General features: G+C 42.6%; 4 protein-coding genes across 5 annotated transcripts in view; 1 reads left to right on the forward strand and 3 right to left on the reverse strand.

The window, feature by feature from the left end:
* Positions 1 to 50: 50 nt before the first annotated feature.
* On the forward strand, positions 51 to 1,641 carry ZNF77 (zinc finger protein 77). The gene is made up of 3 exons (XM_039839011.1): positions 51 to 86; positions 863 to 1,288; positions 1,356 to 1,641. Exons 1-3 carry the CDS (start codon positions 51 to 53, stop codon positions 1,473 to 1,475), a joined length of 582 nt encoding a protein of 193 aa, XP_039694945.1. The 3' UTR covers positions 1,476 to 1,641.
* Positions 1,642 to 7,865: 6,224 nt separating this feature from the next.
* On the reverse strand, positions 7,866 to 11,498 carry LOC120583751 (zinc finger protein 626-like). Its single transcript, XM_039839186.1, has one exon. The coding sequence runs from the start codon at positions 11,349 to 11,351 to the stop codon at positions 10,413 to 10,415; it is 939 nt and encodes a 312-aa protein (XP_039695120.1). The 5' UTR covers positions 11,352 to 11,498; the 3' UTR covers positions 7,866 to 10,412.
* Positions 11,499 to 17,382: 5,884 nt separating this feature from the next.
* LOC120583752 (putative KRAB domain-containing protein ZNF788) lies at positions 17,383 to 50,344 on the reverse strand. Its single transcript, XM_039839187.1, has 4 exons — positions 50,066 to 50,344; positions 48,208 to 48,357; positions 39,174 to 39,300; positions 17,383 to 18,738 (listed from the first exon to the last, which is right to left on the reverse strand). The coding sequence occupies exons 2-4, from the start codon at positions 48,307 to 48,309 to the stop codon at positions 18,677 to 18,679; spliced, it is 291 nt and encodes a 96-aa protein (XP_039695121.1). The 5' UTR covers positions 48,310 to 48,357; positions 50,066 to 50,344; the 3' UTR covers positions 17,383 to 18,676.
* Positions 50,345 to 65,507: 15,163 nt separating this feature from the next.
* LOC120583746 (zinc finger protein 77-like) overlaps positions 65,508 to 72,089 on the reverse strand; it is a 16,586-nt gene continuing 10,004 nt past the window's right edge. Inside the window, exons 3-4 of one of the 2 annotated variants that reach the window (XM_039839177.1) lie at positions 71,552 to 71,729; positions 65,508 to 71,141 (exon numbers count right to left, since the gene is read on the reverse strand). In XM_039839177.1, the coding sequence (XP_039695111.1) occupies positions 69,614 to 71,141; positions 71,552 to 71,729 (1,706 nt within the window). In that variant the 3' untranslated portion in view covers positions 65,508 to 69,613. The remainder of the gene's footprint in view (positions 71,142 to 71,551; positions 71,730 to 72,089) is intronic. The other variant, XM_039839178.1, reaches the window with a different exon arrangement.

Consider the following 72,089-nt stretch of genomic DNA (forward strand, 5'->3'; position numbering starts at 1 on the left):
TGAGTGTAAGAAATGTGGAAAAGTTTTCATTTGTCCCTCCTTTCAAGAACATGTCGGGGCACACAGTGAAGATAAAGCCCATGAATGTAAGCAGTGTACCAAGGCCTTTAGAATCTCTTCATTCCTGCAGAAACATGTAAGCACACATGTGGGGGAAGAACTTGAAAGTAAGGCATATGGAAAAGTTTTTTCCACTCCCTGCTGTTTTCAAGTTCATGTGAGAACACACAGTGGGGAGAAATTTTCCAAATGTCTACAGTGTGGGAGAACCATTAGTCAACAACAGTACCTTCAAATACAAGCAACAAGGCACTCTTGGGACAAACCCTGGGAATGTAAGCAGCCTAGGAACGCCTTTAGTGATCACCGATGTCTTCAAGTACATGTGAGAACACACACTGGGGGAAAACCCTATGAATGCGAGCAGTGTGGGAGAGCTTTCAGACGTCATTACTGCCTTAAAAGACACTTGAGAACGCACAGTGAAGAGAAAACCTATGAATGCGAGAAGTGTGGAAAAACTTACAGACGTTTTCCCTACCTTCAAAGACACTTGAGCATGCACAGTGGAGAGAAAACCCAGAATGTATGCTAGTGGGAAAAGCCAAATAAGCTTTCCTACCTCAAAGACATCTGGTATGCACACAGTGGAGAGAAACCCAGGAATGCGCGCAAGAAAGTAGGTGCTTTCTGTAACAGCCTTTCCCACTAAAGACACTGGTACTACAAGAGAGAAACCCTATGAATGCAGGAAGTGGAAAAGCTTTCTCAGCTGTTTTCCTACCCCAAGACACTGGCATGCACAGTGGAAACCATGAATGGGAGCACGTGAAGAGTGACTAGACGTCTTTACTACCTTCAGAGACACTTCAGAACCCACACTGGAGAGAAACCCTATAAATGCGAGCAATGTGGAAAAGCCTTTGGTGAACGATGCGACCTTCACTCACATGCGCGAATACACACTGGGGAGAAACCCTATGAATGTAAGGAGTGTGGGAGAGCCTTTGGTCATATGGGCTCTTTACGTTACCATTTAGGAACGCACACTGGGGAGAAACCTTATAAATGTAAGGAGTGTGGGAAATCCTTTAGTCATTCAACTGCTTTACGTTCCCATTTAGGAGCACACACTGGGGAGAGACCCTATGAATGTGAGCAATGTGGGAATGCCTTTAGTAAACAAGTCCACTTTCAATCACATGTGCGAATACACACTGGGAAGAAACCTTATGAATGTAAGGAGTGTGGGAAAGCCTTCAGATCTGGGAACTCCCTCTATAACCATGCAATAGTACATAAGGGAATGAAACCTATGTGAGCGATATGAGAAAGACTTCAGGCAGCAATTCTAGCTGCAGTTACATGTGCGAATCCACACTGGGGAGAAACCCTATAAATGTAAGGAATGTGGGAAATTCTTTAGGCGTTCCAAATATTTGCAACAACGTTTGAAGATACACACAGAGAACTGAATACAGGGGCTGTGAGAGAGCCTCATTTCCTTGTAAACTTTTAAATGCAAGCAATTACACTTGAGCAAAACATTGTGATGGAAAAAAATGCGATAACCAACAGATCTTAACTTTTTATCCACATGAAACTCAGTGATGCGAAATCTTCCTATTGTTACAAATATAAATTTACCTTTTACGTGCCTCATTAGTAACTGTGATGCCACTCTATTTGTAGTTCACATTGCTGATATGAATACTTAAAATATAAATATCTTCCATTTCTATTATCTGTATTACATACATTTTGCATAAGTGATGGCACAGGTATGTGAAACTTACTATTTCAGTGTCTCTTGGACTTTGGACAATATGTTGTCATTGTTCTTTTATTTTCATGTGCTATTTGATATAATGTTACATAAAAGGTTGTTAACTTTTGGTATGTTTTTATTAGGTGATTATAATATGAGACCTGTAGTTTTGAAATGTCTATTTCTCTTTACTGCTGCACATACCAGAATTTTCTGACTCACTTTCCATCCTCCCCTTTGGTATTTACTACTGAAAGATGTATCTTTCACATTTGTTGCCAATGGATGCCACATCTGTGTTCTTCACAAAAGTTAGTAATTGTAGATAGATTTTAAAGAAAACAGCTTCATGTGGTTATGTTTACAATTTGGTCTTAGCTTATAGCCCTTGATTGTAGTTGGACATTGGACATGATACATTGATGTAAAAACAGAGACTTTGTGACATGAAGATAAAATCTACTGTTTAGATGATTCCGTGAATTGTCATATTAGGTCAGGTGGGAGACTATTCAATTGATTTTCTTTTTATGTTTCTGAGGTAAAGTTTATGAGAAGAGGAAGTAGCATGAGATTTGGAAAGCAGAAGTGAAGAAGTTATGACATTCTATTTTTCTGGACCATCAGGAAACATTGATGCTTTGGACTCTAGTGAGCCAGAGTTGCAGTACATTTTTCTGACTTCTGCCTCTACCTGTCTAGAACAGCTCCAACCAAACACATGGTTAATTTTAATTTTCTCTTAAGTAGCAGATTCCACAGACTCTTCCAGGGCCTCACCCATTACGAACCCTCTTTTTTTCTTTTTTTCCAAATTCATGCAGGGTTTTGCATTTTCTGATCAATCTTTGTTGTTTATTAGGTCCTTGCAGCAACAGGCCCTTCTGTTTGATCATTTAAATATATTAAATCAATGGACACAACCTTAGCCCACTGGATGAGAGGGTGTTTCTAGTAACATAATCTTTTACTTCAATAGTTTGTTTATTTTGTAATGGCCTTGCTGCTTGGGGTTTATAGTAGAGATGAAACTTCCATTCAATGTCATGTTTCCTTCCAAGTCTTGCCTATCATGGTCTTTAAAATCTGAGCCCTAACAAAATGGAGTTGATGGAGACCAGCCAAGATGGAGTTAGAAGCTAGATGTTGTGCTGGCCCTCTCGCACATACACATAAATTACAATGAAATTATAGAGCAACCATCACTAGGAGTTGCCAGAGGTGTGGCATAACAGAAGTCCTACAGGGGAGAAATACATTAGAAGAGGTTACCTAGAGGATGCTAGGCAGGGAAGAGACATGAAACAGCCCGGTCTCATGGTAGTGTGTGGTGGTCGAGAACTGAGGAATATCTTTGCTGTAAAACGCCCTTTCTTGAGGAACAAGGGTCCTGGCCACACAACAGGTTCCCCATCCTAGGGCTCCAGTGCCAGAAATAGAAGTTCCCCAACCTTTGGCTGCAAAAACCAGTGTAGATTTTGGCTGACACAGAGGGCTCCTGGAGTAGTAGACTTTTTTAAAGGACACACACGCAAACTTACTCGCTGATGGTCTCACTTACTCTGAGTTCCAACACTGGGGCAGCAGTTCGAGGAGCGCCAGCAACTTATGGGGGGAACTGTCACTGGGCTTCAGGGTGAGGACTGAGGGGCAATTTTCTCCTCCAAAGAAGTGCTGGTGGTATCCATTGTTGTTTGGTTGAGCCCTCCTCTGTCCAGTATATGAATGCAGAAGGTCACCATAACGGAGTCTTCATCAACCTGGATAACACAGGTTGCCCCACCCAGGTGATTTCCTGAGAATTTCCCCTTTCCAAAATGTGGTCTCGCCCAAACCGCTTCTAGTCATTTATTTCATACAAATGGCCTGTCTCCTCTCATGTTGCAGAATTTCCTAAAATCTATCATCGACTCACAAAACGCAAACAAGCAGCAACTGGCTTCCACATGTCTCATACCTCTGACTGAGCAGAAGCCAGCCTCGGTTCCAGGCTTAGATTCTTGAGGAACCTATATGCCCAGCACAAGTGGCAGCCATCTGCAAATTGCTTTGTGACTTTAATCAGATGACCTTGGAAGTGCACAGACTGTGGCTGACCTTGGCTTGGAGCTTTGCCCCTCAGGAGGTCCTTGGGTGGGCATACCCCATGGCTTGCTTCGACCAGTGATGGAGCACCTGAGGAGGACACACTCAAAGGGCAGACTAGGCAGGCACCAGAGCCCTGCTAAAGTGAATCCTGCTTTGTAGGGTTGGCCCCTCACCAGCCAATCCCCACACCCAATCAGCCTAAGGGTCAGTTTCTTTCATCGAAGTGCAAACAGTAACTAAGGCTCAACTACATCAGTAAAGCACACAGAATTCACACAAGGGACACAGCTTAAGCACCTTGCTCAGGTGACCAGGGATGACTGCACCACTGGGTTCACAGAACACCTACTACATGAAGCCACTCCCAACTAAGACCGGGAGACTTAGGAGCCCTAGTCCATAGAAACAAACACAGGGAGGCAGCCAAAATGGGAAGATACAAAAGCATGCCCCACAGGGTGGAACAGAACAAAGCTCCAGGAAAAAAAAAAATGGAGACAAGCAATCTACCAGATGCAAAGTTGAAAACATCGGGTATAAGGAAGCTCAATGAACTTCAGGGAAGAGTAGATTAAATCAGAGAGAACTTTAGCAAAGAAATAGAAAACATAAAAGTGGAGAAAAATAAAAAAAAAACAGGGATAATTAAAAATACAGTATCTGAAATGAAGAGTACATCAGATGGAATCAACAGATTGATTGAAGCCAACAATTGAATCAGTTATTTACAGGATGAATAGGACAGCTGGTCAAAACAGCAACAAGAGAAAAGAATATAAGAGTAGTTTTAAGGTCTCTGGGACAACACCAAGCATATCTTAAGGGTATCAAAAAGTGAAGAGAGCGAGCAAGGAACTGAAAACCTATTACAAGAAATAATGACAGAAAACTCCCTTAACCAGGTGTAGGAAGTAGACATGCAAGCCCAGACATTTCAGAGTCTCAAACAAATGAACCCAAAAAGGCCCACACCAGGACACATTGTAATTAAAATACAAACTTCAATGCAAAGAGAGAATCTTAAAATCAGGAAGAGAAAAGCAATTAGTTGCCTCCAATGGCATCTGATAGGACCGTCAACCAATTTTACAACAGAAACTTTGCAGGCTAGAAAGGCTTGGCGGGAAATATTTAACATGATGGAAAGCAAGAACCTACAACCAAGATTGCTCTACCCAGCAAAGCTATCATTTAGAATCGAAAGACAAATAAAGAGCTTCCCAGACAAAAGCTAAAGTTCCTTACCATCAAGCCAGTATTACAGGCAATGTTGAAAGGACTTCTTTAAAAAAAAGAAAAAATTATGTATAAAAAATATGAGTAAAGAATGGCATTAACTGCATATCTATCAACATATACTTCAAATGAAAAAGAAATGCTTCAATCAAAAGATACGGTGGCTGGAGAGGGAAAAAAGAGGCACAGATGATAAAGGCTCTGTTCATCCCTCTGGCGACCAAATCAAAGTTGTGACAGAAACAACGAGCAGCAGCAAAGAAACATCACCCAGGATCTAGATGAACAAGCCATACAACTAGGAAAAATCCAAGACATCACCTTGCAACAGCAGAAGGTAGGATGGGGCGACAATGTAGGGCTGTCGAGTCTCGAGCAGCTGATTGATACGGAGGCTGCAGCAGCGGCAGCAGCGGAAGCCCTTTAAAGGGGCTGTGTCCACGAGCAGATTTTCGTTGTGACGGACCTGCTTGCTCTGAGCACCAGTGCTGATTAGGCTGCACGCAGGCTGGACTAGGGACTTACAGGGAGACACTGCCAGAGTGAGGGCTGAGGCAAGATTTGATCTGTACAGAGGTATTGGCAGTATCCACTGTTCCTTGTTGAGCCCTCACCCCTCCCAGGGCGTGGACACAGCGCCATCATAGCTGTGACGTCATCAAACTGGATAACAGAGATCACTCTACCCAGAGGAGTCCCCGAAATCGGGCCTCCCCCACTCGTGGCCCCACTCAAGCCACATCAAGATGTGCCCTCTGAGAGTCAGGTGCTCCTTGCTGAGCAGCAACCTAGACTCACATTAGAGGCAGCTGGTCTCAGTTTCTGGTGTGGCCTTTTGAGGCAACTATAAGCACAGCATCTGTGGATTGCTTGCTGAATCTTAACAGGTGGCTCCAGAGGGATAGAAGCTTGGGCTAAGTTTGGCCTGCAGCTGAATCCATCTCATGACTGTGCCACTGGACACCTACTTCACAAATCCACACTAATAAGACTGGGAGACGCAGAAGCTTTGCTTAGTACATAGACACAGAAAGACAGCCAAAATGGGAAGACAAAGAAGCAGAAACCATATGAGAGAACAGAACAGAGATCTAGATATAACGGAGTCAAGTCATCTAACAGATGCAGAGTTCAAAACACTGGTTATAAAGATGCTCAATGAACTTTTGGGAAGTGTAGATAAAATCAACAGAGATTTTAAAAACATAAGAATGGAAATGGAAATTATAAGAGAACCAGTCTGAAATGAAGAACACATTATCTGAGATGAGAAGTATATTAAGTGGAGTAAACAAAGAAATAAACAAAGTGAAATAAACAAAAGGATCAAATGCCCTATCTAGAGGATGGGCAAGCCAGTCAGGATGCTCAATCAGAATGGCAAGAAAAAATATTCCAAGACTATAAAAACATGAGACACTATTAAGGCTTCAAATATTTGTCTGATCAGCGTAACTGAAGAAAATCAAGATGTTGAACAGCTGTTTGAAGAAATAATGATGGAAAACTTCCCTACTTGGTGAAGGAAATGGACATAAAACCCCAGGAAGCTCAGAGAATTCTAAAAATCAGGGATCCAAAGAGACCCACACCAAGACACATCATAATTAAAACGCCAAAGGTTAAATACAAAGAAAGAATATTAAAAGCAGCAGGAGAAAAACAGATAGTTACTTATAACGGAAAACCATAGGGAATGCAATTAGAATGAATACTTTGGCTAGGTGGAGGGTCAGGGGAGGGAGCAACTGGGAGGGGACCATTTTACAAACTATATGGATGTCTAACCAATGTGCTATATACTTGAAACTAATTAAAATAAATAAATTTAAAAAATATATATGGTGGATGAATGGAAAGAAAACAAGACCCTTATATATGCTGCTTACAAGAGACACACTTCAGATTAAAAGACACAGACTGAAAAGAAAAAGATGGAAAAACATATTTCATGATGTACATGTGGAATCTAGTAACAAACAAACAAACAAAAAACAACAACAAAAAAAAAAACAGAAATAAGCTCACAGCCTCTGGCCGGGAAACAATTTGGGAGGCTTGCCTGAGAAGCGATACCTGTGGCTGGTAAGTCTCAGCTGTGATTCTCTCCACGAGTCCTGAAAAGCGGCCAGGGCTGTATTGTATCAGAAACTAGGGAGGGTCATTATCCAACAGGTGCTAGGCACATGGCTCCTTTGCAGTAAGGACATATCCTTGGACTTCACTCCACCATTGGGGGAGTCTGCGTGCACAGCAAGATCCCCTCCCCGATGCCTGGCGTCCTTTCCCTGGGACAGTGTCATGAGCATGTCACGGATAGTGGTTCTATCCTGACTAATTTGTGCTTCTGTGTCTTTGTGATCAGCTGTCCCAGTTGGGGATCAGGAAAGGTGACTGATCCAGAAGATGCTGAGTTGACAAGAAACCAATAGAACCTAGGATCCTTCTGATAAACTGTGGACTTCGGGCTTCTTTTACCTCCCGGAAGGGGTAGGAGGGGCTCTTTCTGTGACCCTCACCCCCAGCGGGGTTACTTCCTGATCAGCCTGGCTGTGAGGGACACCCAGCAGCACTATCAGCCAAAGGCCCAGTGACAGAGGGAACAGGCTGCAACTAGAAGGTGTCAGAGAAACAAGCATGCACTGTTTTAAAAAAAACAAAATGTTATCAGCTTGTATCTTAGTCTACTTTTAAAAGAAATGGTAAATGATCTGTCATTCCCTGTCCTGTAATCTGCCTAGAAAACAAATATTCTATGTTGTATGAGTCACTGTTTACTCAAGAAGACGGAGTCTTTTTTATTAAAAGAATTAAATGTTTTTACAACTATAATTTTAAGTACATGCTAAATTTCATGAGATGCACTGTCAAATAAAAGTGACGTGAATATTTGCATAAAGTTTCTTAAAATGTGTTATGTCCTACTACCAGTCATAATTCTAAAATGGATGTTACAAAAATAAAAAGTTTCCATCTCAACTGCATTATAATGACCTGTCATCAGACTTTTAACTACTATCATTTCTGATTTTCCTCATTTGCAGATAGTTGTTTTACTCCAAGGCTTAGACAAAATATGTTCCTGCAGAAGTGCTCATCTTTGAGGAGATTGGTGGAGGCGTTGACAAGTACAGGTTTCTGATGATTAGGAGCTATTTGCCTTCATGTGGTGAAACAGAGTCCTCACCATTTTTGGGGGGGGGTGGTGAGTAAACAAATTTAATGATTATAAAGGGTATTTGCGTAGAAGGAAATGCGTTTTCCAATAGACATAAACTTGCTTTACACCTCCCGGTTTTGATTTGATGGGAGATAGCTTTAGGAATCATTTCTTCTCACTCTGCACACCCCTCATGGACCCTGCCTATATTCCAGATAATCAGAAACCACTGAAGCAGCAGAAGACAACAGCGAGGAGCTGACTAGTGGTCACTAGGCCAGTACTTCTGGCAGGCTAGAGGTAATATCCTCACCTCTGGGATGGTTCAGCTCCTGAGTGCTCAGGTGGAATCACTCCCAGGCTCCTCCTCCATAAATCCAGGCTCAAGGCTGGCAGAACAGACCTCAGAGCTGTCCTCACAGCAGAGGGAGTGACTGACCACCTCATCTCAGACCAATCAGCTGCCAGCAGGACCCAAATCTCTAACTCAGTGTCCTGACCTCTCCCTATAGGATCTGTAGCTGACAAGCCAATTAGGGGTTGGGCTTTCATCCTCCAGCTCCTGTCCTCCAGTTTGGCCTATTCAATATTAAACCTTCTTTTGTCCACTGCAATCTCCTGCTGGTGCACTTGATTTTGCTGCCCTGAAAAGTGAGACGAATTCAAGTATTGGGGTCTGGTAAGACAAGAGTAGAACAATAATAAACTTTCCAAGTGCTGCGGCAAGGCTCCCTGAACAGCTTAACAGTGTGGCCTGGGGTAGCGGTCCCAGAGATATCTTGATCTTGCCAATATCAGTAAAAGAAACCCAGTACACTGATGATGTCATGTTAATGTGTAAAAGCTTGTCTCTGCCATTGGACACTGCAGTCATTGATGGAACACCTGGAATGGAGAAGATGGGCTGTGAACCAACAGAAAATTCAAATCTCGTGAGACTGTCTGCTCTAAAATCTTTCCACAATTACTAACTTCTGCAAAGAACACATCTGCGGCTGTCGCTCACAACAAATGTGAGAGATATGTCTTTTCAGCTATATAGCCTGAAAGGGAGGCTAGAAATCAAGTCGGAATTCTCTAGTATCTGCAGCAGTGGACCAGAACAATAACTTCAATTATATACGTCTCATGTAAGATTCACATATTAGAAATGTAACAAAAGTGAGAATGAAACAAACTTTTACTAAAAGTACATCAACTTCCACATAAAAACATAAACAAAAGACCACTTATCAGAGTCCATAAGACACTATAGTAGAAATGAGGCAAGTTTCATGTAATTGAACAGTTACATATGTCCTTGGTAGGACATACTTAAACATAATGAATGTAGTAGAGATGGAAAAAGACATGAGATATATATACAGAGTTTAGATCAGCAATATGAGCTAAAAATACAGGAGATCCCTATTAACAATGAGGCACTTACAAAGGCAAATTTTATTTGTGACATTTTTCTATCTTGCTGAGTTTCCATGTACAGAAATAAGTAAAATGCTGAAGGGTAGCCCACATTCTTTCCAGTTATAAAGTATTTCTCCAGTGTGGTCGCTCACATTGATCATAAGATTTTAAGGGAGAAAAGGCTCTTCCACAGTACTTATATTCAGAATTGCATCATCAAATGATCTCGCAGAGATGTGGAAAACCTGAAGGCTTTCCCTCAATGCTGACATTTATAGGATTTCAGTGTATATTCTCACATTTGCCTGAAGGCAGTCTCACTGCATGAATGCTTTTTCACAATGCTCACATTCATAGGCTTTCCTTCCAGTATGTGCACTTGCATGTTTATAGAGAATTGACATACGGTTAAAGGCTTTCCCATAGTGCTCACATATATTAGGTTTCTCTCAAATATGTGTTTTGGCATGTAGAGGGTGCAGTTATGCATGAAGACTTTCTCACACTCCTTATATACAAATCATTTCTCCCCAGTGTGTATTTTTACATGTGACTTCAGGGAAACTCGATGCCTGTAAGCTTTTCCACACTGCTCACATTTGTAGGGTTTATCTCCTGAGTGTGTTCTCACATACTTTTTTAAGAAGAAGATAGACAAAAACCGTTCCCACACTCTATATATTTATGGGGTCTAAACCCCTTGTGGGATCTAACATGTCCTTGTAAAGAGGAAAAGTTCAGAAAACCTTCCCTACACTAAGTACATATATGTGGTTTCTCTCCAGCGTGTATTTTCTTTTCATGTAACTTAAGAGATGCTCGACGACTGTAAGCTTTCCTACACTGCTCACATTTGTAGGGTTTATCTCCTGAGTGCGTTATCACATGCCTTCGTAAAGTGGAGGATAGACAAAAACCTTTCCCACACTCCTTACATTTATAGGGTCTCTCTCCTGTGTGCGTTCTCATATGACCTCGTAAAGAGGACAAAGAAGAAAAGACTTTCCCACACTCCTTGCATTTACAGAATTTCTCCCCAGTGTGTATTCTTACGTGTGACTGAAGAGAGAATCGCTGAGTGAAGGTTTCCCCACACTGGTCACATTCATAGGGTTTCTTTCCAGTATGTAAAATTGCATGTCTTCGAAGGGTGGACTGATGGCGGAAAGCTTTCCCACACTCCTTACATTCATAGGGTTTGTCCATAGTGTGTATTCTCACATGTGACTGAAGGGAGTATCTCTGATAAAAAGCTTTCCCACACCATTCACATTCATAGGGTTTCTTTCCAGTATGTGCACTTACATGTTTATAGAGAATCGATTTACGGTTAAAGGCTTTCCCACATTGCTCACATACATAAGGTTTCTCTCCAGAATGTGCTTTGGCATGTGCATGAAGGGTGGAATTATGCATAAAAGCTTTCCCACACTCCTTACATTCATATGGTTTCTCCCCAGTGTGTCTTTGTACATGTGACTTAAGGGAGACTCGATGACTATAAGCTTTCCCACACTGATCACATTTGTAGGGTTTCTCCCCAGTGTGCATTCTCACATGTGTCTGTAGGTAGTGTTGTCCCCCAAAGGCTTTCCCACACTGTTCACATTCATAGGGTTTCTCCCCAGTATGTGTTCTCACATGTATCTGAAGTAGGCCAGCCACAAAAGGCTTTCCCACACTGTTCACATTCATAGGGTTTCTCCCCAGTGTGTGTTCTCACATGTATCTGAAGGTAGCGTCGCCACAAAAAGGTTTTTCCACACTGTTCGCATTCATAGGGTTTCTTTCCAGTATGTGCTACTGCATGTGTATGGAGGGTAGAATAATGCCTGAAGGCTTTTCCACACTCCTTACATACATAGGGTTTCTCCCCAGTGTGTATTTTCTTTTCATGTGATTTAAGGTAGTATGGATGACTGAAAGCTTTCCCACACTGCTCACATTTGTAGGGTTTATCTTGGGAGTGTGTACTCACGTGCCTTCGTAAAGAAGAGGATACATTAAAACCTTTCCCACACTCCTTACATTTATACGGTCTCTCCCCTGTATGCGTTCTCAAATGACATCGTAAAGTGGATAAAGTAGAAAAACCTTTCCCACACTCCTTACATACATAGGGTTTCTCTCCAGTGTGTATTCTCGCATGTGACCGAAGCCATTCTCGCTGCCTGAAGGCTTTCCCACACTGGTCACATTCATAGGGTTTCTTTCCAGTATGTGAAGTTACATGTCTCCAAAGGGAAGCGTAATGGTGGAAGACTTTGCCACACTCCTTACATTCATAGGGTTTGTCCATAGTGTGTATTCTCACATGATATTGAAGGTAATATCTCTGACGGAAGGCTTTCCCACACTGCTCACATTTGTAAGGTCTCTCGCCAGTGTGGATTCTAACATGGACGTGAAGTTGGGATGGACAAGAATAGGATTTTCCACATTCCTTACACACATATGGTTTGTCTTCCATGCGGGTGATCACATGTGCTCTCGGGGATGAAGGAAATTTCAAGACTTTGCCATGTTCCTCACATGAATTAGGTGTGCATCCCGTTTGAGATATATCCCGATTCTGAAAAAATGAACACTGCACAGGGACTTTACCAGATATGGTACTTTCACAAGCATTAACTCTGGTCTCATGCTTCTCATGCGAGGGATGATCTGTAGCTGCATTCAAGGTGTCTCCAAATTGACTACATTTACTAGTTTCACAGAGGTCCTCCAGTAAAAAACTTCTGTTAAAAATATGAAATACAGAATTACAGGTTAATAATCATAAGTGATTTCCTAATGACTGATGAATAATGTAAATGATTATTTTGACTACGTATTTGCCATGTCCAATAAATGGGTATGTTTGTGGAAACCTCTGAATTGTGACATCCTGGAAAAATCATAGTGCTCCTGCTGGGGGCACAAAGAGGGACAAAAGAAACAAGGTTTCTTACATATGATGTTTCCTCATCATTATTTCCAACTGAATTCTGAACAGAAGCTCAGTATCAACAAGTAAATGTTGTCTTGAGAAAATTCTCTGGGTACACAATTGTTTAGCAAAATTTACATACATTTGAAAAGTTGTTTAAACTTAGTTTAAAACTTTGGAGATATTCCCCTTGCTCCTGTGGGAGTGCCACTCACCTACACGGCGTCGCCTGGGTTAGAGGCTGATCTCCATTGCTATTAAGTGACTGGTTTTCACCCCAAACTGACCAAGAATCATTTCTTGTAAATCTTACTGTTTTCTCTTTATTGGCTATGTTATTTTCCAAAGTTTTCCTCTGAGAAAATGAGCCAAAGGTTTTAACTTCAGTGTAACAACCTGCAAATATCAATGAATAACTTAATTTCATGGAAATAGAATGGTGGAAAAAGGAAAACAACCTCTCTGTATTTATATGCTGATCCAAAATGTAAACAAATTTGATTAAGATGAAATGACACTCGAGCAAAAACAACCAAAAGAACTGAGGACATTCTGTGTTTGGGACTGTGGCAAAAATGGGTTAAATGGGTCAAAAATGGCAACCTGTTTACTAAGAAATACTTTTAAAAACATGCAGACCGATATTCAGATAAATATAATTGAAAATGCTGAGTAGAAAAAAACTGGCCCATGCCCAAAACATCTCATCACAAGAGGAGATACAGAGTCTTTCCAAGTCGTTTAAAATATATGAAAAGTCCAACAAAAAAAGACAGGTATGTGACAAATGTTTTTTTGAAAACATGAGTAGTAATGTTTTTAACGAACTTTTGCAAATACCATTCTGTTATCTAGAAAATGTTGTTTCTCTGGGATGTTTCCTTCATGGTGTCACAGACACCAGAGGATCTAGATGAAGCATTACTCACGGTCCCCAGGAGAATGGAGGGCAATGAACATTTAATGAAGATAATAAGACACTATGACTTTCAAAACCAGAGACGTTGGGTAAGTGTGAGTTTAAATGCAGCAAGATTATCATGTCAAATATGAATTAACCACAGTGTAACATTCTGAAAGGCAAAACTATAAAGCTGCTCTTGAGAACCCAAAGTGAGACTGAGTGATGCTCACATGTAAAATGAGGGACCTCAGCCTTGATTGATGGAATAAACAAACAGATTAATATATGAAACTATTTACATGAAAAAGCCATTTGATTCTAGGTACAATCCATGATGTCTTGAACCACAGCTGTCTTTTCTTCAACATATTTTCATTCATTTACCCCAAGAATAAATAAACGCTGTAAAATATTTCTTATAATGTCTTCTCTAAAATCTAAGCCAAGGGAAGAAGCTGACCTTACCCACGAAGGCCAGGTTCCGGCAGGTCTCCAGCATCACATCTCGGTAGAGCCTCCTCTGAGTATGATCCAGCAAAGCCCACTCTTCCCGTGTGAAGTTCACAGCCACGTCCGCAAAGACCACCACATCCTGAAATATCCCACAAATTCTGATTCAACAAGACACTTCTCATCAATATATATAAGAAAAAGGAAGAGGGTGACAGGGACCAGGACTCAATTCCTAGGACACTTGAGCTCATATTCACATGGAAAATGATAATAAACAAGTAAACCAAATGCTGTATACTCAGAGATGGTAAAACATGGAAATCTGAATAATAGTGTGAAAACAACAACTGATATACACTTGTCCACACATTATGATAAAAAAGGTTCTACTGCAAACAGATGGGGTCTGGGATAAAACAGTGACAAAAATACAGAATCACCATCCAGAAAACAAAAATAGATACTTGGCTTACTGAAAGTTTGCTTCTTTTCCAACTCCAAACCTGGAACCAGAATGTCAAGATGTGAACACGCAGACATCTAGGCAGCTTCGTCAAAACAACTCTTGCCTTGGGAGTCATCAGCCTCAAGGAGCCTAGTCTAGTCCCCTCATATCCAACAGAGGCAGAGAGCCCACCCCTCCCAGGAAGAGGTGGACACTGTGGGAATTGACAGAGACCAGGGCCAAAGCCTGGCACACCTGCAGGTAAAAGATATGCCTGATCCTGGAAGAATCTATTGAACTAACAGGGTGTCTCATACAAACAACCTAATCCACAAAAACCCTCCAAACCACTCACGCTTTCAACAGCAGTCAAACCCAAGGGGCCTTCCCTAAGTCTGACCTTCGGAGACTCACAAGTTTGCACAATACATGCTAAATTCCACTGATGCTCTGGATGATTCCAAACCACGTGCATTCTGTTCACTAACCGCTCCCTTGTCCCTTCTGCCATGAAGACACCCCGTCTTGGTGTGCAGTGACTCTCTAGCACCTTGGTATGATGAGCTGTGTTCCTGAGCCTTCCTGTGCCCCCTTGTGACCATGCAAATGGCTACCATCCCCTCAAGGCACACAGGACAAGGGCATGCTTGTACTCTCCCAAAAAGCATTCAGGGGGCATCCCTCCAAATCTCCAGAGTCAGCTTCCAAGGAGCAGAGGAGGCCCACAAATCGTATCTCTAAAAGGAAAACTCTCTGCATATTGGGAAGGGTACACACGAACAATGCTTTGAGACCATGAGTTTCTTGGTTCTGATATGAAAATGTAAGACTTCTGTGGGAAATGTCAAGGATGGACTCTTCTCCGCCAGTGGTGGAATCCCACTGTGGGGTTGTGACCCACATCTCCCGTGCTGTGACCAGTCAGTGCACCCATGGAGAGCCTCATGAATGTCAGTGTTTCCATGAACAATGGACCTATTTCTTGGTGAATCAATGACACTGGAGAGTAAAGTCCATCTAACAATGATTGGAACTGCATGGCTACAAGCTTCCTCTCTGCAAAGATGGTACAGGTATCATTACAAACCATGTGCTCTCTCCATATCTTCTCTCCAATCCCTGAGATGTGTGTCCCTTGCACAGCACCTGAGGCCCAGATTCATGGAAAATACAACATCTGCACCATGCACAGGGCCAGAGAAGCATCTCTGAAGGTCACCTGACAGAGAGAAACCGAGCTTTGTCCCCTGGGGGCAAAGCAACAGAACCATAAGCCAGTTGATGAAAAGAGAATAGCACTATCCATTTTTTCACCAGTGAAACAATACAAAGAACCATCACTGGGCAGTAGCATTATCAGTCAATTCCCATCCACCAGGGGAACAAACACCCTGTGGATATCAGCAAGGTTACCAGCAACAAGGAGAAAGACAGACATGGTCCTGTTCTGGTATTGGCTTTCCATTAAAAAACTCTATGAGATATTTGAAAACAAATATTTAAAAACAGCATTTCCAGAAATTAGCAGAGTTTATTCAAAGCCCTTATGCCTAACTAAAGCTGTGTCTCCTACCTCATTTCTACCACGTCGGAGAGCCCACCTCACCTAGAAGACCACTTTTCCCAGCTATCCACAGACAACTAGGGAAGATGTATGTCAGCTTCCCCTCCCACATTGCTGAACTGCAGAAGCATGACTCCCGGTGTCTGGTTGGCGACCACTGTCAGTCGGGTTTCAGTAATAGGATAAATAAGTCATTTTTATTTTAAAAAGATGATAGCCACATAAACGTTAAAAATTTCAAAAGGCATATTTATTTAGTACTATTACCCCAGAACACGTGAAAATTTTTGCAGTTATTTCTTGGAATGGATTAATATGTCCTCTCAATTAATGAAATATAAAACAAAAAAATGTCAGTATGTATATGACATTTTTGAAAAATCTGAATAATAATAGTTTCCTAAGAAATAACGAATAAAAGTCCATTTGAAAAAAGTGCACATGGTTTGAAACAATTTAAAAATGAAAGAAGCACTCGGTAATCACATCTAAAAATTGAACGTAATTAAACATACTGGGTTTATCCATTAGAGAGCATTCAGCTCTAAAAGAAAACTTCCACAAAGTGCCAAATATATTCACGAAGGCTTTTTTCAACCATGGAAGTATCTGGAAACAAGAAATGAAGGGTCGGTGTGGCCTCTAAACAAAGTAATCTGGGAAGTAAGTTTCCTGCATTTTGCTCAGCACTAAATGTGTTGGAACGGAGGCAGGAAACATATCTCCCAAAAGAGGAACAATAAAAATCATGTAATTAAGAGAGACATAGGAGATGAAGTGGGTGACAAATTGAGAGATTGCTAGGTCAGAGAGCTGGAAAAAGTGGACTGATGACCATCAAAGAGCTACAGGAAAATGCAATGATCTGTGTAAACTTGAAAACCAAAGAAAGCCCATGATGGCGGTGGCCCAGGAATAGTTTGTGCAGTGTGCTACCTATAAAGAAACTAACAGCAACCATAAGTTTGGTGGGGGCTGTCCCAGACGGGCAGAGCCAGGACTCAGAAGACTGTGCTGTCAGGCCCACTAGGTTCCCATGCATAGATGTCTCCTGACAGTACATAGAACTGACTCATGGCTTCTTCAGCTCTGCCTTCCAAACCTCACGCAATTTCCTCTTCTCGTGACCTTTACCTCAGAACCATAACCAGAAGGACAATGAGATACAGTTTCCCACCTCACCCAAGCTGACAACACAGTTCAGTAGAACCTTCTGGATATCAGCTTTCATCATCACACCACAAAGTCTTTCTTCATAACTCCCTGTATTGTGCCCAATATACAACCAAAATCAAGGACATTGAGCAGAAATCAAGGACATTGAGCAGAAATCAAAAGTGGTCTTCTAGGTGAGGTGGGCTCTCTGATGTGGTGGGAATGAGGTAGGAGACACAGCTTTAGTTAGGCATAAGGGCTTTGAATAAACTCTGCTAATTTCTGGAAATGCTGTTTTTAATGCTGTTTTTAATTTCTGGAAATGCTGTTATTATGAACATAAAAAGAGGAGATCTGGCCATAATTATTAACATCTGTGATGAACACATTGTGGAATTCACTAACAAATGTGAAAGACACACTTTTCAATAATAAACTCTGAAGGGGAGGGTAGCAATCATGTCACAAAATTCCAGTATTTGCAGCAGTGGGCAAGAACAGAGATTCAATAAAGGTCTCATATCATGATCATACATTAGGAACATGATGGATTGTAAGACTAAAAATTTTTTTCATCTAAAATTATATCAAGTTTCACATAAAAAACCCACTTATCACCCTTGGATCCAAAACATATTTTAATGGAAATGAGGCATGTTTTATACAACTGTATAAATACTTAAAGTCAGAGATAATATATATGTAGTACAGACAATGAAATGTAGAGAAGTATGCATCATGTCAAGTTTTCATGTCAGCAACATAAACCAAAATTAAAACACTGGAAATCGCTATTAAGAATGAACTATTTACAAAGATAAAACTTACTTATAATAATTAAGAGATTTCAGTCTTGCTCTGAGTTTTTATGTAGAAAACAAGTGAACTGCTACATCCGAAGATTTTTCCAATTCTTTCCATCCATACAGCTTCTCTCCAGTGTGTATACTCACATTTATAACAAGGTTCTAAGGAAGAATGAAGATGTCTCACAGTCCTTGTGCTCAGAGTTTCTGTTCATCATGTGTCCTCAAATGTGCTTGCAGGGATTCAAGATACTGGAAGGCCTTGCCACATTGCTGACATTCATAGGTAGTCTTTTCACTGTGCATTCTCACGTGTTTTTGCAGGGATGTGGGATACCTGAAGGCTTTCCCACAGTGCTGACATTCAAAGGGTCTCTCCCCACTGTACGTCCTTGCATGTATTCAAAGGCTATCTCGCACTCCTTACATTCATAGGGCTTCACTCTGCTGTGTACTCTCATGTGACCTTGAAAATATTGAAGCTGCCTAAAAGCTTTCCCAAATTCCTTACATTCATAGGTTTTCTCCCCACTGTATGTTCACACATGTTTTTGAAGGTGAGTGACTAATGAAGGCTTTCCCACATTGCAGACGATCATAGGGCTTCTCCACACTCTTCACAGAGATGGGGTTCATGTCCAGTGGGAGAGCCGGGCTGGTTCTTCAAGAAGAAATGATCTGGGCAGATGTTTCCACGCTTGCCGCATCCAGAGGGTTTACCTGCAGTCAGATATCTACCGGCACAGGAAGATGTGTGATCTGAGTCAGGGTATCTCCACACTGATGACCTCCATTATGTTCACAGGGTCTCTGCACAAAACGACGGCTGATCAAATGGGAAGCACACTGTTAGGGACTAATGTCCATAAGTGCTGTCATTAATGATTATTCATGGTGGTAATGACCACTTTGACTATGTGTTTGCCATTTTCAATGCATGCGTATGTTTCTGGCTCTGTTTACAATGTTACGTTGTGGAACGACATCAATGCTCTGGCTGAGCTCACGCAGAACCACGACTGTTTCTTACGTTCGGGGTTTTCTGACCATTGTTTCCAACTGAATTGTTTCAGACGCACAATACATACATCATTTATGAAAATGTTGTCTTATAAACATTCTGAGTGCACTACTGATGAGCTAGGTTTACATTTTTTCTTAAATTTCAAGTTAGTGTACCACTCTGCTGAGGTCCCCCTGCCCTGTGGAGATGCTGCTCACCTCCAAGGCCTGATCTGCAAACGTTATGTAACATCCAGGGTTCTTCAAACACAAACCAGAAATCTTTTCCTGTGAATCTTACATTTTCTCTTCACTGGATATTTCCTTCACCAAAATTTTCCTCTGAGAACATGATCCACTGGTTTTGTGCGTGAAATAATCTGCAACATTCAGTACCACATTTAGTTTCTTGGGATCAAGAAGATGAGAGAAAGTAAATAGACCACATGTGGATTTTTTTTTTTATCACATACTTATCCCAAAATACAGACAAATTTAATAAGACGGACTGAACATCTGAGCCAAGAAAAACTCATAGAACTTCGGCTCTTTGAGACTTTGGCAATAATAGGAAAAAACTGTCAAAATGGCATCCTGGTCACTATGAAATAGTTAAATGTTTAAATGAATGTTATCAGAAAGTCAAAGTAGAAGTGAAACAGGCAAAATGCACATGTCCAAATGCTCCCCATACAAGAACTACAGAAAGTCTTTCCAAGTGGTTTAGGATGGATGAAAAGTCCAACACAGAACCAAAGAAATGACAAATGTCACCCTTCTCACACACACATTGAGTCATCTTTCTAATGGACATGTACAAATATCATTCCCTTCTCTAGAACCTGTTGTTCCCAAAGGTTGTTTCTCTCCTGACGTTCACAGACACAGGTCCCATGGCCCAGCTGCCATTGGGACCTCAGATAGTGTATGGCCCCTGCCCTGCTCCTGCACAAAATCTCATCATGGAGAGGATGGAGGGCAACAAATATTGCACAAGATGGGCCAACACTATGCTCTTCAGGCCAGTGACGCTGGGTAAGCGTGGAATAAATTGCAGCAAGATCACAATGTCAAATGTGTATTAACCCCAGTGTAACTGTTTCAGTGGTGACAATCATGAGGTTGCCCTGTCTCCTGCACAGCAAACTGGAGACAAATTGACACTTACAAAATTAGGGAGCATCAGACTTTTGATCAAAATGAATAAATACTTAGATTAATATATAAACTTTGTTTTCATGGAAAAGCCATTTGACTATAGATAGGTAGGTTCCATGAACACTGGAATAATGTCTTTTTTCCAACATATTTCCACTTCTTTGCCCCAATTAGAACTATCAATTGTTGAGAAGAAGCCGTTCTTACCCACGGAGGCCAGGCTCCAGCAGGTCTCCAGCATCACATCTTGGTAGAGCCTCCTCTGAGAATAATCTAGCAAAGCCCACTCTTTCTGGGTAAAGTTCAATGCCACATCAATAAAGACCACTATGTCCTGAAAAATCGCATATATTATGTTTCAACAAGACACCACTTCACCAGTGTGTACGGGATGAAGGGGGAGGCTCAATTTCTAGAACTCCTAGAGCGTACATTCTTGTGGATAATGAAAATGAACAAGCAAATCAAATGCAGTATGCTCGATGGAAGGAAGTGCTTGGAACCTTAAAGCAAGGTGTGACAAAAACAAATATAAATTTATCCACGCGTAATTAAAAAGAATGATTTTACTAAGATATAGCCTATTTTGAAGTAAGGTAAAGGGTAAAAAAATAAAACTATCATTCAGATAACATGGTAATGGAGACTGGACTTGCTCAAAACTTACTTCCTTGTCAGCTCCAAGACCTGGAACGATAATGTCAAAATGTCACGAACACTGAGATGTCAGGAGAAGCCTCATCTGAACAACTCTCACCTTGGGATTCATCAGCATCGAATAGCCTGGTCTAGTTCTCTCATATCCGAAATAGACAGAGATCCGACACCTCCTGGGGTGAAGTGGACGCTAAGGGAACAGACACAGAGCAGAATCTAAGGTCTGGCACACCTGCTGGTACTGAAGTGCCTGATTCTGGAAGAATCTATCAAGGCAACAGGGTCTCTCATACAAACAACCAAGAGCCTGGAATTAGAGAAAATGGCCCATGAAGAATCCCTGAAGGATCTAATGGTAATGGAGTCAAAGGAAACTTTAACAAAGAGGGAAAAAAAAACATATAATGCATATTTTAGAACAACATGGCATGACCTTACACCAATGAAATATAGAGCAAACAATCAGGGGGAAAAAGTTGAGATTTTAAAAGAATATGTTCTCAAAATCTCAAAAAAGAAAATAGTCTCAACTACATCAGCTACAGAAAATAAAAAAAAAAAAGGCAACAAGATAAAGACACATAATATAATTAGTAATGGGCATGGAATGTGAGTAGACATTTCTCCAAAGACAAAATACAAATGGCCAATGACTGCACCAAAGATGCTAGACATTAGTTATCGGGAAACTACAGCTGATACTTGTTCTCACCACAAGAACAGCTGTGGAGACAGACAGACCGGAACTGGCCAAGATGTGAGGAAGGCGGGGCCCTCACACACAGCTGATAAGAAGGAAAGTGGAGAAGCCACTTCGGAAGACAGCCTGGCAGGTCCTCAAACTCATGAGCATGCAACCACATAACACAGCAATTCCACTCCTAAGTAACTACGTACCCAGGAAAAGCAAAAACAAATATCGACATAAAATTAGTGCAGTCATGTGCCAAATAACGCTTCAGTCAAGGACGGACCGCATGTACGGAAGTAGTCTCACAAGATCTGAAAAAATCCTACCACGGCCATCGTAGCGTTGTAGCATAAGGCATTACCCACGCATTCGTGGTGGTGCCGGCATAAACGAGCCTCCTGTGCCGCCAGTCAGATCAAAGTGTAGCACAGATAATAATGTACACGCCACTGGATGATGATAATAAACAACTATGTCACCGCTTTATGTATTTACTATTGTGAGGAAATTTTCCCAAGGTGCCAAGAGACCGAAGAAAGAGGCTGACGACTCCAGCAGTAAAAGAGGAGCTTCCAGGGGAACTTACAGAAAGAAGCGGAGGCTTCTCTGCAGCAAGATGGCATCTCTGCAGCAAAAAGGGGCTGTGGGTGTGGGATATACAGCGAAGGGGCACATGCCAACGCAGGTGGCTTGTAGCCATGTGGCATGTGCTTCGTAAAGAGCTGTGTAACCCGAAGCAGCAAAGAACTTAATCAGCCCACCTGTCTACACGAGAACGTTTCTTTCAGGTGATGGGGGCCCATCCTCCCAAAGTAACTGGCATCCAGCGGGCTCCATAAGACGGCCTTGGTCATGTTAAGTAATTGGCATCATTTCGCCTAACGACTACACTATATTTTTATCATTATTTTAAACTTTTTCTACTTATAAAAAAAAGTGAGGTGTAAAACAGGACTCCGTGTTACGCTAGCAGCAGCCTCCGACACCTCGTGTTTACCGTGTCTCTTGACTGCAGCATCTTCTCTTGTGCTTGCCTGAATCTTGCATTGTTTGGAACAGTAACCCGCTGTGCAAGCTTGTAGCCGGCGAGCAGTAAGCTGTACCACACAGCCCAGGGCTGCACTAGGCAATGCCATCTAGGCATGGATCACCTACACGAAAGCACCTCACGGTGCCTGTCTAAAAATGTATCCATCCTTAAGCGGCACGTGACTGTATAAACATATTCACAGCAGCATGAATCATAATAACCAAAACATAAAAACAACTCAAAAGTCCATTAACTGAATCTGATCATCGAAACGGGATAGTCACATGGAACAGTATGTGGCAACAAGAGAAAAGAAGCAGCGATCGACGGCGCAAACTCAATGACCGTGCAGAGCATGAAATCATTTGCGTGAGACGTACAGAAGTAATAAATCTATAGAAACAGGAAGAATATGAATAAATTGCCAGGACCCAGGCATGTGGAGGCGGGGTAGATGCAGGGTGACTACCAGTAGACGCAAGTTTTCTTCTGGGGTGATAAAAACATTTCAAAATTACAACATAGAAATGTTTACACAATTCTGTATACATACCAGATACCATTGAATTTGATACTTTAAATAGGAAAACTTTATGTTATGTAAATTATATCTCAATTAAAGTGGTCTTTAAAAATTTCAGACAAACTAAAAATATATTCTTCTTAAACTCATAACATTTTTATTTAAACGCAAAAGAATATGAGCAAATAAAAGAAAGTGTAAAAAAGGAACAAAATTTCAGATGATTCAGACATTAAGCACATTGAGGAGATATTACAAAACGTTCGTGGAAGAGATTTTTTAGATTGGATGTAATGAGATAAATGTATAGACATCAGTACACTTAGCTGAGAAGACGCAAATGAACAGATTTGAGAATGTCGTGGTCACTACATACACAAAAGCAGTCAAATACCCGCATACTCTAAACACAAGTCTCAAACGGTTCTTTGGCCAGATAACAAATACTCAAAAGTCAGTGGCTTCTAATTATAAAAAAAAAAAAATCACAGAGTATTACCAAGACCAGAAAGGAACAATTCCAAAAATATTCATAGGAAAAAAATTCATAAATATAAAGGCAAAAGGCTTTTTAAATGGAAATCCAACACATAAATGTATATATAAAAAAGCATAATAAGTCACAACCATATTCATTTCATTCCAGAAAGGATGGATTAAATATTGATTGTTCAATGAGGATAATTTATTTCATTATTGGAAAAAAACACACAACCCACAGACTTCCAATCCACAAATACTGAGGACACGCCTGTCTCCTATTACTCTTCATTCATGATAATACAACTAAAATACGAGGTGGGAACACACACAATCACAAAGAAATGGTGTCCACATAAAACCCAGACCAACTTCCTACTTCGCGGCGAAACGTTGCAACTGTGCCCTCTGAGGGCAGGAACAGGAAGGTGAGGACAGGCGCAGATAAAGCCCACACCTGTGAAGGCCCAGCCAGCGCTGCCATGCAAAACAAGAAAGTGGAAAAAAGTTTACAAGAAAAACAACTAAACTTCCTTAGTGCCACATGATCAGATTTAGCATTCAGAAGTCCCCAAATCCCACAATGATTAAATCTGTAACTGATCATGGCAAAGGTGCTAATTATAGCATAACATGCAAAAATCAATTTCAGTTCCCTGTACAGTGACGTTTTGAAAGAAACCAGTTCGTCTCCTCCCCAGGTGCCCATACCTGCCTTGGTAGCCGACTGTCAAGGACACAATGAGCGCCAAGAAAGACCCAAGATGAATCTGGAAGCACTGTGTTTTATTTCTAGAGGAGATTAAAGTTTCTGGGAATTTCCAAGTTTCCTTTCAACACAAGGTGAAAATGGTGATCTCAAAGTTGCCTTAATAGAAATTTCTATCCTCTCCAGGAAACAGAAGAGCAGAGCGACTGGTGTGTGCAGCTCAGATCAACAGCCGGCCTCCCACAGCGCACAGGGGACGCCAAGTCAGAGGTCAAAGCCCATCCGAGTGGGGGCCGAGAACTCCCTGCTCACAGGTAGCCCAAGGTGACCCCTATCAGGGAAGGAATAAAGGGACCCTAAACCTCAGAGGACAAAACTCTGGATCCCCACACAGCCCGCTCCCTCCTCAGTTGGGACTCTCCCCACAGGACTTCAGTGCTCACCAAGGAGGAAACACTCAGATGGAATCAGTTTATTTCCGACCCCAGATAACTCTCAAATACATCCATTTCTCTCCTAGTAAAATCCAAAGGTTCGCTCCCTAAGTCTGACCTTCACAGATTCACTCAGTTTGCACAAACCACACGAAACACCACCAACTCTGTGGACGATGTCGAACCAACCATCACAGGTTACAATTCAATAGGAGAAAGACCTGAGACACACACGACTGTCAGTAAGGATAAAAAATGAGGCAAAAAGAGCTGTCACGTCTTTACATCTGCTGAAACCTGAGGGCGGAATAAGGGAAAGCTCTCAGTGCTGAGCTGGACACAGAACACTGCTCCCAGGGGTCAGGTGACAATGTTGACTCCTGCTGAGCCCTGTGCTCCTGGAGTCCTTGATGGAGGTGAGAGGAACCTGCCCCCTTTCATCATCCGACTTAGATAAGACTCTCAGATATCTCCCATGTTTACCTATGTCAAGGTCAGAGGCAGACACCCACACCCTCATTCTCAGTCCTAAATGATTAGCTGTATTGTTCGTCGAAGCAGAGCAAATGCGTGTTGCCCGGATGTAGTCAGTATCTCTCCCAAACTCACAACCCTGACCTTGGTCTGTGCTCAGCCTGAGCCCCCAGAAAGCCCTCATAAGGTCAGGCTGGCTGGGGACCTGCCATCCCAACCATACCTGGTCCTTCCTCCTTTTGTTCACGCCTCTCTACAAAGGTAAAACTCAAAACACCCAACTCTTGAGATGCCTGCAGATCATATGGTCACAGCGCTGTCCCCACTGCACAGTCCCTGCCCCCAGGGCACAGTCGCTTTCCCCACCCCTTGCGGTTATTCTTTTGAATGAACATCCCTACTTAAAGCCTGGATTTTTCATATTCCATAGGCTGGACCAAGGCTTGACAATCGCCCGTTTCTTACCCAAACTTTACTCCGGCACCTGTCCTCCCCACAGGCCCACACATGGCTCCCGCCCCTCTGAACAAGCACTGAGACGCAGACAAGGCCCCGCCGATCTGAGCAGAGAGGGTGCTGAATACGCGGGGACGGTTCCTGTCACAGCGCCTTCTGCTCACCCTCCACACACACGGGCCCTTTTATGTCTGATTTGGGACGCGCATCTCTCAGATCCGAGCACTGCCCCTATTGCTCCAATCCTTGGGATAAGGTCTCTTTAAGCAAGTCCTGATTTTGATCTTGTCTGTCAGATCCAGGGCGGGTCCCCTCACCTGGCGTCCACCCCGCCCGAAGCCTCTGACGGCTACCATGGTGGTCGTCTCGTCCTCCGCTGTCCCCCGCCCGGCCAAGGAAACCTGTCGGGCCTCTGGGACCCCGACTCCGGGCCGGGACAGGACGCCGGGACCCCACTCCGCGGACGAGGGCGAAGACGCGGTGGGACCTCGGAGGGCGCAGGGAGCCCGGGCCGTGCGCCTCTTCCAGGCGGTTCTGGCCCGTTCGAACCAGCCTCTCTCGGCCTCTGCCCACCACTCGCTCCCTCCACCCCGCCCGCACTCACCATCTCGCGACCGCGCACCGAGCTCTCCCGGCGTCCTCCTCACGGCTCCGCAGCTGGGATAGGTGAGCGACGGTGACAGGACGCCGCAGGCCGCTCCCCGCAGGTGCGCAGGACCGCCTCCCTCCGCGGTGGATGCGCGATGCTTTGGTCTCCCGCACCCTGATTGGACAGGGCTTCGGGAACCCGCCACATGATTGGGCGGATTTCCAGGCGCTCCCGTCCTAAGGATTCTGATTGGACAGATCTCTGTCACACCACCCGGCCGGGCTTGTCCTGTTTTTGAGACCTTCATCCGGTTCCCTGACTGGGAAGTTCCTCGGCCCCGCCACTGAGGTCCCGATTAGGCTCCGGCCCCGCCTCCGTCTTTCCTCATTGGACAGAGTAAGCCTGAGTGACGGGCCCGAGCGCAGGTGCGGGGGGGCGAAACCGGGGGAAGTGGGACAGTTTCTTCCCAGTAAGCCTCAGCCCTTTTCTTACTAGTCATTAATCCCAAGGCAGCCGGAAACAGTGGCCAGGCCTTGACTAAGGGTCACAGGTATGGGTAAAGATAACATCAGGGCCCAAGTTATGTTTCAGCTCCTGAGCCCTACAATGGACGACCCCTGGCCACATCCCCCATGAAAGCAGACTGAGGGATGCCAAAGCTGACCTCAGGACCTGAAATTATGATTTACTGCCTTTACTTCACTCTTGACCAATCTGCAAGGCTCAGATTATTTATGATGTCTTGTGATTTTGCTCTATAAAACGCCTTGTCTGTAAACCATCAAGGAGTTTGGGCTTTTGAGCATTAGCTTCCAATTCTCCTGGGTGGCACTATTCATAATAAAATAGCCAGTCTCTCTCCACTGCAATTCTGAGTTAAGTATTTGGCTCTGCTAAACAGGTGGACAAACTCTGATAACATTCAACCATTGAAGGAGTTGGGAATGTATCCACCTTCTGTCCATTTTGAATAGTGCTACAAGGAACATTCATATAACATATCTGAGTACCTGTTTCAGTATAGGGAGGAGAGAAATAGTAGGGTCATATTGTAATTCTATGTTTAACTTTTTGAGGACCCACCAAGCTCTCTTCCGCAGTGGCTGCACCAGTTCACCTTCCCACGAGCAGTGGCCATGGGCTCCAATTTCTCCACATCCTCAATACTTTTTCCTGACTTGTCTCATTTTAGACATCCTAATGGGCAGAAGTGGTATCATCTTTTGGTTTTGATTTGCATCCCCCCGGTGATTACTGATGTTGAGACTCTTCTCATGTTTACTACCATTTGTAGTTCATCTTTGGAGAAATGTCTATTCAAGTCTTTTGCCTATCTGTTAAGTGGGTTGTTTCCATTTTTGTTATTGAGATGGAAGGTTTTTATGTATTGAGTGATAAAATCTTATCACCTGTAGGATTCTGTGAGGTGTCTTTTCACTCTCTTGATAGTCCTTCGATGCACAAAAAAACTTTAAATTTTGATGAAGTCCAACTTATATATTTGCTCTTGCATTGCTTGTGCTTTTGGTGTCATCTTTGACAGGTTACCGAATATGAGTTCATGAGGATTTCTCCCTGTGTTTCCTTCACTTTCGTGTTACCCAGGACGGCCTGCTGGTGGGGGCCAGGATGCCCAGCAGAGCCTCTTTTAAGTGCAGGAACTGGGATGAAGCTCCTGATACAGCACGTGCCCCCTACATAATTTTTTTAATGTGAAAGGCCATGAAGTTTGAGGTAATAAAGTTTCCACTTCACATAATAACTACTTAGTGATAATCCTAAAAAACTGTTGCTAATCTTTGCCTATGGTTACCCATATATAGTTTCAGGTTCTATAACACAGTTGTTTCAACTCTGAAAAATAAATGTTACTTTGTACTTCCTTTATAAAATTTCTACCCATTTCTCATGGCACTGGCTAAGATATCTAGTCTATTGCTGAAGGGGACTGGAGTGATGGGGATACTTGTTTGTATATAATTTTCTTGAACACACTGACCACTTACGTATGCGTTCTTTTATAAACATTTCTTTTGACGAGGCCCTTCGAAAAGTTGTGAGAGTTCTTATCTATTCCTAACTAAACTCCTAAGAAATTTGTCATGGATAAGTGTTGAACAGCATAAAATGTTTATTTTCTGGGTTTACTGAAATAATCTGAGATAGTTTTTTTAATGTGCTATTCTGGCAAGTTATCGGAATTGGTAATGTCAACCTTAGATAAAATAATTGACAAAATTACAGGAATAAGTTAATCCTCCAGAATGGGACATTTAAAAATATCCTCTTAATGAAACATAAAACATAGTAACAGTTGTTAGTATACAACTGATTTGAAAACCTAAATAATAGCTTCATAAGAAACAATATAGAAAACTATATCAAAAATGCATAGTTTTGAATCACATACACATGATATTTTCATTAAAACTATTGAAAAAATAAAAGCAGATACTCTACAAATATATTCTTGAATTAATGACAATTATACTGAAAAACAGTAGATATTCAACAAATAATAGAAAGTGTAAATAAAAAATACAGATATTTTAGAGATTAAGCAGGTTGATATTTCAAAAACAACTTGCGGGAAAAGATTTCTTACGTTAGATTTAAATTGTATTCTGACACTCGTTTTTACTGTGGGGAATAATACTCCCCACCTCCACCAAGCCACTGTCAGAGTACGATTTAACATTTAAAGAAAACAATTAGAATTGCCAATTATATCAAAACTTTGTAAATTCTTGGAGATGTTTGTATCTCAAGAACAACCATTTCAATAATAGTATATGCATACAACACAACATGATTATTGTTGTATTTGACAAAGCTTCCCAATTAATTTTAGTATATCAAATAGGCCTGACTACTTTGAAAATTCTTAATAGGAACAGAGACAACAACTCTTTGAAGTACTCCAGGGGCCCATGGGAGTAATCCCAAGCCATTTCCAGGTCAAGAAAAAGTTTTCTTTTAAAATGTAAACTCTGGGAAAGTTGTCAAACACACTTGACCAAAAAGATCATATAACATTATGAAACTATTAAATTATCCATCCAAAGTAACAAAAAATATCAAAGAAAAACATAGGTGTTTATTAGTAGTATAACTTTAGTTCTTAGGATTGAAATCATTGTTTTCTTAAGTAATCAGGACCTGATTAAGACACGGACTATTTTAATAAAAAGGAATGTTTGTTTCCTAGGAAGAACTGATATCATAATATATTATCTGGAGTCAAATACAGCGAGAAAAATATTTGTCTTCTTAACGGAGTAGAAAACAACCAAATCTTATTCTGTATCAACTTACTTTTGATATTTAAATTTACTTCCTTAACTGCATTCTAATTTTATTCAGATTAACCACCTGTAAAATTCCCTCTGATTTCTCTTTACAAACCTTGTCCTACTTCCCCAGTACATTTTAGTTTTAGTATTTTTGCTCATTCAGAAGTAACCATTAGGACAAACCACTTTCTTTATCTTATTTCAAAAATGTATCTCTAGACCTTATACCTCCTATTACCAAAAACATACTTTCTTTCTATGTCAATTAAAATTTTAACTCTTAAGAACCTCAATTTCTACTGACAACTAAAAAGTATGCCATTACCGTTATTTAAATTGGTGAATTTATAAATACATTTTATATTTTCTTAAAACATAGGATCTTTAATGGTCAAATATATTCACAATTTAAAAATACATATATTTTAAATAAAGGACAAGATCCAAATTTACCTTTCAGTTTCTCTGTACTAAGAAGCCAAAGCAGGTAAACTTAGTAATTAATGTTTCAGTACTTCATGTTCATTCAAAATATCTAGTTATTTAATAATTTTTATCATTTATCTTAGTAACACTCTAACATTTAAAGTTAACAACAGATTTTGGAAAACCGTGTAAGCCTACATATCATTGATGTTATTCTTATTGAAAAATTTATCAAGAATGTTTTATTATAAATATATTTAATTCATTAGTTCTTAATACTGACATTTTAATGTCAATTATACCAAGCTATTTTTTGTTTTGCTGACAACTTTGTGACAGAGATAACATGATCCCAGTGTTGCAAAGTCGAGTAAAACAAAAATCCAATATTCAATGTTGATAACTCAAAATGACATGTTTATTTCATGTAGGAAGGGGGCAAGAGAACTAAAATGTAAAAATTAGGCTATATTCGAAGATAAATCTGCAGAACAAAGGAAGATTTCTGCTGAGATTGCTAACAACCCCTTTCCCCACACTGTGAAGGGAGAACAAGAAAAGAGTCTTCCAGTGGTGTCCTACATAAAATAAAATAGTTTATTCTCTAAGGCTAAAACTATGAGGAACCTAGAGATCAAAGGCTGGGAGTTGCCAGCAGGTTTTTCATGCTACACACTCTTGTCTTTCTTCACTGTCACCCCATATCGAAGGAAAGTGGGTAAAAAGTCTTTAAACTCTAACTCACGAGAACTCTAACTCTAGTTTACATGACATATAAACTAGATCCCCCAAGACTCCAGGCCTTTTTTCTTGTCTTGGCTTTTTGTCTTTGCTTTTCCCTGTCTGTGCTTTTCCCTTTCTCTAAGAAACTTCCCTTCTGACTCTAACTTTGGTGTATGTTTGATTCTTCCTCACGCTCAGGCAAAGACCATTTTCTCTCTCAGGTCAGGGCTTGATTCTCCAACTTGGAAAAAGTTCCCTGTCCTGCATCACATTCAACCAAACCCTACTCCAACCAGCTTTAACATCAAATATTTCCCAATCACGTGAATTCTCATTCCGAGAATTTTTAAAAACACAATCGTTACAAGCTCTTGGCTTTCGATTAATTTTAACGATACCATCCAGAAGTAGAAAACCACCTCACATTGATGGCACACGTATATAGACATTGAGGACACTCTTAACATAGCCTCAGGGCCACGAGGCCGGTTACAAAGTGCACAGTCAAATGCAAAACGAATGAACACTAACGAACTGGCTGATGAATCAGGTACAACTCCCACAGCCATCCCCATCTCCAACAGAGCCCCCCAAACAGAGGCAAAACACAGGGGACCAGCCTGGGGGAAAAGCCCTTACAGAAGGAAGGAAGTCGCTGATTGTCCACCGGGGGAGACGAACCCAACTTCCATGTTGAGCCCAGCTGATCACAAAGACACAGAAGCACAAACTAGTCGGCATAGAACCACTGTCCTCGCCTCAGAGTCTATGACATGCTCATGACACTGTCCCAGGGAGAGGACACTGGGTATCTGGGAGGGGATCCCGCTGTGCACGCGGACTCCCCCAACAGTGGAGCAAAGTTCAAGAATGTGTCCTTATTCCAAAGGAGCCATATGCCCAGGGCGGTCAGCACCTGTTGAATAATGACCCTCCCTGGTCCCTGATGCAATACAGCCTTGGCCGCTGTTCGGGACTCGCGGAGGGAATCCCGGCCAGGACTCGCCCGCCACGGGCATTGCCTCTCTGGCAAGGCTCCCAAATTGTTTCCTGGCCAGAGGCTGTATGGCCGATGGGGAACAAGTGAAATCAAAGGTCAGAGTTGGGGATCAGGAAAGGTGACTGATCCAGAAGGTGCTGACCAAGCTGACAAGAAACCAGTGACTCGTTACCCTCACCTCATCTCAGACCAATCAGCTCCCAGCAGAACCCAAATCTCTAACTCACAGTGTCCTGATCTCTCTCTATAGGATCTGTAGCTGACAAGCCATTTAGGGGGCTGGGCTTTCATCCATTAGCCCCCTGTCCTCCAGACTGGCCTATTCAATATTAAACCACCTCCTTTCTCCACTGCAATCACCTGCTTGTATACTTTATTTGGCTGCCCTGAAAAGGCAGATAGATTCAAGTATTGGATTTTGGTAAGTGTGAAGTGGGACAGTAATAAATTTTACAAGTGTTGCAGCAAGGCTCCCTAAACAGTTTCACAGTGTGGTCTGGTGTAGTGGTCCCAGAGGTATCCTGATCTTGCCAATATCAGTAAAATAAACCCAGTACACTGATGATGTCATGTCAATGTGTGAAGGCTTGTCTCTGCCATAGGACACTGCAGGCACTGATGGAACACCTGGAAGGGAGAAGATGGGCTGAGAACCCAGAAAAAATTCAAAGCCCAGGCACCGCCGTGAGGTTTGCAAATCCTTGGTCACGTGATGTGTGCAGCCCCAGGAATTTGACAAGGTGCAGCCCATCCAACCCTGAAACATGAAAGGGGTGCAAGCTTCACATTGGGGTTTGGCAGTTTAATTCCCCACCTAAAAGTGTCTCTGGCCCTTATGCTACCCAGTAAAGAGAGAGCACACGTGTGACTGGGATCAGAGCAGCTAGCCACCTTTGCGAGAAGTAGCAATACTGGTCATGGTGATTAAAGCTCTGCACGTCTCCTCGGCAGGACTACCATTTGAGTTCCACGTGTGTGCAACTCCGGAAAGTGTGGGCCAGGCGCTGGGGCAGAGACAGCAGGGGACAGTGCCCCTTGGATGGGTCCCGGCTCTGGAAGAGACAGGAACCTGAGATTGGCCCACACAGGAACAGCTCCAAGCGGCATCCACGGTGCTCCCCAGGTGAGGTGTGTCACAGAGGAAGGAAGCACAGCATTCGCTGAGCAGAAGGCAGAGCCATCTGGCTGATGAACAACCCAGAGCCCTGGAAGTTCTTTCTCTGCACTGACAATGGTGCTGCTTCAAAACAATCGATCCAGTATTTTGTTCAATGGGAAGCTGAGGGCTGGATGTTCAGTGACGTGTGAGGGGACATTTGTGTTTACTTGCAGAAGTCTGAACCAGTCCTGTTGTCCACGTCCAGGCTCATAAGGCACTTTCACCCCTAGTCTATTAGGAAGTTTATGTCCTGGCCCAGGCATTTGCCCTTAAAGCTGACCCTTCAGTAGGTACAGTAGATAGGGCGCACAGAAAGGGTGGCCACCAGAGTGCCCACGTGGGACTGCCTATTGCCAGGGATGCTGACTGCCCTTGAAATATAGTGACTTAATGTTTCCTGTGTTTTCTAAACAAAGGTCAAGACAACAGCAAAAACAGCCTGGGTCCAACAACCAGATTTGAGTCACAAATTGATGTGTCAGGCCCCTTCCCTGTGAGTCATGGTTCTAAATATGTTGGAGTTCGTGTGGACACTGAATGTGGCCCAATCCACGCTTTTTTGTGGAGTCACACAGACCAGAATGCCACTGTTAGGTGGTTGGAAAAGCTGACTAACATGTATGAATATCCTTGCTGGATAGACAGTGGTTAGGGGTCACATTTAAAATACTATGACGGGGAAGACGGGAAAAAATGACTCTGAATGGAATTTTTGCCTCCACTATAAACCTTCAAAAGCATGGCCGTTAAAAAAACGGAATGTTGAAAACAGAAGCTTATTTTAACAGTAACATTTTATTATCCAGTGGAGTAAAGTCCTGTTCCATGATTGAATACATTTAAATAAGGCTCCAGAATGGTCTGCTGTCCTGGTGACTTAATGGACAACAAAGAGCTACAAAGAAATGCAATGCCCTGTGTGAGCGTGGAAACCACAGAAGGTCCATGGTGGTGAAGGCCCAAAAATAGACTGTGCAATCTCCTAAGAGGAAACAAATACCAACCATGGTTTTAGATGAAACTGTTCCAGACAAGTAGAGCAAAGAGGTTTAAAAAAAATGTGCTGTAACTCTGGCCAAATACGTTTCAATGCATCAATGTGTCCTGATGGTATAAAAGAACTGGAAGTCATGACTTCTTATAATTGCCCTCTAAACATCATATTACTCTTTCTTCTCATAATTTTTACCTCAGTAAAAAGAGCAGGACAATGGATAAAGGTTCCCACTTCACTAAGTCTGACTACACAATTTGTGGAAACATCTAAACACCAGCTTTCACTTCTGTGTCTGAAGCTTTCTCTTTGCAACACAATGCATCCAGCCTAAGTCCAATCAAGATTAAAAACAATGAACAGAGACCAAATTGTGAACATAATCTCATGTGACTGTCTGCTCTAAAATCTTTCCACAATTACTAACTTCTGCAAAGAACTCATCTGCGGCTGTCGCTAGCAGCAAATGTGAGAGATATGTCTTTCGGCTATAAAGTCTAAAAGGGAGGATGGAAATCGAGTCAGAATTCTCTAGTATCTGCAGCAGTGGACCAGAACAGTAACTTCAACAATATACATCTCATGTAAGATTCACATATTAGAAATGTAACAAAAGTGAGAATGAAACAAACTTTTATCTAAAATTACATCAAATTGCACATAAAAACAAACAAAACCCCACTTATCAGAGTCCATAAGAAACTGTAGTAGAAATGAGGCAAGTTTTATGTAATTGGACAGTTACTTAAACATAATAAATGTAGTAAAGATGGAAGAAGAGGTGAAGGATATATACATAAAGAGTTTAGACCAGCAATATGAGCTAGAAATACAGTGGATACCTATTAACAATGAGGCACTTACAGAGGCAAATTTTATTTGTATCATTAGAGTTCTGTTCTGCTGAGTTTCCATGTACAAAAATAAGTGAAATGCTGAAGGGTAGCCTACATTCTTTCCAGTTATAAAGTTTTTCGACAGTGCGATTGTTCATGTTGATCATAAGATTTTAAGGGACAAAGGTTCTTCTACAGTACTTGTATTCAGAATTGTATCATCAAATGATTTTGCAGAAATGTGGAAAACCTGAAAGCTTTCCCTCAATGCTGATATTCATAGGGTTTCAGTGTGTATTCTTGTACGTGCCTGAAAGGATTCTCATTGCGTGAATGCATTCCACAATGCTCACATTCATAGGGTTTCTCCCAAGTGTGTATTTTCACGTGATCTTGTCACCCAAAGGCTTTTCCACACCGTTCCCATTCATAGAGTTTTTTTCCAATACGTGCACTTGCATGTTCATACAGAATTGATTTACAGTTCAAGAGTTTCCCACAGTGCTCATACACATAAGGTTTTTCTCCAGTATGTGCTTTGGCATGTGCATGGAGAGTGGAAATATGCATTAATGCTTTCCCACACTCCTTACATTCATTCGATTTCTCCCCAGTGTGTTATTTCTACATGTTACTTAAGGGAGACTCAATTACTATAAGGTTTCCCACAATGCTCACATTTGTAGGGTTTATCTCCTGAGTACATTGTCATATGACCTCATAAAGAGGACAAAGAAGAGAAGCCTAGAGTTTCTCCCCAGTGTGTATACTTACATTTGACTGAAGGGAGACTCGCTGTGCGAAGGATTTCCCACACTGGTCACATTCATAGGATTTCTTTCCAGTATGTGAAACTGCATTTTTGCAAAAGAAGGACTGATGATGGAAGGCTTTCCCACACTCTTTACATTCATAGGGTTTGTCCATAGAGTGTATTCTTACATGTGTCTGAAGGTACCATTGCTGCCCAAAGGCTTTTCCACTGTTCAAATCCATAGGGTTTCTTTCCAGTATGTGCACTTCCATGTTTATAAAGGTAGATTTACAGTAAAAGTCTTTCCCACACTGCTCATATTAGCAGGATTTATCTCTCGAGTGCATTCTCACATGCTTTCGCAAAGAAGAGGATAAACAAAAACCTTTTCCACATTCCTTACATTTATAGGGTCTCTCCCCTGTGTGCGTTCTCATATGACCTCGTAAAGAGGACAAAGAAGAAAAGCCTTTCCCACACTCCTTACATTTACAGACTTTCTTCCCAGTGTGTGTTCTTGCATGTGACTGAAGGGAGGATTTCTGTGTGAAGGCCTCCCCACACTGGTCACATTCATAGGGTTTCTTTCCAGTATGTGAGATCGCATGTCTACGAAGGGAGAACTGGTGGCGGAACACTTTCCCACACTCTTTACATTCATAGGGTTTCTCCATAGTGTGTATTCTCATATGTGACTGAAGTGAGTATCTCTGATAGAAAGCTTTTCCACACCATTCACATTCATAGGGTTTCTTTCCAGTATGTGCACTTACATGTTTATAGAGAATTGATTTATGGTTAAAGGCTTTACCACAGTGTCCACATACATAAGGTTTCTCTCCAGTATGTGCTTTGGCATGAGCATGGAGGGTGGAATTATGCACGAAGGCTTTCCCACACTCCTTACATTCATATGGTTTCTCCCCAGTGTGTTTTTCTACATGTAACTTAAGGGAGACTCGATGACTATAAGCTTTCCCACACTGCTCATTTGTAGGGTTTCTCCCCAGTGTGTGTTTTCACATGTGTCTGAAGATGGCGTCGCCATACCAAAGGTTTTCCACACTGTTCACATTGATAGGGGTTTCTCCCAATTATTGATTGTTCTCCACACGCTCTGTCTCTGGAGATAAGCGTGTCGTCATGAGCTTTTCCACAGTGTTCACATTCATAGGGTTTCTCCCCAGTGTGTGTTCTCACATGTGTCTGTAGGTAACGTTGCCACCAAAAGGCCTTTCCACATTGTTCACATTCATAGGGTTTCTTTCCGGTATGTGCTGTTTCATGTGTATGGAAAGTGGAATAATGCCTGAAGGCTTTTCCACATTCCTTACATACATAGGGTTTCTCCCCAGTGTGTATTTTTTTTTCATGTAATTTAAGAGAGTATCGCTGACTATAAGCTTTTCCACACTGCTCACATTTATAGGGTTTATCTCCTGAGTGTGTTCTCACATGCTTTCGTAAAGATGAGGATGCACAAAAACCTTTTCCGCACTCCTTACATTTGTAGGGTCTCTCCCCTGTGTGCGTTCTCACATGACCTCGTAAAGAAGACAATGTAGAAAAACCTTTCGCACACTCCTTACATTTATAGGGTTTCTCCCCAGTGTGTGTTCTCACATGCGACTGAAGCCATTCTCGCAGCCTGAAGGCTTTCCCACACTGGTCACATATATAGGGTTTCTTTCCAGTATGTGAAATTACATGTCTCCAAAAGGAGGCATAAAGGTGGAAGGCTTTTCCACACTCCTTACATTCATAGGGTTTTTCCATAGTATGTATTCTCACATGATACTGAAGGTAATATCTCTGACGGAAGGCTTTTCCACACTGCTCACATTCATAGGGTCTCTCTCCAGTGTGCATTCTAACATGGACTTGAAGTTTGGATGGACAAGAAAAGGATTTTCCACATTCCTTACACACATATGGTTTGTCTCCCATGCCTGTGATCACATGTTCTTGCAGGGATGAAGAAAACCTCAAGACTTTGCCACTTTCTTCACTTGAATTAGGTCTGTATCCTGTTTGAGATTTATCCCGATTCTGAAAAGATGAACACTGCACGGGGACTTTTCCAGACGTGGTACTTTCACAAGCATTAACTTTGTTCACACGTTTCTCATGCAGGGGATGATCTGTAACTGCATTCAAGGTGTCTCCACATTGACTACCTTCACTAGTTTCACAGAGGTTCTCCAGTAAATGATTCCTGTTAAAACTATGAAATACAGAATTACAGGTTAATAATCATAAGTGATTTATTACTGGCTGATGAATACAGTAAATAATTATTTTAAATACATATTTGCCACTTCCAATAAATGGGTATGCTTGTGGGAACCTCTGCATTGTGACATCCTAAAAAAATTAGTGCTCCTGCTGGGGGCACAAAGAGGGACAAAACAGTCAAGATTTCTTACACATGATATTTCCTCATCATTCTAACTGAATAGCTTAACAGAAGCTCAATATCTACATCACATTTATGAAAACGTCTTGAGAAAATTCTCTGGGTACACAATTGTTTAGCAAAATTTATATACATTTGAAAAATTGTTTTAACTTAGTTTAACACTTGGAGATATTCCCCTTGCTCCTGTGGGAGTGCCACTCACCTACACGGCGTCTCCTGGGTTACGGGCTGATTTCCATTGTCATTAAGTGTCTGGTTTTCACCCCAAACTGACCAAGAATCATTTCTTGTAAATCTTACTGTTTTCTCTTTATTGGCTATGTTATTGTCCAAAATATTCCTCTGAGAACATGATCCAGAGATTTTAACTTCAGTGTAACAACCTACAAATATCGATAGAATAAATTAATTCCATGTAAATAGAATGGTGGGAAAAAAGAAAATAATCTCTCTGTATTTATATGCTGATCCAAAATGTAAATGAATGTTATAAAGATGAATGACAAGCGAGCAAAAACAAACAAACAAAAGAACTGAGGATGTTGTGTGTTTGGGACTCTGGCGAAAATAAGTTAAATGAGTCAAAATGGTAACCTGTTTAATAAGAAATACTTTTGAAAATATGCAGACTGGTATTCAGGTAAATATAATCGAAAATGCCAACTAGGAAAAAATTGGCCAAAGTGCACATGTCCAAATGATCTCATCACAAGAGAAGATAAAGGCTTTCTGAATCATTTAAAATACGTGAAAAGTCCAACAGAAAGAGAGGTACATGACAAACATCACTTTTCTCAAACACAGGGAGTCATGTTTTCAACATGTGCAAATACCATTCTGTCATGTTTTCAACATGTGCAAATACCATTCTGTTACGAGAACCTGTTGTTTCTCTGGGTTGTTTCCTTCACGGTGTCACAGACACCAGAGGTTTTAGATGAAGCATTACTCACGGTCCCCAGCTACCACTGGAACATCAAATAGTGCTTGACTACTGACTGCCCTGCTCCTTCAAAAAGCTAATTAGAGGAGAATAGAGGGCAATGAACACTCAATGAAGATAATAAGATACTATGACCATCAAAACCAGTGACGTTGGGTAAGTGTGAGTTTAAATACAGCAAAATCACCATGTCAAATATGAAATAATCACAGTGTGACATCCTGAGGGGCATAACTATAAAGCTGCTCTCAAGAACCCAAAGTGACACTGGGTGAGGCTCACACGTAAAATAAGATACCTCAGCCTTGATCAAGGGAATAAACAAACAGGTTAATACATGGGACTTTTTTTTTCATGGAAAAGCCATTTGATTCAGGTACAAACCATGTCTTGAATTATAGCTGTGTTATGTTCAACATATTTTCATCCACATACCCCAAGAAGAAATAAACGTTATATTTCTTACAACGTCTCCCATGAAATCTAAACAAAGAAGAGAAGCCGTCCTTACCCACGAAGGCCAGGTTCCGGCAGGTCTCCAGCATCACATCTCGGTACAGCCTCCTCTGAGAATTATCCAGCAAAGCCCATTCTTCCCGGGTGAAGTTCACAGCCACATCGGCAAAGACCACCACATCCTAAAACATCCCACATATTCTGATTCAACAAGACACCTCTTTACCAATATGTGTAAGAGAAAGGGAGAGGGTGAGAGTCAGGGACCAGGACTCAATTCCTAGGACATCTGAGCTCATATTCACATGGGAAATGATAATAAACTAGTAAACCAAATGACATACACTCAGAGATGGTAGAGTGTGGAAACCTGAATAATAGTGTGAAAACCACAACTGATATGGACCTGTCCACGCATAATGGTAAGAAAGATTTTACCGGAAACATACAGGGTCTGAGATAAAATAATGACAAACTATAAAACTGTCATTCAGATAACAAAAATAGATACTTGGATAACTCAAAATATGCTTCCTTTCCAAATCAAAACCTGGAACTAGAATGTCTAGATGTGAACACGCAGACATCCAAGGCAGCTTCGTTGGAACAACTCTCGCCTTGGAAGTCATCAGCATCGAGAGCTGATCTAGTCCCCTCATATCTGACAGAGGCAGAGACCCCACTCCTCCTGGGAAGAGGTGGACACTGTGGGAATTGACACAGATCAGGGCCTGATGGTAAAATATATGCCTGATCCCGGAAGAATCTATCGAGCCAACAGGGTGTCTCATACAAACAACCAACAGTCTAAAATGTGAGTAAATGATCCTACCAAGAAGAATCGCTAAATGATAAAATGATTATAAAATCAAAGAAGACTTTATCAGCAGAAAAATATAACTAATTATTGTCTTTGGAGCAACATGTGATGACATCACACCAAAAAAACAAAAAACAAAAAAACAAGAAAATGATAATAAAGATTTTTTTAAAAAGATGCTCTGAAAATTGACAGAAAAACTTCACATGAAACAATAAAAATAAAAGACCACCATATAAAATACAAGGAACAATTAAATGAAGGCCAAAAAAATGTGAGCAGACATTTCTCCAAAGACAAATACAAATGGCCGACAAGCACACGAAAGATGTTGGACGTTAGTCATCGGGAAAAATGCAAACCAAAACTACAGCCGATACCTGTTCTCACCACTAGGATGACTGTGGAGACAGACAGACCAGCAATGGCCAGAATGTGAGGAACATGAGGCCTTCACACACGGCTGATGGAAAGGAAAGTGGATAAGGCACATCAGAAAACGGTCCAATAAGTACTCAAAATGATGAGTGTGGTGACCGCATAACACAGCAGTTCCACTCCAAGGTGAGTACACACTTGGGAGATGCAAACAAACGTCAACAAAAACAACTAATGCAGATACTCACAGCAGCACAAATTGTAACAGACAAAAACTGAAACGACTGAAAACTCCATCCAGAGATTTCCATGAGCAAAATGTAAGACATTCACGCAGTGGAATATGTTTGATGGTAAGAAGAACAAAGTGACGACCCACGGCATGAAGTCAAGGACCTTTAAGGGCACTACCGGGCTTCACAAAGACCACACAGAGCATGATGTCACTTAAGTGAAACATACAGAGAAAGCCACTGGATAAAAAGAAGGCTAATAAAGTGCCGAGAACCAAGGGAATGTTTAGTGAAGGCATAGTGACGGCCAGCACGTGTTTGGTTTCTGTTCAGTCAGTGAAAAAGTTTTACTAACATGAGAACAAGAGGATAGTGGTACAATTCTGCAAATATACTAAACGCCATTAAATTTTATAAAAGGTAAGCTTGCTGGTAATTTAAATTATATCTCAATTACAGATGTTGAAAAAAAAACAAATTCAGATACACTACGAACATATCATTCTTAAACTCATGGTAATTTTTATGAAAACCAATAGATATTTAGCAAGTAAAGGAAACAACATTACTGATGTTCCAGAGATCGAGCAGATTGAGATATGAAAAAGCACTTGTGGGAAATGAATATTTACATTACACGGAAATTGTGTTCTGACGCTGTTTTGATGGTGGGAGGTGGTACATCACACTTCTACCCAGTACTGTCAGAACAACAGCTGAGTGTCAGAATCCAATCAATGCTCACACTGTCCACCAGGAGATGGCATCAGATGCTACAGGGTGACAGCTCTCTCCTAGAAGCCTGTATATCCAACTGTCCCCACAGTAGAGGCCAGCCTCAGGCCAGGCTGTCACCTGTTCTGCCACCTGACTGCCTATAAAGGAAAAATATCACAACCCTTCCCCTAGAATTAGAGTAATTGGCTGGAGAGGCTCATAAAACTCAGACAAAAGCATGACACACTAGATCCCTGTTTTGTGTAAGATGATAACTCCAGGACAGCAGCTGAAGAGATGCACGGGGCAAGTTGTGGGGATGGGGCACGGAGCATCCGCTCCTCCCCAGTGCACCCCTCTCTCCACACCTGCACCTGTTACCAACCCCTAAAGCTGCCCACACTCTGTCCCTGGATGTCAAGAGGAGGGACTGAAAGCTGCAACCCTATAAACACATGTTGGCTCCACAGGGGCCATCCTCGGGTGCTTTCTAAGTCATCACAACATGACAAAGGATACCTTCGCTCCTGTCAAAAGAGGATATCCCACGTGTTTGGGAGCTGTGAGCCAGAGCTGCAGACCAAACCCAAATATGTCTGCAGACCAAACCCAAATATGTCTGCAGACTATAGTTTGCTTATCTGAATAATTAAACATACCTATTTCTTATAAGTCACAATATCAAAATCCTACCCTGGTCTTCAAACATGGATTATTTACATTAAGAGAACCGTACAGTCTGAAACTGACACATTCGAGAATCCCATTCTGTTATTAATAACTGTCCAATTCGTCATGGTATCACATGAAAATCTCTCCTAGGGTGAGGATGCTCAGGTTTGGCAGCCTCCACATGACCAAGTCAGCGTCTGAAACCAGGAGCCCTCTCAGCAATCCCTGGCTCCGCCCTCCCGGTATCTGGTGCAATCCAGAGAGAGAGGCCCTCACCTGCGGCTCTGAGCCTCCTTCCAGGGGTATTACAAATGTAAATGTCCCTCAGGACAGATTCCTTTACACGCTCAGAAACCCTCTGCTGTTTTCTCCTATTTACATACAAGCTCTTCCACTACTGGAAGGGACAAGGACAAAATGGCACAAAAACTCAGCAATGAGGCAGCACAATACACCAGTTAACAGTGGACCTAAAACATCGCAGAGAGCCCAGACTCCTGACATGTTTTCATTCCTCTCTCCAATTTCCTGAAAAGAGCAAAGTCCAAAGCCTGCTAATCTTCACTAAAATACATCCCCCTTGTGCACTTGGCTTTTTAAAATTCACATTCAGACAAGTCCATTATCCATTAAAGGAGATGACGCCTGTGTCAGTATCAAGCCAACATCAGCGGAGAATTCTAATGGGGAGGCTTGCATCTGGGGTGGGACTGCAGTCTGACTAGTCACAGCTCTCAGACACCAGCCTCCTCCCTGCCTGGGCCACTTCAGGCCAATTGATAAGATGGCCCAAATGTGCCCCATGTTTTGTGATCATGGGGTCAGTGGGTCAAACCACACACACCCCAGCATCAGCCACAACAGAGGCCTCACCCACTCTCTCTCTGGCCTTCTGCAGAGCTCACATCTGCCTCGGTCTCACAGAGAGCTATCCTTTTCCTTATTCTCTTGGTGCAGGTGGTATCACCTGATGCCTCAATCTATTGGGTTGCCGGTATACGGTGAATCAACCCCTAGCCTCCTAAAAAGCCCTAATACGGAAGAGCACACATGAACCAGGGCATAGGGCAATGGGCAGGGATCCATGTGAAAAATCTCAGCTGACCCTACAAAATCCAAATGCACAAGATGTGAATAATGTCATTAGAGGTACTTGTCATTATAGAAAACCTCGACGTCATCACGTCGCCACTAGCAGTGGAATCAAGACATGAAAATGCTTCCGGTTTAACAGGGAACATGAGGAAGCGATACTAGTGAATGACCTTTCATTTCACAGAAGACCGAATGACTGAAAACTGACACAAACTGACCAGGGACTGAAAACAAAATGGCGCACGGACGCATCATTCACCGGGGGAGGAGGCCTGTCTTGGGATCCATCTCAAGTGCGGTGTCTGGTGTGAGGGCCCTGTCTAGTTCATGGCCAGGCTGTCCTCACACGGACATTTACTTCACATTGTGTAGGTGGCTGTGCAGTTGTGAGTACACTTTCTCCACACACTACATTTTACAGATAAACGCTATGAAATCGATAACTTATCACGATACCACCTTAAAGGAGCTATGGCACAACGCCCAAAGAGATGAACAAAAACACGTGCCCTAGTGCCATAAAAACCCCTAGCAGTTGAGAAATGGGGGAATCTGCATCACCTGTGGAAGGACACGTTGATAAGACGTGATCGTTGAAGAACGTACAGACGAAAGTCAGACCCTTACCCCAAAATTAGGTTAAAAATGTAGACCCATTACGTTACCCCTCATTAGAGACACCATCCAGATACCACACAAAAAAACACATGAGATGTAGAAACATAGAGTAAGTTGGCTATATTCACAACTCAGTATTATTATGGAAGACGTACAAAACATAAAAAGAGAAGCAGACAATACGACATTTAGGGAGCCTCCGGAATGCAAAGATGATATAAAAATAAATCGCGATTCACTTGCAATCACTAAAAACAGTTAAAAATATTTAAAGGTAATCTAGATGATGAAAACCAACTCTGATGAAAACTTTTCAATTTGTTACACGTTTTCTTTTAGTTCTAAAGAACATCTTTGATATAATAGAAAACATAAGCACTGGACTCTGCTCCTGATTCCTGAGGTGCCGAGGCTTCTAAAGGCCCTGAAAAGTAGGGAGTAATGAGACCACCGGTAGCACCTTCGGTTTTCCTGAGGCGACTATGGTGGTTCCGGGAAGGGGGCTGTCACCAAAGAGACCCAACCAAAAGTAGAAGGGTGAAATATTCAGACCTAATCACATCCTCCAAGGAGGAAAAAGGGGCTGAAAATAGATAAAGAAATAATTCACTGCATTGATAAATTCCACCAGTTAGTGTCAGAACTGAGTTAAAATGTAGGACACTTGGCTGGTGTCACAGCACTGCTTCCTGCGTGCAAACGCTCTGTAATCTGGTGACCAAAACTGTCAGAGGTAAGGTGTCTATGTTAAAGTAAAAAAGGAAGACACTGGGAAAATACTGTAGACTTTTCCAATACAAAGTTTACCGAAGGATATAAAATTATAATAAAACATTATACAACATTAATGAATGGCATAAAACAAAAATTAAAAAATTAGACATGATCTCTGGAAAAAAAAACCCCTCAATGCTTCCATATTAACCCGCCCAAACGGATGAAGAACTTTAATAAAATAACAATAAATCCAACACAAAGTCAGCATTACTTGTTTTTAAAATTATAATAAACTATTTTTAAAACTAAAAGGACAAACGAGTGTCTAAGAATGGCCACATCTATACAGAAAGAAGTGAAAGGACTTTTCCTAAAACTCATGAAGACAATTAAATCCAAAGAGTGACAGAGACAGGACACTACAGCAGAAAAGGGACCCATGGATAAAAATTAAAGTCTCTGACACAGGACGACTTGTGGGCAGGAATCTCTGCTGGATCAAGCCCAGACGCCGGCTGCGATCGAAGGACACGTTAACACAGGGATAAAAACGGTTTTTGACAGAAGACAATCAATGTCCTTCTTATCAACCTGATGCGAAATAACCAACTTGATGCAGATTTAAGTGTAGAACACTTTCAGAACAAGTCAGAGTCAAGTGTCTATGACTTACTCAACAAGTTTCTTATGTAAAAAAGAAAAGAACAAGGTTCAAAGGAAGAGATGGACAAGTTCACTTCTACTAACATTAAGAGTCCATTCACCAGCACAGAATAGAGTGAAAAGACAAATAAAAAAAAAAACAGGAAATATGTAGAGTCTGAACGTGAAAAGGGATTCATTACCGTCCAGAGCATCTAAAAAAAAAATCAGAAAACAATATACATAATAATGAAATAAAGGTCCCCAGAGATTGAGGACTGCATCACAGAAGGTGAAACTCCACATGCGCTGCCCAAATGCTGATCAGTAGAAACTATACGTCACCACGAGGTCACATATTAGATGGATGGAAATGAAGTTAGGTAATTCTAAGAGCCAGAAATGAGGTTGAAGAGATGAACGCATCGGAAAGAGAGGTGTGTGGGGAATCAATACACCATTACACTATAATTCTAAATTTGTTCATAACCTTTAGCCTCAGCATTTGTCTCGAAGTGAAGAAAGTTACATCACAGTTTGCAGTAGGAGAAAAAAAAAAAAACAGAGAAGGTGTAGTAACCCAGATGACTAATCAAAAATACTCTGACAGAACCGAGGCCACACAAGCACAAAAATGAATGAGTCAATGGGGACCGAGTCTCAGACACCAGCACATGTGAAACAGATAGGGGCTGAGGGTCACAGAAAAGTCACTGTGTGACATCAATGCTGTGTTGCTGGTGACGTTCACTTATTGGAAGTGTAAGAGGCAGAATCAAGCAACACGCTGCTGGGTGATGAATGAGAAACGGTAAAGGTAGGAAGGATAACAGAGTAAGGATGTGGTCTCCCTGGCCAGGGGACGCACATGAAATTTAACAAAAGCACACAAAAGGTGGCGATGCCAACACCTGCCTAGGGCCTAGCTGTTCACTGGGCGGGGAGACCACCAGTGTTTGCATTATTATTATTATTAAGTCTTAGGGTGAAAAATCAACCAATGGTTTAGAAACAGCCCCACGGCATCCACAGCACACCTCAGAGAGGACAAACCATTCTGGCCCTCATGCAGGTGAGTCATTCCATCCCAAACTCTGTGGCTTCTCTCAGGACAAACAGCTCCTCCCTGGTGATTCTGGGTGGCTTGAGGCCACATGCAGGGCGAGGCGTCCAGCAAGATCCCACTGCATCTTCCTTCATCTCCCACCCAGGACCAGCTCTAGGTGCAGCTTGTGCCCACTCAGTGCAGAGCTGGACACAGGGCACTGCGCTCAGGGGTTAGCTGACAACACTGAATCCTATTGAACCCTGTGCTCCAGGAATCGCTGATGCAGGTGAGATGAACCCACCCCCACCCCTCTGTTCTAAATCGGGGCTCGCTGCAGGAACCCCTTCCCCATCCAACTCAGAGAAGATTCACAGAGGCCCCGCTGATCCAGGACAGGATACTAGCCTGCCTCTCTGTCCACTCTGAGCCTCATCTATGATTAGGTGAACTGATCGTTTCCAGGGAACAGACAGAACTGATGCTTGTTGACCAGACATTGGTTCAGCTTCTCCTAACCCCAAACCCTGATCACGGTCCATCTTCGCTCAGCCAGGGAACGGCCTCTACTGAGTCCACGCTGACCTCAGGGACCTGCCATCCCAGCCACACCTGCTGGAAATCTATCTGCCCAACTCCGAAGACACCGCAAGTCGCGTGGTCCGCGCGCCCTTTCCACTCGCAGCCCCGCCCCTTTTAGTAATTCCTTTACAGGAAAGTCTCTCCCGCAAAGCAGGAGTTTTTCATACGCCACAGGCTTCACCACGTGATTGCAATATCCTATCTTTTATCCAAGCCTGACTCGGTCTTCAGTGCCCTCAGTCCGAGCTCACTGCACCCCCTCATCGGAACAAGCACCGAGATGCACCGTAATCCCTGCGGACCCGAGCCGGGGACGTGCTCAGTATCCGGAGGGCGGTCTTTGTCACACTGCTGTCCTGCTCACACTTCTACCCAGAAAAGAAAGCCCTTCTCTATCTGACTTGAGTCGCGGGCACCGCTGTAAGGTTGGTACTCACGTGGCCCACACCTGCCGCTGGGGGGCGCAACCTTGAGACATACCCTCCCACACTGGTAACACGGAATGACGCAACAGTGACCACAAAGAGGTGATGTAGTTAAAGAAAAGCCTCACGCCCGCCTGTGCAGCAGTTTAAAGACCCGTCCTTGGGGTGACCTGTCCTCATTACCATAGTTAAATGCCAGCCCCTGGGGGAGGCTTAAGAAGCTAAAGAAACTGGCCAGTCTAGACGTGTGTATTCTCGCTGCGCATGCGCTGAAGGGCAACTGCCTCTACGCGTGTGGGGGAGGTGCGGAAGGAGGAATGGGACGGTCCCCCAGCTCTGGGTGCCCGCAAACGCGTTGTACCTGCAACCCTCTAAGCCACCTCCACCCTCTTCGGAGCCTGCTCCCTTGCTGCATCAGCTTTCGCTTTAATCAACCTCGGCACAACGGTGTCACACGCTCCATTGAGTCCTACCTCGAGAGGGGCAAGGACTCCTGTGCGAGTCACATCTCTACGTTCTGAACCTTGTCCCTGCAGGCAACCCAATCTGGTGGTGGTCCTATCCTCCCCAGCCCACAGCCCATTCGCAGACTGGGGTCCGCATTCCGGGATCCACACGTGGGGACGGGACAGGACACAGGAATCCCTCCCCGCTGCCGAAGGAGAAATCTCCAGGCAGGGTCTCATGGGGCGCCCGGGCACTGGGCCCGCAGCCGCTTCCAGCCTGTTCCGGGCAGTTCGAAGCAGCCCCTTAGGATCTCGACCGTCGATCCCGCGCACTCACCATCTCTAGGCCGAGCTCCAGGCTCTCCGGGGTCTCTACCCCTCGTCCTCCACCCGGGCAGGTGAGAGCTACCTGACCACACTAGCGGAGCCGCGGGCGAGTGAAATGGTATGGGCCCCGCGGGCCGGGCGTTAAGGGCTGCGACTGCGCCCGCCCCCGGGTCTGATTGGACGATAGTCCGAGCTTCCGCGCAGTGATTGGACCGTACTCCGAGCTCGCGCGCGCAGTCCAAAACGAAACACCTTGGGACTCTGAGTGAACAGAGCGCGACCTGCACACGGCCGACTGGACAGAAGTCAAGAGCCTTCCCTTACTCCCTTGGGTGGGTAGTTCGCTGGCCACGCCCGGCATTCAGGACTTACCTCTACATTTGGGTTTCCTGATTGGCCAGTTGCAGGTTCCGTGGTCTGAGTGACAGTTGGGATGGTCACTAGGAAGAACTGGGCAGGAATGCCATTTCTCATCTTCAGCCTCTCTAAGCTCCACCTTCTCTGTGGACCATCAGTAGTCGACTTGGAAAATACAGAAAATACCGGCTCCAGTGAACCCACTGGTCAGTGGTCTCTTTTGAGTCCTCCCTCTGGACTGGGAAAGCCTGACTCACATTTCCCTCATGTCGCCCCTTGTCCACATGGGGCAAGAGGGGACATAAAGGCTTGCAACCTCTGGGGTCATGGGTGGGCCAGGTGGCATGGTCACCATGGGTCTGTTCCCTCTATAAACGCTCACCAGTGACCTCACTACAAGCAGGAGGGTCAGGACTGTCACGGACCCAGATCTTCTGACTTCTAGAGGACCCGCCCTCCATTGACACCCACACTTGAGGGCGTTAGGCAGATGGCCCTCGGCCAGGTGCTTCACCCATTCCTCCCAGCACAGCCACAAGGTGTGAGATGTTAAAATTCTCAGACGTGCCTTTTGCTGCGAGGAAATTCCTGTCAGCTCAGCTTTTTCGTCCCCAGAGGGACTGGAAGGCAGAAGGCCACACAGGTTGCTGTGGATGGTGGCGCTGCCCGTCACTGCTCATGTGCTGACCCCTGCGTTCTCAGTGAAACTGGACATTGTGTTTGGAGAACTGTAACCCCATTTTTATAACCAAATCTCAGGGCTATAACCGTGAAAATGCTACCTCCTGCCCACCACAGAATAACTCTCTGTCTCTATGGTTTTGCCTATTCTCAGAGTTTATTCATGTTGCAGGGAAATTTATGCTTCATTCTTTTTTTGTGGCTATATAATATTTCATCATGAGTATGTGCTACAACTATATATTCACTCATTGACGGACACTTGAGATGTGTCATTTTTTTGGCTGTTTTGAAAACAGCTGCAAGGAACACTCATGGACACATATTTAAGTAACTGTGTCAGTACAGACTGGACTGGAATATTATGTCATAGGGTAATTTTATACTTAACATTTTCAAAAACCACAAAGCTCTTTTCCACAGTGGCTGCACCATTTTATAATCCAACCAGCGAAGGACAAAGGTTCCAATTTCTTCGTTTCTAAAACATTAGTGTTTGTTTGTTTGTTTGTTTGTTTTTTAACTTTTGCAATCTATCTATCCTAGTAGGTGTGAAATGTTGGAAAGTCAACAAAGCAAAAATCAAACATATCACAGCTTGGTGATGAGGAACTTGATCAAAAGCTGCAGAGAGTGACAAGAACCAGGAGGGTGGTCACTCTGGGGACAGCACCTGGAGGATCTGACAACCAACCATGAAGATAAAATTCCCAGACCTTCAGTTAATGGCACAGCCGTGCTAGGTGTGGGACACACTGGGTCTCAGGGCAACAGATCCTCTCTGAGGAACCAAGGGCAGCGTGGCCAGCATACGCAGCTCACATCCACAGCCGGCCTCCCACAGCCCACAGGGGACCCCGAGTTAGAGGTCAAAGACATCCCGAGTGGGGGCCATGCTCTACCTGTTCACAGGTAGCCCAGGGTGCTACTCCCCAGGAAAAAAATGAGGAGACCAAGAACCCCAGGGACTTGAACTCTGGATCCCCACAAAGCCCCCTCTCCCTCCTACAGGACCCCAGCGCTCCCCAAGAAGGAACACAGGAGAGTGAGTTCTGATCCACAGAAACCCTCAAATCCAAAACCCCTTCCAAGAGCACTTGAACCCAAGGAGCTAAGTCTGACCTTCACAAACACACTCAGTTTGCACAAAACACTAAAGATATCCAACTGTGTGGATGACGCCAAAACCTACCTTTGGGAAAGCGTCCCAACTTTTGTGCAGGCGGGTCTCCCGTACTCAGGTTCTGTGGCTTCTCTCAACACCAACAGCCACTTCTGGGTGGTTCTGGAACTGGAGGCCACGTGCAGGGGGCACCCAAAAAGACCTCGCTTCACCTCCCACTCAGGACCACCGTTCAGTGCAGCTTGTTTCTAAACGCGATGCTTCTGCTTCAGGCACTGGGGATCACTGCGATGACAGAAAGACCCCGTTCCGGTGTGTGAATGCGACCCCGCGGAATCTCTGCAGCCATCTATGTTTTAAAAAATAAAGAGAGGAAATCCTGGTGCACTTTATAGGTCAAATAACTGAAAATGGCTTATCCCTTTCGAAATATAGGTATGAGTTTACAATTACCATCCTGAAAAGAAATTGGAAATCAATTGATAAGACTGAAAATGGCCCAGTTTCACAGGTCGCTCTTTACAGAATTGGCACGAATCTCTGATGATCAGCTATTAACACACAGTGGGATAGAATCACAGTGTGACAAACTCTGAACCCTGATTGGAAGAGTTACTAAAACATTTAAAAATTTTATTCCCTATCTTCACACAACTTACATAAAAATATGGAAGTGTGTGGATTTCTCCACAATTTAATTAGAGAAAATATTTTTTCTTGTGATACATTTCCTTGCTCTGCTTCAGCCCTCTAATAAATAGAGTCAGCAGGACAGGACTGAGAAATCTGAGACACATACTGCCATCACTAAAGAGAAGAAAGGAGGCAAAAACAAACACAGTCATGTTACATCTGTTGAAACTTGAGGCTGAGATAAGAGAAAGCTCTCAATGCAGAGCTGGACAAAGGACGCTGCTGACAGGGGTCAGATGACAGCGCTGAAGCCTGCTGAGTCCTGTACACCTGGAAACATTCAGGGAAAGTGTAAGGATCCCCTTCACCCTTTTGTTCGAGAAAAGCGCTCACTCCAAGAACCCCCTTCTCGTTATTAATTCAGGAAGAAATCTGAACAGATCCCCCAATCCCTGTTCTGTGTCTCACACTGAGCAGATGAGCTGCTCACCACTGACCACGCAGAGCCACTGTGTGTTGTCTAGACGTGGTTCAGCTTCTCTCCTGACTCCAGACCCTTGCATGTGGCCTGGACAGCCCTCTTGAGGACAAGCTGACTTGGGGACCTGCCATCCCCACCAATCTGGTTCTTCCTACTTTTGTTCAGTCCTCTCTATGAAAGCAAAACTCTTTTCTTCCAACTCATGAGATGCTTGCAGATCATATGGTCATAGCGTTGTCCCCACTGCACAGCTCCTGCCCCCAGGGCACAGTCCCCCCCCTTCCCATGTTGCAGTAATACTTTAAATAAACGCGTCTACTTAGAAAATTAGATTTTTCTCTTTCCACAGGCCGAACCGAAGGATCATAATTGCCCATTTTTGACACAAATTTTACTTGAGCTCCTGTCCTCCACACAGGCCCAGATATGGCCCCCACTTCGTCGGAACAAGCACTGAGATGCGGACAAGTCCCTGCTGACCTGAGCAGAGAGTTTGCTGAGCACACGGGGACTGTCCGTCCTTGTCACACCACCTTCTGCTCACCCTCCTGCCACAGAAAAACCCTTTCCTGTCTGAAGTAAGACGCGGGCGCAGCTCAGAGAGCCCAGACGCGTCTTCATCGCAACAGGCTCCGTCCCCCATTCCCACCCCCCATCCCCATCCTCACAGCCCGGTCGCCGGCACCGATGATGGTCCCATCCGCTCTCTGTCCCATCTGCTGTCCACACACTCGGGTGGGGCCCTCTTGGACTCCCACGAAGAGGATGAGTCAAAACGCTGGAATTTGTGCCAGCTGTACTGTAGCCTGGGCAGGTGAATGCGGCAAGGACAGGTCCCCAGAGGTCCCAGGAGCAAGTACAGGAAGCACAAACTCAAGCTTTGGGAGTCAAAGGCGACAAAGGCGGACCCGCCTCTGACTTTGATTGCACGATGCCCGGAACTCCGCTACCTAATTGGACGCAATGCCTCTCACTCACTGAATGTCAAGAGGTCAGGACCTTCCACAGTCTTTGATTAAGCCGTTTCCCGGCTCCGCCCCTCTGCCCGGTACTGCGCTTCTGACCCGCCTCTCTGTTTGTTTGCTCGATGAAGAGCCACAGTCCTTTGAGACTGACGTGACGGCCCAAGGGGACCAGATCAGACGACGGAGGCCGCCGAGGGTGCTGATTCATGTCCGAACGTAGCCCGCTTCCCTCAGACCATCCCCGCGGGGTTTGCAGTGCGCAGTCCCCTCGGACCAGCGTCCAGCTCTCAGGCGGGACAGCGGTCAGCTCATGGAACAGCCTCTCCCCCCCACACCGCACCCCTCGGGACCGGCTCTCACACTCTCGCGAGCCTTCCACGAGGTGCCCGGAGTGGTCAGCCAGAAGCTTCAGTGGCGTGAAGGTGGCTTAGTTAGTTGCCAGTTTACCTTGTTGCAGGTACAATCCACGGCAGTACAGGCTCATACACGCCAGGAGACAAGTTAAAAGAAACAATGCAGGTGTCAGTAACAGTATACCCCCATCCCCACCCCGCCCCTGGCCCAATCCACTGTTTTAACAAGTCATTCAGGCTTGGGGTTGGGTCACTTAGGTATTTACTTGAATTTTTCTGTGAGCGAACAAGGAAGAATATGGGCAGAATTCTCTCGTATAAAACACAGTTCGGATTGGACGATGGCACAGGGTGAAAAACCCATTCTATCTTGTGGGACCGCTTTGCTCATTAAGGCCACTTCAATATTCAGTACGGACAGATGGGCCACTCACATTAAGAGAATGCTGTATGAATTTAGCGTATGCTTTTGTTTGCAAAATTAAATTCTCTATTCCAATTGCAGGGCCAGTAAAATTAATTAAATGATCATCCCATTGAAATGCAGAACGAATCCATCTAGGACAGGAAGTTTTGCAGCTGCAGTGGGAGCCTGATTCTTTCTTCTGCCAACACTACCCCCGAGTGTAAAGACCTATCCAGCCAGGATGCAGCCGTTGTAGTAAGTTCATGTCACCTAGTCACTGTGTCCCATATTGAGACACCCAATAAATACCTGGGCGACCCAGCCAATCAGAGCCAAACTGGTCACTGTCCTTTAAAGTCAAAGTGTGAACACATAGTTCTGAAGAGAGCCATCCCATAAGTTGGGTACAGTTAAGGATGAAATTGCTTTGCGTGATTTATTTGTTCCCAGCAGAGGGGGGCTCTGGTGATTCACTGCCCATAATTTAGGCTTAGCCACATGAATCCATGCCCTATTTTAGTGTTTTCACCCATGTTTGTCATCACGGAGGGTTTCTGCCCCTTGTTAGCAATTTGTAATGTGTCGTGTGTTGTCTGCTTTACAGAAAATGAACACCCTTACCCAGTGTTATGAAAGGTAGTAGCTACAGGCCAAGTGCTAGGGTCCAAATTAGTAATTTCAGAGAGACAGAGAGTGCTGGACATGTCCCACTGGCGCTCTATACATTGTTTAGGGTAAACGCAATCCCTTCCCTGAGGATGCCAGACACACCTTGGCAGTCCCCACTAACTAGAGAGAAGCAACTGCCCACGGAGCTGTCAGTGGGGCTGATGTTTGTGCCAAGCACACGACAGAGCCCATTGTAAAAAGACACTTCCATCCAGTGCTCAGACTGTAACCAGATGCCATGGGAACAGCAGGAAGCTAAGTAAGGCCGGAAAGATGAGTATTTAGACTTGCACAGGGAGATGTCCTTCTCTGAAGATACACTTGCAGCCGGATCCTTCAATGTTGAGGTGGCTGCACCCCTGGAATTCTGACCATCTTGGGGCACATACCTGCCTGACCGGGCTGTCGAGCAGAGCACAAGCCGCAGCTGCCGCCCAGGAAGCCCAGTGCAGTGGAGTGTGTGTTCGTATGGTGGCCCCAAATCTGAGGGTAGTGGCTTTTTCACTAGGACCTCCCAAACACCACGCAGTGAGGCCACTGCTGAATTCTAACCTGAGTCCCAAAGACAGGGATTCTGGGAAATGGAGGCCACGCGGCACTTACACTGAGTAACCACATCTACGTGTTGATTTCATTGACCTTTGACCGTAGCACAGAAACATGCAGCACTTTGAGCAGATGAGAGACAAAAACACAGTACACATCTGAGTCCAGAGAATAGTAAACCAAAACTGTAAAATAACTATTTTAGATAACACTGGAGGTTGACACTGGAAATGACTGTGAAATATAATCGAGTACATGTATGTGTATATACTAGGTTCAGTAGCGTCTCCCCAAATTTTGCATCTACCTGGGGCCCCAGAATCTGACCTCATTTGGAAATAGACTTTGCAGATGCAGTCAAGACGAGGTCCTACTAGATTGGAATCGGCCCCAATCCAGTGATGGGGATCTTTATAAAAAGGGAGACATTTGGACCCAGAGACCTGCACGGAAGACAGACATGGGCACCGTGTGAAGGCAGAGGCAGAAGCTACTGTGACCTTTCCAAAAGCCGAGAAATACAATCAATTGTTGGCACCCTCCAGGTGCTGGGAGAGAGGCCTGGGTCAGAGTCTCCCTCAGCCTCCAGGTGGAACTGTTACCAGTGGAGCGATTGGATTTCTGGTAACTCACACACCTCTAGATCCTTTTCACTGCCGAAGAAATGAATTTCAACTCAGTGAATATGAGAAATATTTGTTTATTAAAAGCATATTATGAGGTAGAAGACAGGTCAAGCCTAAAACCAGCTAGCCACATGGAAATGAGGTTACGTTCTCCAAAGGAGGCAGTACGGGTCACAGTCTGGGAAGATGGAGAGCTGTAACCCCGGGGGAGAGGTCTGCATTATATTTGGTGACCGTGATAAGGTGGTCCTATAGCCATTCCTAGGTGATTGGTAGGTGAGGCTGACTCGATCGATGCATGGCTGCTATATAACTGCCTAGTGTGCATGTGCTTACCCAGAATTCAGTCTGTTATAATTAGATTCATGAACTTCCAGGCATAGTCATGAGATTATGATGGTATAATGAGGCTGAAGGTAGAATCAGTACTTTCTTTCTTTTTTACTTTATTATTATGGTGACATTGTTTAATCCTGTAAGTTTCAGGTGTACAATTTAACGGTAAGGCATTGTGTGTTCACCGCTTTTTAAGGGAAGTTCTTTCAGCGCATGCGTTTGTAGCTGGTTTAGGCCAGCAGCTTTTATGGCCTTTGAGCTTTAGGATTTGGGGTGATTTATAACCCTAAAAGGGAGATATTTCTGAAAGGTCCATAAGGAAGGTCTTCAAGGGAAGTTTCTATGGTTACAGAGTGGGACCCCTATTCCTTTGTTCCCCTGTCACTCTTGTCTGACTAGCTACCTAACAGAACCATCCCATGTAAGAGAGGAGGCATCTGAAAAATGCAAAGGAAAGGGCTTGCAGAAATAACCAACTCGGTTGGCTGTAGACTAACCACACCCTATAGATTTTTAAATGGCCTTCTGGAAATCTTGCCACACCTAACCATCTGTAAATAGATAGGACTGGTGGTCCAGCAATTCCTTCCCTCTGCCAGCCTCCACCGGAAACTCCCCCTCCCATCTTGAGTCAGGAAATGCACATAGACCCTCAGACAAAGGAATCACGTGCTCTTTGCATGGACACTGCCAGGGAATGTGGGTATATAAGCTGTAAGAAACCTTTTGTGCATTCCTCCAGCCTAATAAACTCTCCTTCCTCTAACAAAGTTGTCTGAGCATCCAAATTTCCTCCGTTGGGTGTCGCTTCCTGCAACACATATGGACCCCATGATTTCAGACGTCCAGCCTCCTGACCTATGAGAGAGCATATATTGTTTCAGCCACCCAGTCTGTGGCACTTTGTCACAGCAGCCTGAACAAACTAATGCACTTCCCAAGGAAGGAGGGACCCTTGGATACTTGAAGGTTGGCCAGAGGGCAGTGTCCCTGGAGCAGAGTGAGGGGGGAGCAAGGACAGCAGAGGCAAGAGGACAGTGATGGCATGGGTGGACACCTGGAGTCATGATGTGCTGGCCTGCCTGATGGACTTGATGCAGGACAGGGCAAATTTCCCCAAGGGAGAGACCAAGCCCTGTACCAAGAGAAGAGGGTCCTTTGGCGGAGAGTGTAGAAAGAATTCAACACACACTCTTCAAAGTTAAAGTCAAAAGTTTATTAGAAAAATATGGTCTCCTCTCACAAGCAGAGAGCAAGTGGGACCAAGAGAGACTTGGAAAGACAGTGAGTAGGGGGCTGAGTATTCAGGAAATTCAGTTTTGTTTCATTCTTTAGAACCTGTGAGTTATAGTTTAAAAACTTTGTCAACCCATTTCCTTTGGGAAAGGTTGTGGAGCAACTAATCCTCCCCTGCGCACCCCTCTCCCCACATTTGCCCCTGCTCACCAACCCCAGAATCTGCCCAGACCCACTCTCTGGGTTTAACTTCATCATTGGTCATTGGTAACTGAACTAAGCTTGGCCCACACTTTCCTCCCTGAAGGTCAGAAGCTAAAAACAAAAACCCCAACCCTATAAGCACATGTTGACTCCACAGGCGCCATCCTCAGATGCTTTCCAAGTCACCATGAACGTGACAAAGTATACCTTCTGTATGGTCACTATAGGAAATCCCACAGGTTTGAGAGCTGTGAAACAGAGCTGCTAAGCCCAAATATATCTGAAGACTCTATTTTGGTTATCTGAATGATGAAATATATATATTTCTTATAAATCACAATATCACACTTCACCCTTGGTTTTTTAAAATTTTGTTTATTTAATTTCCAGTATATGGTACATTGGTTACACATCTATATAGTTCATAAAACAATCCCCCACTTGCTCCCTCCCTCCCCTGGCCCTCCACCTAGCCAACATATTAATGCTAACTGCATTCCCTATGATGTGCTCCCCATCCCCGTGACCATCTATCAACTACTAATTTGTACTTCTTTAACCCTTCACCCCATTCTCCCATCCTCTCAACCTCCCTCCTCTCTGTCCATCACCAAATTGTCCACTATATTTGTGAGTCTGTTTTTTATTAGTTCTTTTTGTTCCTTATATTCTGCATGTAAGTGAAATCATATGGTATTTATCTTTCTCTGTCTGACTTATTTCACTCAGCATAATAACCTCTAGGTCCATCCATGGTAGGATTTCTTTTAATGGCCGAGTAATATTCCATTGCATATATGAACCATAATTTCTTTCTCCAAACGTCTGTTGATGAGCATTTGGGTTGCTTCCATATTTTGGCTATTGTAAAGTGTGCTGCCATGATTACTGGTGTGCATAGATCTTTACAAGTAATTGTTTTGGTATTCTTTGGATAAATATCCAGAAGTGCAATTGCTGGGTCAAAAAGTATATCCATTTTTAATTTTTTGAGAAACCTCCATGCTCTTTTATACAGCAGCTGTACATATTTGCAATCCCACCAACACTGTATGAGGGTTCCCTTTTCTCAGCATCCTCACCGACACTTATTGTTTCTGATTTATTGATGATAGCCATTCTGACAGGTGTGAGGTGATATCTCATTGTGGTTTTAATTTGCATTTCTCTGATGATTAGCGACCTTCAGCATCTTTTCATATGTCTATTAGCCATCGGTATGTCTTCTTTAGAGAAATATCTGTTCAGGTCTTCTGCTCACTTTTAAATTGGATTGTTTGCTTCTTCGTTGAGTTGTATGAGTTCTTTATATGTTTTGGATATTAACCCCTTATCAAATGTATCATTACCGAATATGTTCTACCAATCAATAGGTTGTCTTTTTGTTTTGTTGATGGTTTCCTTTGCTGTACAAAAACTTTTCAGTTTCATGTAGTCGCATTTATTTTTTTGTTTGTTTCTCTTGCCCAAGGAGATACATCTGAAAAGAAATTATTGTTAGTAATATCAGAGAGTTTATTTCTAGAAATAACTTCTAGAAGTTTTATGGTTTCAAGTCTTACATTTAAGTTTTAAATCCATTTTGAGTCTATTCTTGTATATGGTGTAAGAAGGCACCCCTGGTTTTTAAACATCGACTCCTGACAGCAAAACCATCATAAAGTCAAAAGGTAGTGACACATTTTCAGAATCTCATTCTGTCATTAATAGCTATCCACTTTTTATGATATCACGTGAAAATGTCTCCCAGGGTGAGGATGCTCAGACTTGTAGGCCTCTACTTGGTCTTCTCAGGATCAAAATGCAGGCAAGGTCTCTTCAACACAAGGGAAACAACGGGATTTAGATTTCAGAAGTGAGAATGGGCACTACAGGTAGTAGAGGAAGAGCGGGACACACGAGTCAGCCACATTCTTGCTGGACAACTCAGAAACAAGGGGACAGGGGGCCTGGCTAACAGACGTCTGCCTGGAGTGCCCTACTTACTAGATGTGGTGAAGTCAGTGAGGGGACATCTTAGGCGTCCATTCTTGGAGCAGGCCTTTCCAGCCGAATCTCTCCAGCAGAAAGGACGAGGTCCCAATGTTCTTCCTGAGTCTCATTTCTGAATACGCAGCTTAAAATCAAAATCCCAAAAGGTAGCTTCCAGGTGGCAAAACTTTAGCTCCCTTCAGTCCGACCTTTGAAACTTTAAACAACACTATCACAGTTCAGAAGGTAAGTTGATACATGTCTCCATAATCTATCAATCCCACCATTCAGTCCTGAGATTGAGTCCATTCAATTAAACTGCTGGGTCTCATCACAGGAGGCGGTGGTGCAACGGGTTCCTAAAATGAGGCCTATATTGTTAGGCAAGCAACCTGGCACTTAGTAACAGGTATGTATGTCTCTGAACACTAAACAACAACAAAGTTTAAGAATCAGAGCAAACCAGTTTCTGAGTCTGTCAGGCTGTCAGTGGAGATTTCTCAGTGAAAGCTCAAAGCTTCGCTTTTGCTGGAATGAAGGTCGGTGGTGACTATCTGGTAGTTTCTCTTGCTGTGCAGTTTAAATGTCTCTGATGACGTCGTCAGGTGTTCTGGTCAACTTTGGGTGGACTACGCAACATCTGTCACGGAGGTCGTTCAAGCATGAGCCTCTGTGGCAATTTCTGATGTTTATAACATGTCATCTGAAAGCAGTTTGCAATTGCAAGGCTTAGAAAAAGTTTACATTCTCAATAATTCCAAGTCTAAGAATGGCAGAAAAAGGAATTATTAGTTTGGAGGGTTGTAGCCGAATGTTTAAGAATCTAGAAAAATTCATGATCCAGTCCAGTATACAGATGAAACCAAAATTTTAGACAACTAAACTAAAATCTAATATCCACAAGTGTGTATTATAGTTTCTACAGAAGCATAACTTCCCTCTTTAAAATCACCCTCATTTTTATCGATGATAGCCAAAATAAGAGTAATTTACTGTATAAATATTGTTTCAATGAATTTGGTCTGATTTCTTATGTAAATACAATATAAATAGTAAGTGATTATACAGGCTCATATAAATCTGCTTTGCTGGAATTTTCATATTGAATCTCCTAACTGAACTTGAATTAGCCCCTCAATGTTCAGAAGCCAAATCAAATACATGCCATCAGACTTTGCCTGCAATGCCTATAGATTTGGTTGAATTCCTCAGGTTCCAAAGGTCCCTAAAATGTCTTGAGGTTCTTCCTTTGCCATCTACCGGAAATGCAACCTTTGATCCTAAAAAAAAAAACCAAACTGGTTTCCCAAGGGACTTTTATTGGCATCCCAAGTAAATTGTAATTCTTTCAAGCTTTCTGGTCACATCCATGTCTGGACGCGGCTCTCCCAAACATGATATTCTAGCCAAAGCCTTGGTAATAAAACTAGTTTCCAATTGTGTCCTCCCATAAAGAGAAAAGAATCTTATTGAATTTAAGCAGACAATCATGTTGCCATGAAAATAGCAATACTTACTCACTAAGAGTTTCTAAATTATAGAGGTATCAGGTAGGGGGAAAATAAAAACGTTTCAATACTGCTTACAAAAGGTATGATTTACCAAATTCTTCTCAGAAAAAGAGACTTCCTTATATTTGGAAAAAGATTTTTAAAAATCGATAATATAACAAAATATTATATATATATAAACATTCTCAGTTCATTCAGTCCTATATCATTTATTCTTATTTATCTGGATCATGTGCCAGTATTTCATGAATCCAATTGTTTCTAAGAATTCTCTAAATCTCCATCCAGTTTAAAAATATGATCTAAAAACTTATTCTCAGAAAATTATATTGTACAATAAGTCGGTCCTCTCCATGGATACTTTTGATGGTGAAATATATTTGCAAAAGCATCAGAATAAAACAATGGCTGTCTGTATATAACTTTTAAAAAACCTTTAAATCATGCAGTAATAAATCTCCTTATAATGCAATTGACAAAGGAACTTCCTTTTCTGTAACACATAATGTTTTAAGAAAACGGTTAGAATTGCCAATATATTATAACAAAACTGTAAATTCTTGGAGATGTTTATATCTCAAGAACAACCATTTCAATAATAGTATATGCATACAACACATCATTATTGTTGTATTTCACAAAGCTTCCCAATTAATTTTAGTATATCAAAGGGGCCTGACTACTTTGAAAATTCTTAATAGGAAGAGAGAGAACAAATCTTTGAGGTACTCCAGGGGAAGGGAGTAACCCCAAGCCATTTCCAGGTCAAGAAAAAGTTTTCTTTTAGAATATAAACCCTGGGAAAGTTGTCAAACATACTTGAACAAAAACATCATATAACATTATGAAACTATTATCTATCTAAAGTAACAAAAAATCATCAAATGAAGACAGGTGTTTATTAGTAGTATAACTTTAGTTCTTAGGATTGAAATCATTGTTTTCTTAAATAATCGAGGACCTGATTAAGACACAGACTATTTCAATTAAAAAGAATCTTTGTTTCCTAGACAGAACGGATATCATAATATGTTATCTGGAGTCAAATACAAAGAGAAAAATATTTGTCTTCTTAACAGAGTAGAAAACAACCAAATCTTATTCTGTATCAGCTTACTTTTGACATTTAAATTTATTTTCTAACTTCATTCTAATTTTATTCAGCTTAACCACATGTAAAATTCCCTCTCCATCTCTCTTTAAAATCTTGTACTACTTCCCTAGTTCCGTTTAGTTTCAGTCTTTTCGCTCATTCAGAAGTAACCATTAGGACAAACCACTTTCTTTACCTTATTTCAAAATGTATCTCTAGACCTTATACCTTCTATTACCAAAAACATAATTCCTTTCTATGTCAATTAAAATTTTAACTCTTAGGAATCTCAATTTCTACTGACAACTAAAAAGTAAGCCATTACCATTATTTAAATTGGCAAATTTGTAAATACATTTTATATTGTCTTAAAACATAAGATCTTTAATGGGCAAATATATTCACAATTTCTTTTAAAAAATACATTTTTAATAAAATACAAGACATGTTCATTACCAGATTCAAATTTACCTTTCAGTTTCTCTGTACTAAGAAGCCAAAGCAGGTAAACTTAGACTTAACTAGTAAGTAATGTTTCAATATTTCATGTTACTGCAAAATATGTAGTCATTTAATAATTTTATCATTTATCTTAGTAACACTCTAACGTTTCAACTTAACAACAGATTTTGGAAAACTGTGTAAGCCTATATATCATTGATGTAATTCTTACTGAAAAGTATTATCTCTCATTATAAATATATTTAATTCATTACTTCTCAATACTGACATTTTAATATCAATTATAGTAAGCTATTTTTGTTTTGCTGACAAGTTTGTGACAGAGATAACGCGATCTCAGTGTTGCAAAGCCAAGTAAAACAAAAATCCAATATTCAATGTTGATAACTCAAAATGACATGTTTATTTCATGTAGGAAGGGGGCAAGAAAACTAAAATGTAAAAATTAAGCTATATTCGAAGACTGCAATATGCTGATCAGCCCAGAGGCCAGACTACAGATAAACCTGCAGAACAAAGGAAGATTTCTGCTGAGATTGCTAACAACCCATTTCCCCACACTGTGAAGGGAAAACAAGAAAAGAATCTTCCAGTGGTGTCCTACATAAAATAAAATAGTTTATTCTCTAAGGCTAAAACTATGAGGAACCTAGAGATCAAAGGCTGGGAGTTGCCAGCGGGTTTTTCATGCTACACACTCTTGTCTTTCTTCACTGTCAGCCCATATAGAAGGAAAGTGGGTAAAAAGTCTTTAAACTCTAACTCACGAGAACTCTAACTCTAGTTTACATGACATATAAACTAGATTCCCCAAGACTCCAGGCCTTTTTTCTTGTCTTGGCTTTTTGTCTTTGCTTTCCCATGTCTGTGCTTTTCCCCTTCTCTAAGAAACTTCCCTTCTGACTCTAACTTTGGTGTATGTTTGATTCTTCCTTACGCTCAGAAAAAGGCCATTTTCTCTCTCAGGTCAAGGCTTGATTCCCCAACTTGGAAAAAGTTCCCTGTCCTGCATCACATTCAACCAAACCCTACTCGAACCAGTTTAACATCAAATATTTCCCAATCACGTGAATTCTCATTCCGAGAATTTTTAAAAACACAATCATTACAAGCTCTTGGCTTTCGATTAATTTTAACGATACCATCCAGAAGTAGAAAACCACCTCACATTGATGGCACACGTATATAGACATTGAAGACACTCTTAACATAGCCTCAGGGCCACAAGGCCGGTTACAAAGTGCACAGTCAAATGCAAAACGAATGAACACTAACGAATCGGCTGACGAATCAGGTATAAGTCCCACAGCCATCCCTGTCCCAGACAGGGACCCCTCAAACAGAGGCAGAACACAGCCTGTGGGAAAAGCTCACACGGAGGGAAGGGAGTTGCTGGATTTCCACCCCATGGGACAGACCCAACTTCCACATGGAGCCCAGCTGATCACAAAGACACAGAAGCACAAACAGATTGGGATAATCCCATTGTTTTCGCCTCAGACAGTGTCTGTGACATGCCGATGACACTGTCCCAGGGAGAGGACACCAGGCATCTGGGAGGGGATCCCGCTGTGCCACGGACTCCCCAAATGGTGCAGCAAAGTCCAAGGATGTGTCCTTATTCCAGATGAGCCATGTGCCCAGGGCAGTCACCACCTGTTGGATAATGACCCTCCCTAGTCCCTGATGCAATACAGCCCTGGCTGCTGTTCGGGACTCGCAGAGGGAATCCCAGCTGGAACTCGCCGCCACGAGCATTGCCTCTCCAGCAAGGATCCCAAATTGTTTTCCAGCCGGAGGCCATGCGCCTGTCATGGGACAAGCCAAATCAAAGGTCAGACTTGGGGATCAGGAAAGGTCATGGATCCAGAAAGTGCTGATCGAGCCAAGAAACCAATGGAACCTTGAATCTGTCTGACAAAGTGCGGACTTCAGGCTTCTTTTACCTCTGGAGGAGTTGAGAGGGGCTCTTTCTGCGACTCTCACCCCCAGCGGAGTTACTTCCTGATCAGCCCAGCTGTGAGGGGCACCCAGCAGCGCTATCAGCCAAAGGCCCAATGACAGAGGGAGCAGGCTGCAACCAGAAGGAGTCAGAGAGACAAGGACATCACTGTTTCAAAAAACCAAAATGTTAGCAGCTTGTTTCTTGGTCTACTCTTAGGAGAAATGATAAATGGTCTGTCATTCCCTCTCTTGTAATCAGCGTAGAAAACAAAGATTCTGTGTTATATTAGGTCTTTTTTTATTCAAGAGGACTGTCCTTTCTATTAAAAGAGCGAAGGGTTTTTACAAATATAATTTTAAGTACATGGTAAATTTCATGAGATGCACTGTCAAGTAAAAGTGACAAGAAACTCTTTTTTGGGTATATTTGCATAAAGTTTCTTAAAATGTGTTATGTTCTGGTACCAGTCATAATTCTAAAATGGATGTTACAGAAATAAAAAATTCCATCTCAATTGCATTATAAGGACCTGTCATCAGACCTTTAACCGCCATCATTTCTGATTTTCCTCATTTGCAGACAGTGTTTTTACTCTGAGGCTTAGAAAATATGTGTTCCTCCAGAAGTGTTAATCTTTGAGGAGATTTGTAAAGCAAGTGTTACATAACTGGACAGTTCCTTAAATATAATAAATGTAGTAGAGATGAAAGAAGACATGAAGAATATATATAGTTTAGATCAGCGACTAGAAATAAAGGGAATCCTTATTAACAATGAGGCACTTACAGAGGCAAATTTTATTTGTAACATTAGATGTCTGTCCTGCTGAATTTTCATGTATAAAAATAAGTGAAATGCTGAAGGGTAGCTCACTTTCTTTCCACTTATAAAGTTTTTCTCCAGTGCAATTGCTCACATTGATCGTAAGATTTTAAATGAGAAAAGACTCTTCCATAGTACTTGCATTCAGAATTGTATCATCAAATTATTTCGCAAAGATGTGGAAAACCGGAAGGCTTTCCCTCAATGCTGACATTCATAGGATTTCAGTGTGTATTCTCCCATGTGACTGAAGGCAGTCTCACTGTGTGAATGCTTTCCCAAAATGCTCATATTCATTGGGTTTCTCCCAAGTGTGTTTTCACATGTGACTGAAGGTGATGTTGTCGCCCAAAGACTTTTCCACACCGTTCATATTCATATGGTTTCTTTCCAATATGTGACTTGCACATTTATAGAGAACTGATTCACGGTGAAAGGCTTTCCCACAGCGCTCATATTAGGTTTTGCTCCAGTATGTGCTTTGGCATGTGAATGGAGGGTGGAATTCTGCTTGAAGACTTTCCCACACTCCTTACATAGATACAGTTTCTCCCTAGTGGGCATTTCTGACTCTAACTTTGGTGACTCTAACATGCAACTTAAGGGAGGCTTGATGACTATAAGCTTACCCCCACTGCTCACATTTCTGGGGTTTATCTCCCAAGTGCATCCTCATATGACCTCGTAAAGAATACAAAAAAGAAAAGCCTTTCCCACACTCCTCACATTTACAGAGATTCTCCCCAGTGTATTCTTACATTTGATTGAAGGGAGATTCGCTGTGTGAAGGCTTTCACACACTGCTCACATTTATAGGGTTTCTCCCTAGTGTGTATTCACATGTGTCTGAAGGTACCATTGTTGCCTAAAGGCTTTTCACACTGTTCATGTTCATAGGGTTTCTTTCTACTATGTGCTGTTGCATGTGTATGGAAGGTGGAACAATGCCTGAAGGATTTCCCATACTCCTAACATTCACACGGTTTCTCTCCAATGTGTATTTTTACATGTGACTTCACAGAGACTCAATGACTATAAGCTTTTTCACACTGCTCACATTTGTAGGGTTTATCTCCTGAGTGTGTTCTCACATACTTTTGTAAAGAGGGAGATAGATAAAAATCTTTCCAACACTCTTTATATTTATGGGGTCTAAACCCCTTGTGAGAGCTCACATATCCTCATAAAGAGGACAAATTAGAGAAACCTTCGCCACACTAATTACATACATAGAGTTTCTCTCCAGCGTGTGTTTTTTTTTTTCATGTAACTTAAGAGACGCTCGACAACTGTAAGCTTTCCTACACTGGTGACATTTGTAGGGTTTATCTCCTGAGTGCATTCTCACATGTCTTCGTAAAGTGGAGGATAGACAAAAACCTTTCCCACACTCCTTACAATTATAGGGTCTCTCCCCTGTGAGTGTTCTCACATGAACCTCGTAAAGAGGACAAAGAAGAAAGGACTTTCCCACACTCCTTACATTTACAAAATCTCTCCCCAGTGTGTATTCTTGCATGTGCCTGAAGGGAGAATCGCTGAATGAAGGCTTCCCCACACTGGTCACATTCATAGAGTTTCTTTCCAATATGTGAAATTGCATGTCTTCGAAAGGTGGACTGAGGCCTATTCCAAGTCCTGGAGCTGGGAGAAGCTCCTGGTAAAACATGCATCTCCAGATAATTTTTTAATGTGAAAGGTTATGAAGTTTAAGAAGTTTTCACTTTGACCATTTCTACTGAGTGATAATCCTGAAAAGCTATTAATCGTATTATTCTATGGTCACCCTTATGAGGTTGCGAGGTTCTACATAAACAATTTTAACTTTAAAAGAAATGTTACTCTTTTCTTCCTTTATAAAATTCCCACTTGGCTCCCCACTTGCTCAGTTGTGCCCACTCCCTTGGCGTTATTCCAGTATTGCCCCTATTACTGTGTAGCTCCATTCACTCAGAGTTAAGTTCCAACCCGTAGAAACTCTCCAAACCATTCACGCTTTCAACAGCAGTCAGAAAATCACACTAAGTTCCACTAAAGCTCTGGACGATGCCAAGCCACCCTTCAAGAAACAACTTCATGCTTTCTGTTCACTAATCCTTCCCTTTTCCCTTCTGCCATGGTGTTACCCCATCCTGGCATGCAGTGACTCTCTAGCACCTCGATATAATGAACTATGTTTCTGAGCCTTCCTGTGCCCCCTCAGCCAATGCAAATGGCTGCTAACCCCTGAAGACACAAAGGACAGGGGCAGGCTCATACTCCCAATAAGCACTCAGAAGACATCCCTCCAAAACTCCAGAGTCAGCTTCGGAGGAGTACAGGAGGCCCACGAACTGTATGTCCACAAGGAAAATCCTCTGCACACAGGGAAGCGCTAACTACACAAACAAAGCTTTGAGACTATGCATGAGTTTCTTGGTACTGATATCATAAGGCAAGACTCCTGTGGAAAACGTCAAGGATGGACTCTTCTCCACCACTGGTGGAATCCCACCGTGGGATTGTGACCCACACCTCCCGTGCTGTGACCGGTCCGTGCAGCCATGGCGAGCCTCATGAGTGTTGGTGTCTCCATGAACAATGGTCTTATTTCTTGATGAATCAATGATGCTGGAAAGTCCATCTGACAATGATTGGAACTGCTCGGGTACAAGCTTCCTCTCTGCAAAGGTGGTACAGGTTACCATTACAGACTATATCCTCTCTCTATGTCTTCTTTCCAGTCTCTGAGATGTGCTTCCCTTACACAGCAGGGAACACGCTGTTGAGGTGGACACACTGTCTATAAACCCCTGGGTAACTTGTCATGATGCAGACTTCAGGTTGTTCTGTATAAAATGCAAAGTAAATGTTTTTTTAACAATAAAAAAAAACCCACCTCAACAGCGTGGTTCTGGCTCAGGTCCATAGAAAATACAACATCTGCACCATGCATAGCGCCAGAGAAACATCTCTGGAGGCCAGCTGACAAAGAGAAACCGAGCTTTGTCCCCTGAGGGCAAAGCAACAGAACCGTAAGCCAGCTGATGAAAAGAGAATAGCACTACCCATTTTTGTACCAGTGAAACAATACAAGGGACCATCACCGGGCAGTAGCATTATCAGTCAATTCCCATCCACCAGGGGAACAAACACCCTGTGGATATCAGCAAGGTTACCAGCAACAAGGAATAAGACAGAGATGGTTCTGTTCTGGTATCGGCTTTCCATTAAAAATAAAGAACAACAACTCTAAAAGATGTTTGAAAACAAAAAGTTAAAGACAGAATTTCCAGAATTTAGCAGAGTTTACTCAAGGCCCTTATGCCTAAAAACTAAAGCTGCGTCTCCTACCTCACTTCCACCATGTTGAAGAGCCCACCTCACCTAGAAGACCGCTTGTCCCAGCTATCCACAGACAACTAGGGAAGATGTACATTAGCTTCCTCTCCCACATTTCTGAACTGCAGGAGCATGACTCCTGGTGTCTGGCTGGCAACCACTGACATAGCAATAGTCAGGTTTCAGTATTATGATAAAAAAAGTCATTTTTATTTTTAAAAGTGATAGTTAAGGGAAAACGTACCAGGAAATAATTTCAAAAGGTATATTTATTTATTACTATTATCCCAGAATATGTGAAAATCTTCACAATTATGAGAATAAGTTCTTCCTTAGAATGGATTAACATATTCTCTCAATTAATGAAATATAAAACGTAGTATGTGTCGGTATTTAGCATTTTTGAAAAAACTGAATAATAATAGCTACCTAAGAAACAATGAAAAAAGTCCATTTGAAAAAGTGCATATTGTTTGAAACAATTTAAAAATGAAAGAAACACTTGGTAATCACATCTAAAAATTGAACATAATTAAACATACTGGGTTTATCCATTAGAGAGCATTCGGCTCTAAGAGAAAACTTCCACAAAGTGCCAAACATATTCACAAAGGCTTTTTTCAACAACGGAAGTATCTAGAAACAAGAAATAAAGGATCAGTGCAGCTTCTAAACAAAGTAATCTGGGAAGTAAGATTCCTACATTTTGCTCAGCACTAAATGTGTTGGGACGGAGGCAAGAAAATATCTGCCAACAGAGAAACAAGATGCTTCTTATAAAAATCATGTAATTAAGAGAGACTTAGGAGATGAAATGGGTGACAGATTGAGAGATTGAGAGATTGCTAGGTCAGAGATCTAGAAAAAGTGTCCTAATGGACATCAAAGAGCTACAGGAAAATGCGAGGATCTGTGTAAACTTGAAAACCAAAGAAAGCCCATGATGTGGGAGGCCCAAGAATAGTCTGTACAACATGCTGCCTATAAAGAAACTAACAGCAACCATGAGTTTGGTGGGGGCTGTCACAGATGGGCAGAGCCAGGACTCAGAAGACTGTGCTGTAAGTCAGGCCCACTAGATTCCCATGCATTGATGTCTCCTGACAGTACAGAGAACTGACTCATGGCTTCTTCAGCTCTGCCTTCCAAACCTCAGGCAACTTTCTTTTCTCGTGACCTTTACCTCAAACAATAACCAGAAGGACAATGGGATACAGTTTCCCACCTCACCCAAACTGACAAGACAATTCAGTGGAACCTTCTGGACATCAGCTTTCATCATCACATAACAAAGTCTTTCTTCATTACTCTGTATTGTGCTCAATATACAACCAAAATCAAGGACATTGAGCAGAAGTCAAATTATGAACATAATATGAGGTGATCTGGCCATAATTATTAAAATCTATGAAGAACGCAGATGTGGAATTCACTAACAAATGTGAAAGACACATCTTTCAATAAATAAAGACTGAAGGAGAGGGTAGCTATCAGGTCACAAAATTCCAGTATTTGCAGCAGTGGGCAAGAACAGAGATTCAATAAAGGTCTCATATCATGATCATACAGTAGGAACATAATGGAATGTAAGAATAAAAATTTCTTTCATCTAAAGTTATATCAAGTTTCACATGAAAAAGTCTCTTATTACCCCCGGATGCAAAATATATTTTAATGGAAATAGGAATGTTTTATACAATTGTACAACTACTTAAAGTCAAAAGTGATATATATGTAGTACAGATAAAGAGATGTAGAGAAGTATGTATCATCTCAAGTTTTCATGTCAGAAACATGAACCAAAATTAAAACGCTAGAAATCGCTTTTAAGAATAAACTATTTACAAAGGTAAAACCATACTTATAATAATTAAGAGATTTCAATCCTGCTCTGGGTTTTTACGTACAAAATAAGTGAACTGCTACATCCAAAAATTTTTCCAATTTTTTTCATCTATACAGTTTCTCTCCAGTGTGTTTGCTCATATTTGTAACAAGCTACTAAGGGAGAATGAAGATGTCACACAGTCTCTGTGTTCAGAGATTCTGTGCATCATGTGTCTTCATATGTGCTTGCAGGGATTCAAGATACTTGAAGGCCTTGCCACATTGCTGACATTCATAGGTAGTCTTTTCACTGTGCGTTCTCACGTGTTTTCGCAGAGATGTGGGATACCTGAAGGCTTTCCCACAGTGCTGACATTCATCAGGTTTCTCCCCAGTGTGTGTTCTCACATGTACTCTCAGGTTGTCAGGATACCTGAAGGTTTTCCCACATTCCTTACATTCATAGGGTTTCACCCCACTGTGAGATCTCATATGTCCTCGAAGGGAGCAGAGACGACTGAAAGCTTTCCCACAGTGCTGACATTCAAAGGGTCTCTCCCCACTGTGCGTCCTCGCATGTATTCGAAGGGATGAAAGAAAACTGTAGGCTTTCCCACACTCCTTACATTCATAAGGCTTCACTCCGCTGTGCATTCTCATGTGACCTTGAAAATGTTGAAGCTGCCTAAAAGCCTTCCCGCATTCCTTACATTCATAGGATTTCTCCACACTGTGTGTTCGCACATGTTTTTGAAGGTAAGAGTGACTAATGAAGGCTTTCCCACATTGCTGACATTCATAGGGTCTCTCCCCAGTGTGAGTCCTCACATGTACCCGCAAGGATGCAGCATACCTGAAGGCTTTCCCGCAGTGCTGACATTCGCAGGGTCTCTCCCCAGTGTGGGTCCTCACATGTACTTGCAGGTTGGCGGGATATCTGAAAGCTTTCCCACATTGCTGACATTCATAGGGTTTCACCCCACTGTGCGTTCTAACATGTCCTCGAAGAGAGGAGTGACGACTAAAGGCTTTCCCACAGTGCTGACATACATAGGGTCTCTCCCCACTATGTGTTCTTGCATGTTCTTGCAAGTTGGTGAGATACCTGTAGGCTTTACCACACTCCTTACATACATAGGGTTTCACTCCACTGTGAGTTCTCACGTGTCTTCTAAAGTATTTCGGGCTACCGAAAGCCTTCCCACATGCCTTACACTCATAGGCTTTCTCTCCAGTGTGGGTTTTCACATGTCCTGTAAGGTAAAAGTAATACATAAAGGCTTTCCCACATAACTTGCACACGTGGATTTTCTGTCCACAGCGACCTCTCACATGTCCCCGGAAGGATGAGGAGCAAGTGAAAGCTTTTCTGCATTTCTCACATTCAAAAGAGTTCTTATGACTGAGATGCTTCCCATTTCGCTTGGATGCATGCCCTGCATCCTGACGTTCACAGGGTTTCTCCACAAGGTCTGTGTCCCCGGAAGTGCTGAGGCATGGGACACACCTGCTGCCTTCTCCACACTCCTCACAGGAATGAGGTCTGGGTCCAGTGGAAGAGTCGGGCTGATTTTTTAGGAAGGAATGATCTGGGCAGGAGTTTCCACGCTTGCTGCATCCGGAAGATTTACCTGCATTCGGACGTCTCCCAGGCACAGAAAGATCTGTGATCTGAGTCAGGGTGTCTCCACACTGACGACCTCCATTACGTTCACAGGGTCTCTGCACAAAATGACGGCTGTTCAAATGGGAAGCACACTGTTAGGGACTAATGTCCGTAAGTGATATCCTTGTTAATGAATATTGACGGTGCTAAAGATCATTTTGACTATGTGTTTGCCATTTTCAATGCATGTGTATGTTCCTGGCTCTGTTTACAATGTTACATCGTGGAACGACATCAATGCTCTGACTGAGCTCACACAGAGCCACGACTCTCACTGTTTCTTATGTCTGGGTTTTTTTGACCACTGTTTCCAAATGAATTCTATTTGAGACACTCAATATCTACATTACAGTTATGAAAATGATGTCCTATAAACGTTCTCTGAGTACACTATTGATGAGCTAGGTTTACATTTTTTCTTAAATTTTAAGTTAGTGTATCACACTGCTGAGGTCCCCCTGCCCCGTGGAGATGCTGCTCACCTCCAAGGCCTCTCCTGCATTTGCTGCTGATCTGCAACGTTATGTAATGTCCAGGGTTCTTCAAACACAGACCACAAATCTTTTCCTGTGAATCTTACAATTTTCTCTTCACTGGATATTTCCTTCACCAAAATTTTCCTCTGAGAACATGATCCACTGGTTTTGTGCGTGAAACAATCTGCAACAATTGGTACCACATTTAGTTTCTTGGGATCAAGATGCTGGGATAGAGGAAAGCAAATAGGTCATATGTGGATTTTTTTTTTTTTAATCACATACTGATCCCAAAATGTAGCCAAATTTAATAAGACGGACTGAACATCTGAGCCAAGAAAAACTCTTAGAGAACCTCAGCTCTTTGAGACTTTGGCAATAATAGGAAAAATCAGTCAAAATGGCAGCCTGTTCACTAAGAAATAGTTTAAGAGATGGAGACTGATGTTTAAATAAATGTTATCAGAAAATCAAAGTAGAAATGAAACAGGCAAAATGCACGTGTCCAAGTGCTTCCTGTATAAGAGCTACAGAAAGTCTTTTC

The sequence above is a fragment of the Pteropus medius genome, unplaced genomic scaffold (genome assembly GCF_902729225.1).
Source record: "Pteropus medius unplaced genomic scaffold, Ma_sr-lr_union100, whole genome shotgun sequence".
Classification (NCBI taxonomy): domain Eukaryota; kingdom Metazoa; phylum Chordata; class Mammalia; order Chiroptera; family Pteropodidae; genus Pteropus; species Pteropus medius.

Bases quoted from the DNA above. Each gene is read 5' to 3' on its own strand.
- ZNF77 (XM_039839011.1), top strand. From the start codon at position 51: ATGTCGGGGCACACAGTGAAGATAAAGCCCATGAAT. The intron at 87-862 runs GTAAGCAGTGTA...TACTACCTTCAG, and splicing joins TGAAGATAAAGCCCATGAAT to AGACACTTCAGAACCCACAC. The intron at 1,289-1,355 runs GCAATAGTACAT...CAGCAATTCTAG, and splicing joins GGAACTCCCTCTATAACCAT to CTGCAGTTACATGTGCGAAT.
- LOC120583751 (XM_039839186.1), bottom strand. From the start codon at position 11,351: ATGAATGTGAACAGTGTGGGAAAGCCTTTTGTGGCTGGCCTACTTCAG.
- LOC120583752 (XM_039839187.1), bottom strand. From the start codon at position 48,309: ATGAGAAATGGCATTCCTGCCCAGTTCTTCCTAGTGACCATCCCAACT. The intron at 39,301-48,207 runs GTAAGTCCTGAA...GGGATGTTTTAG, and splicing joins CAGGAAACCCAAATGTAGAG to GATGTGGTGGTCTTTGCCGA. The intron at 18,739-39,173 runs GTAAGGACGGCT...CCATTTGATCAG, and splicing joins CCGGAACCTGGCCTTCGTGG to CCGTCGTTTTGTGCAGAGAC.